Source organism: Gopherus flavomarginatus, chromosome 1 (assembly GCF_025201925.1).
Source record: "Gopherus flavomarginatus isolate rGopFla2 chromosome 1, rGopFla2.mat.asm, whole genome shotgun sequence".
Taxonomy (NCBI): Eukaryota; Metazoa; Chordata; order Testudines; family Testudinidae; genus Gopherus; species Gopherus flavomarginatus.
Window position 1 is genome coordinate 270,828,343 of NC_066617.1, and position 60,948 is coordinate 270,889,290.

The 60,948-nt window shown below is 43.4% G+C and overlaps 2 protein-coding genes across 5 annotated transcripts in view; one reads left to right on the forward strand and one right to left on the reverse strand.

The window, feature by feature from the left end:
* Nucleotides 1–588, reverse strand: part of TM9SF2 (transmembrane 9 superfamily member 2) — a 67,446-nt gene extending 66,858 nt beyond the window's left edge. Inside the window, exon 1 of the mRNA XM_050937585.1 lies at nt 256–588. Coding sequence (XP_050793542.1) covers nt 256–588 — 333 coding nt within the window. The remainder of the gene's footprint in view (nt 1–255) is intronic.
* Nucleotides 589–23,110: 22,522 nt separating this feature from the next.
* LOC127049582 (G-protein coupled receptor 183-like) lies at nt 23,111–60,732 on the forward strand. 4 transcript variants are annotated; one of them, XM_050950534.1, is made up of 2 exons: nt 23,111–23,148; nt 57,161–60,732. In XM_050950534.1, the coding sequence occupies exon 2, from the start codon at nt 57,175–57,177 to the stop codon at nt 58,240–58,242; it is 1,068 nt and encodes a 355-aa protein (XP_050806491.1). In that variant the 5' UTR covers nt 23,111–23,148; nt 57,161–57,174; the 3' UTR covers nt 58,243–60,732. The 4 variants fall into 4 exon arrangements, with proteins under 4 accessions (XP_050806491.1, XP_050806501.1, XP_050806471.1 ...); XM_050950544.1 differs by having other exon boundaries at nt 57,164–60,732; XM_050950514.1 differs by lacking the exon at nt 23,111–23,148 and adding an exon at nt 53,710–54,034.
* The last annotated feature ends 216 nt before the right edge of the window (nt 60,733–60,948 follow it).

The following is a 60,948-nucleotide window of genomic DNA, read 5'->3' on the forward strand; positions in this document are numbered from 1 at the left end:
GGGTCTCTGCATGCCTAGGCTTGTCTGTCCCTGCATACAGATCCTCTACTTCAGTCTCAAGTTCATAAACTATGAGGAGTAAGTGTTGTTTTCCTTCTCAGTGAACTGGAGATCTGTGGCCAGTTATCTTTTCTGGAACTTCAGTTCACTTTCTGCTGACTCTAGTGATTCTCCTCAGCTCATCAACCCATAGGAGGGGGGCCATAAAATAGGCCCACACTACCTCTTTCCCCATACTGGGGTCCTGTTGCCTACCCAAGCTCCCTTCTTGGGCCTCTCTCTGTTGGAGAGGTCTTGTCTTCTAGCTTGTTCAATGGGTAGTCGAGCCTGGGTTCCCACAATACCCTGCTGCACCTGGGGCTCTGTCTGGATCCCTGCTGCAGTCCGCTGAGTTTTCCCTCTCTGGGCCCTGGCCAATTCTTCCTGGGCCAATTCTTCTCGGGCCAACTCTTGTTCCACCTGGACAAGTTGGCTGATGATTTTCTGCAGCGAGGTGCTTACATCGTCCAACTCCTGTTGGCATTTCCTAAGCTGGTCCCTCAAGCCTTGGGGAAAATCATGTTCTCTCTCTTGGTCCCCCTTTTCCATCCTTACTCCGGCATCCTTACATCCTTCCCAGTTGGACCTGGTCCCCACTGGTCCTGGGTGGCTGTCCTAGTCCCTCCTGCATGAGGACTGAGAAACTTTCTCCTCAGAACTATGGGCCAAAGCAGGCGCTTGACCACCCCGTGTAGTCATGCTCTCTGGCCCTGCACAGCTCCACTGTCCATCCTTTGTCTATCCCAGACTTGCCTGATCCTGGGATCTCCCTCTTATTGCCACTCATTTCAATGTTGTTTTAAATGCCCTGTCACCCCACAAGCAAAACATAACAGTGCTGCCCTTGCTTTGACAATGGAGAGAGTATCCCTCAGGGCCCATGCAATATCTCTTGTGCCCTGTGTCACTCTTGCCATCATGGTTTACATAGAGACAAGTCCTTCTAATATGTCCAAATTGCCCACAAGCATAGCTTAGCATCAACTGGGCCTCCTACCTCTTAGGCTCTGGAGGAGTTTCAGTGGTTCTTCCTGTAGTTTGCCCCAGCAACTCTGTCTTTTCCCCCAGTTCACCCAGGAGGCAAGCCCTACTTAATGTCTCATCTGTCCACAATCATAACATCTCCTTGGCCAGGCCTTAGTTCTTCAGCCCAATGAAACCCTCCTATCTATCCAGTATCTGTAACCATTGCTGCTGCTTCTTTCCTGCAGGATCTGTAACAGGCACTGCTGCTGTTCCTTTAGCCTGGCAAGCCACTGTTGCAGTTCTAGGCTTACCCACAAGCTGCCACCCCTTGGCAGGCCCATCCCACCCCTTCCTTTTTGATCTTTATGATGGTCATGCTTAGTTGGGTGCTGTCATGGTTACTGGGCTGCCTGTCAGGCTTGAGGTGGGTGTTTCTGGAGCTGTTGCAGCAAAAGAACTTCCTGCTGTTGTTGGGAACTCAGGTCTGGGCCTCTTGTTGCCTTTTCTGATAGTTCACTCTGGGTTTCTTAACTTCTCCATTGTCCTCCAACACAGAAACTGTTGATCATGTTCCATGGCATTGTGGACAATATTCTATGGAAAAGAATGTTTATTTTTGAAAATTTGAGTTGGCTTGGAATCAAAGATTTTTCCCTAAAAGGACTTCTGAGACTGTCAGGAAAATGGAATAGTGCAAAAAGATCCTTGCTACATTTCCTTAAGAATACTAGACTACGTGAAAGGATATTTAATAATAAAGAATAATAATTATTATTATAATTATTAATTATTATTATTATTATAAATGTAACTCTTCTGCCCATCAGAGTTAGCAGCAACAAAGGCTGGGTTCAGTATCTAGGAGTTCCTTTCCAATAACACAATGCAAAACCGGCTTGATCCCCCACCCAGTGACCTGGGATAATTACATACCACCCCCCTGGGCACCTCTAAGAGGCAATACTTCACCTCTCCCAAGCACAGAGTCTGAGTGTAGCAAAAGCCTTTTAATAAAGGAGGAAAACAATGCAGCATTATGTGGGGAAACACCACAAACAGGATTCATAACACAAACCATGAGCAAAAGACCCACCCCCAAGTAAATTTGGCAGTGTTCTTTTCCCCCTCAGGGTCTTAAGTCTAGCAACCCAACAGTCACCCCTCCCACAGTTTCTGTCCTTGGTCAGTGCAGCCCCAGATTTCAGAAGTTCATCTGCAGTTTACCTCCCAGTCCGAGTAGAAGTCGGAGGGAGGTGTGGGGGCACTTTACATGCTCCACTGCTCAGGTCAATGGCTGATTGCTACATCTCTCCAGAGGGTTTTGCTGCATTCTTCACCACCAGCCACTCCTCTCTGCAAGCCATCCTACTAGCCACACCTCTCCACCAGCCATCCTGCTTGCTGCTCACCAACATGTCTTTAGGGCCCTCCCAAAAAAACACAGCTCTCAGCTCTTAAGTGATTTCAGTTGTTAATAGGGGAGCCTCTAGCCCAAAGTAAGTCAAATACTTAGACCTAGGAATCAGTGATTTCAGCTCTACAGCACATAACAAGACTCCTCTTAATAGAATCAAAATTAGCTATTATTACATCATAGAGAGCGCAAAGTGATGTTTGGGGCCTATACTAACAAGTATACCTACTTACGCCCAGCCTCTCTCAAGTCATTGGGCTTTGGAACCCGTGTCCCATGCCTAGCAAGTGCTACTTAGTTGAGGGCAAGTCCCTCCATCATAAAATGCCAGGTACAGTTCTACTGTCCTTGATTCACATAACCAGGATAATAACACTTTATTACTCCTGCCCCAATAACAAAGAGACTGGAAGTCCCACAGCAGCCAAAGTGACTATTTGGGCAAGCAGTCTATCATGCTAGGCAGGGTGGGTGTCCCCATGCAAACGAGATCAGCCCCTGAAGTCCTTTTCACAGCTCACCACCAGATGTCAGGGTAGAGCTCATTCTGATTTTGCTTACTTAAATAATCATCATAATCTTGGCTAAAATGAATGAAGAAAGTGCTGGTCATAGCCTCATATGATGAGGCTGCTGTGCAAAAAAAAAAAAAAAAAAAAAACAAAGAAAAAAGAGGAGGCTACAGGGAAGCGGTCTGCAATCACTCTCTTGAGAAAAAGGGAGGTGGTTAGGGACAAGGAGGAAATTCAGGGGAAGAGTAAACCCTGGGATCCTGCCCTATATTAAGGAGTCTGGCAAGAGACTGAGAGGGGCTAAAATAGGCATGTAGGGCAGAGGACGCTCCGAGGGCAAATGAAGAGATAGAGAGGCGAAGTAGGAAGGAGTCCAGGGAAACAGCAACAGAGAGTGAGTTCAGCTGGATTGCTAGTCATACGGTCCCTGGGCTGGAACCCAGAATTGTGAGTGGGCCTGGGTTTCCCCACTAGCCACTGGGAAGTGGCACAAGAGCTAGAGGCAGAAAGCAAGATCTTCTGAGGTGGCATCTGGACAGCTTCTCTGGTGGAACTTTGATACTCTGGATGAGGGGACTGTATAGTGACCTGGCTGGACAGCTGAGTCACCAAGAGGGAGCACTTAGACTTGTGAAGAAAGAAAGGGACCACAGCATGAGCAACCAATAAGAAGGGTACCATATGGAATGAAAGTTAATTCCCACACCTCACCACAAGAAGGCACACTTGTGGTGAATGGAGCTCTTTACATCCAGATTCACCTACATGCTTCAGCTGCTTTGCCTTTCAAAGACAGATGTACAGCATTTGCTGAAGGTCACATGGCAAACTAGTTGCAGAGATGGGAGTAGAATCCAGGTTTCTTGTCTTCCTGTCTCTAAGCAGATAAGGCTGCCTCTGCTTAATAATTACTCTCTCTTTGATGTCTCCCCTCTAAGGTTTTTGCTAAGGACAACAGTTAGGGTTGTTTAGAAACTGAGTACCAGTCAAGAGTCATTTGTGATGGTTACAAATTAAATTAAGCCAATGGTAGGCTAGGTAGTGAAATACCCAGTCTAGCAGTGGATGTCTATTTAATACTTAATATTCAGAGCAACCAGAGCAACTCATTTCTAGTTACTGTTTATTACTCTATGGTAAAAGAATGTTTTCTATATTATACATTATCTGGTCAAAGACCTGGAATCCCAAGGATATTAGTGCAAGGAATAAAGTTTACAATTTCACAAAATAATTGCAGTGTTTTGATAAAGTTTACTTTACAACAGAATGCTGTAAAGGAGGAGAAAGGATTTTATTGACTTCCTGTTCTATAAATGTGTCTTTCTGAATAGGTGTGGTTCCCACACACTACATCCAGAAAGATTTTATTGAAAACTCTTCTATTTTCTGGGCTTTCCTTATAGCTTTAGAAATAAAAAAAGTAACAACTCTAAGGGAGAACCATATGTACAAACAGGGAACCCAGGTCATTGCCCAATTTTTTTTTTCTGGCTGGTTTACTCTCAGAACCTCTTCTGTTCCCTTCCTCAAGCTCTGTCTTCTACTTCATAAAGCCAATCAGCCTTTAATCTCAGTGAAATGGCTGCAGTGTGATGTAAATAGCAAGATAACTTTGTGCCACCACAGAAGGTCCTAAAGCCTGAGATGCTATGACACAGTCTCATACACAAGCCTTATGAGCACCTGCTAGGGCCGGTGCAACCATTTAGGCGACATAGGTGGTCGTGTAGGGCGCTAGGATTTGGGGAGCGCCATTTTCTTTGGCAGCGACCACAGCGGCCGGATCTTCGGCCGCCCCAGTCACCACTGGCATTTAGGCGGAGGGAGCTGGGGCAGGGGAGCATGGGGAGGGCCGCCTGCAGCAAGTAAGGGGTTTGGGGGGTGGCATGCAGGGGAACTCCCTGCCCCAGCTCACTCCTGCCCTTCCTGCTCCCCGAGCACGCCGTGGTCGCTTCACTTCTCCCACTTCCCAGGCTTGCGGCGCCTAAGCTGATTGGCACCGCAAGCCTGGGAGGCGGGAGAAGTGAAGCAGCCACGGCGTGCTCGGGGAGAAGGCGGAGCAGGTGTGAGTTGGGGTGGGGGGATTGCCTCAGGGCAGAGGGTGGGGGGTGGCAGCTGCCACAGGGGGCGGCGCCTCAGGGCGGAGGGGGGCAGCTGCTGTGGGGGGGCACCTCAGGGTGGAGGGGGGGGAGCTGCCATGGAGGGGGCGCCTCAAGGCGCAGGTGCTGGGGGGGGGCGAGGGTGCCTAGGGCGCGAAACATCCTTGCACTGGCTCTGGCACCTACAGAAAAATATTCCAAGAAAAATTTACAGAAAAGATCATACTTGTATGATATTTTCACAGAAACTTTCTTTATGTGAATATAGTGCTTTTGAAAGGAACTGGCTTGACAGCCATGGTGTTTAAAGGCTTCTTTTTCCATCAGATAATTGTACCAACAACAGCCATGCAAGCCTCCACACATTATCCCACTAATGAATCCCACTATTTCTCTGTATGAAAGGATATTTCAAACTCTGTGCCCATTTAGTCCTTGGCCTCTCCACTGACACTGCCAACAGGTGTGTTTATTAATGGCTACTGTGGTGTGTTTTGTGATTTAATCAGGGCCAAATCCTACCACTTCCTTTACAACTGACCCGAGAAGAACCTGTAAATTTCTGCTGTGAAAGAAGGGTCAGGATTTGGAGACCCAGTGAAAAAGTGTCATGTTTTCCATGAACATTATGCTGAACATCATAACCCGCCTCCTCTGGTTCTGTGAAGTTGAGGTAGAATTCATGGGTTATATTATATTTTTCAATACAGCCACTCTCCCCTGGGCAGCCACACCATGGGAATCCCTAGTAGTGCAACTCCAATAGATGACCATGACCCTCGGAATCCTCAGGTTGCCTAGGTGGCTCTGTCCACAGCTTATTCTGTTAAGGTCAAAGCGGTCTTCCCACATGGAACAATTAGTGCGGATCTGCATAGGGAATTCTCTTGATGATTTTTCCTTCAGAGTCCCCAGTTGTAGGTTTCACAACAGAGGTTATGATGTAGTCCAAAGTCTGTAGAAGTTTTTACAAAACAAACAGAACAAGCTTCACAGGCTTTACCAGGAAAGACTTTAAGGTTATACAAAACAGCATGAAATAAAAACACAGAAAATTTTACTGTTTCAAAATGGAAGAAATCAGCAGACGCTAATGTAAAAGAACAACCTGAGATTTATTCTTGAGACGTCCTTGTAATAAAATACATAAAAAAATACAACGGCCAAAAAAACTGAAAAAAGAATTAAGCTAATTGAAAATGTTGTAATATTTATCCTTTTATTATTATAAACTCTTCTGATCAACTTTTACTATTACTATTCCTTTTTTGCTAAGCCATTTCAATTGCCTCCTGATTTATTGGTTTACATGTACCTTGGGAGTCACTGACCCCGGTCTCTCCATGGGGAAACAAATTTTAATTTAGTTAATATGGCAATAAAAGACATATAAAGAACTAAAAAACCTCAACAATATTAGAAGTTGTACCCCATTAGTAATGGGCAAGTCATAAGATTTTTTTTATGACCTACTGGTTTTATTTGCTGCTTACAAAAAATGTCAGCTGTCTAGCTACAGTACAAACACTACAGGTTCAGTTTCTAAGAAAGAAGTTTATGGAGAACAATAAAGAAAACAATGCAAAATAAAGCTCAAAGTTAAAGTACTTTTACAAACCATAACATTTCCTCATTTCTTCCGTTTAGTTCTTAGGCGGTGCTACCATTTTGCTGCATAATAGCTTGAAATCTTTGACTGGCCTGATAATTTTAGAAGAGAATTCCTGCCAAAGTTATGTATTATATCAAGCAAATTCAACATTCCCTAAAAAAGAAGCACTGCCAAACCTTCTGTTCCATTAGTAGCTCATTGAACAACTGACAACATACTGCAGAGCATCTGGCTACATCATCTTGCAAGCTTGAGAGGTTTTTGAGATCTTCTAGAGAGAGCATTGGGTTCATCTACATATTCAGTTCTTGGTTTTCCTTTAAATAGTTCAGAATGCCCATCTACCACAGATGGGGATTACCCAAATTCTATGCATTGGGTCATCTTCTGAAAGCCTCTTCATCTCAGCGGTTTCAGAAGGGCCCATAACAGGGTTATCCCCTTTGGTTATTATTTCAGGAGTCAAACATCTGTGTAAAAATCTACAGTTGTCTGGTTTTATTCTTAGTTGTCAGGTTAGATGGATTTGTGGTTAAATGAGAAATGAACTCATGACAAAAATCAGATTGAGACCCCTGAACATTGATCAGTTCAGATAATGAAGGTTGAATGGCTGAGGTCAGAAAATGAGGTTATGGGCCTACATTCCTCTTGGTATGTCCAATAGCTGCTCAGAAGAGTCCGTGAGGATAGTTGCCAATAGGCTATGGAATCAAACCCTCACAGCTTATTGCATGGTGGCATTTGGTAACTACAGAATGAAGTGGCTTGTGGTGAAAAGTGTCAGTTATCAGTCTTCTGGAAATACAATACTGTTGGCAAACAGCATAAGTAAACTGGATGTATTCTAATTACAAATCTGTACAAATCATCCCATACACTGGACCCACTGGCCTTTCTGTAAAGGTACTGAGGCAGGGCACATTAATGATGCTCAAAATCAGGCACTTAGAGACATCTTTTCTCAGTTTCACTGAAGTTCTCTTGGCAGCGGAACTGATGTAGTTCTGCTGCATATAGAACCTGTGGGGAGCTCAGCTGTGTGGTGGCTTTCTGCACATCAGATAGCAGCAGTGCCAGAGAATCTACTGCTACACAGATCCTATTGTCCTTGTCCCACACACACAACAAGCAAAGGGACAAGTGTTAGGCTATTGCAGCCGCCATATTACAACTCCACATCCTCTCTGCTGGTTTTGATGGAGGGTAAGTATTCCTTCTCCTTATATATTGCTCTAACTGATGTCAGGCATCAGCCTCTGATACAGTATTATACCTTAATGGAGGACTGGAATTTAACAGTCAGAGTGCCGGAATAGGTTGCATTTATTTTGTAGGAAAATTTTAACACTGAAAATTAAAGCAACAATTCATACATTCCACAAACATGAAACTCCAGTTTCCCATGTAGTCTACAAGAACTTCATTTGGAGTTGAGGTTGCGTAGCACCTCACAGGATAAGGTTCCAAAGGCTCAAAAGAGAAGCAATGGAAAGCAATGATTACAAAATAAAGAAGTGGTAGCTAGAAGGCTACATGTCTTTTTTTGCTTTTAAGTGTAATGTTGTCATTGCTATAGTATTCAAACTTGCTTAGGGGAAGCATGTCCTTTTGAATAGAAGCACTTTGCATTCACCCAATAGATACATATTAGTTGTGCCCAGTTGGATGAATCAGGCAGCATACAGATACCAAACTGGTAATTTCACTCTTCTTAGCTTAGTTTTATGGCATTCATTATTGGTGTATGAACCCTTGTTCAGTTGGATGATTCAGAATCTCTGTAAGTCTATGACTGACTTCAATTTAATATTTAACCTGGTTACTTATGTTTAGTTTTGGATGTGAGTAGACTAAAGCAGAGGGCTATTTCCTATTGTATATTACTTCATGCAGCTCTAGAATTCTGTAATACATCTGAGCATCTGACATGCCAAATGTAGAAGAGAAGAAAACAGAAATGACTATCTAAATAAAACAGACAGAGCAAACTATGTGCTGCTGTGTTGGGTGAAGCCTGCTGCTAAATTACATCCAAGAGGATGAAAAAGGTGATAAAGAGATTAAGCTGCCATTGCTGTATATTTAGGGATAAATTCACTCCAGAGCCCATGCTGGCTTCCTGTTGTGGAGATGATGGTTCAGAGCCCCCAAAGCACAAAGTCATATGTCAAAGGGGAAGTTGAAATGATGTGAAAAAGCTACAGTGACTGCTCCTACAGGGCGAAGGAGGCAAGCTACACAATTTAGTCCAGACCACAAAATAGTGACTCTGGCTGGAGTGCAGTCATCTCCACAAGATGTGCTGAATTAATGCATCATCTAAGCAACTTCTACTTGAAGGATTTCTGTGGAGTCTCTGGGGAATTTTAAACCTGCCATCACCACTGTAGAACAAGAAGGAGGGAAGATGGCTATAATGTTGCTTGTCCTTCTTGACTCTCCTCATACCCTGGAGATAGTTTAGCTCAGGGCATGTCAATTATATTATATTCTAATTATATTTTTATTAGCATTAATAGCAGCAGTATGAGACTGAAATAAAGAAACCTTTTTTACAGGGGAAAGTGGAGACTGTTTTTTGGCTGAGACAAAGGGAAAAGGTTTCTTTTCTCCAGGCCCTAAAACAATCCAAAATTATCTGCCATTTGTTAACTCTTTAGTAGTCTTGTGAAATGAATGGAATAGTCTCAGTTCATTTCCCAGTGTACAAGTGTCCAAAAACCTACTATCATAATTAGCATTTGTGAGCACTTTTGTTATCTAAGAGGCTAATGGTTATGTTTCATGGCATACAAACAGCGAAGTTAGGTTTAAAAAAAATATAAAATACTCTTGCTAGAAGGTTGCAATGTAATACTACATTGTTTCTTAGAATTCAGAATGATAATTCATAAGACTCCCAAAAGAGAGAGATAAAGCAGGCTACACCCTAAAACACACAACGCACCCCACCTTACTCTAAACTGGCTGTCTGCAGACTCACTCTGCTAGGCCCAGATTAAATGTTTCACTACAGAGTGTCCTAGCCTGCAAGCAAGACCAGGAAAACTCCCTGAGCATTTAAAGTAATAGTTTATCATTTTAATCCAGATTTCAATGCACCATACTAAAGTGACCTGGAAACTGACCTATTTTATAAACTCTAAGGGTTGGCCCCAAAATTACTGTTAAGGCACATTGTTAGGACAGTAAACAGGAAGGTTGCTCGGCCAGTGCCCATACAATACCTGTTATATGTCTATCCAAAACATATATCCCCCTTCTTTTGGTGGAATTATACACCTAAAATTAAGTTTCAGTGGACTACCAAAATAAATTTTATGTTAAAATTAAGATATGAATACATGGTCATAATTAGAAGAGGGAGTACAGTTTCTTCCACTTTCAGCCAAGTAGGGATAACAATGTCTTTGCCTCTGATGGACTTGCCAGATAAGAAATTCCTTTTTACTAGTTTCCTACAGTCAACATTTTCAGAAGCATTCACTAATTTTTGAAGTCCTCAGTTTCTTGGTGCCAAACTTGCAAAAAATGTGTGTGTTTTTTTCCAAGACGTCAAGAATCCACAGTTCCCATTGACTTCAGTGATAGCCACCCAAAGTTTGGCATCCAGAAACTAAACCACCCAAAATTAGATACATCTGCATATTTGACTCCATGTTACTTAAGTAACTGTCTAGTGGATGCCAGCTGAAGGGTGAGTTACACCTATGTGTCCCTACTGAAGGAACAGAGACAATCAAAATTGGGCTGGTGTGCGTTTTGCAAAATTTGATTGGTTTACTTTTAGTTAGCAAAATCAACAGCAAGGATGGTTCAAAGGTGGGTTCCATTTTATCTAAACCTTCAAATTTTCAAAGGTAGGGGAACAGAGTGTATAAATAACTGGATTTAATAACTGGTTTTAGCCCATCAGTAATGGGTATTTTCATATATTGGTCAGTGTGCAGTGCATTACTAAGCATAATGCAAACTGTAAGAACAAATTTCTCTTCCTTAAATCAGAGTGATATAGGGTGGAATTTTCAAACACACTTAGTGTTGGCCTAACTCTGCTTCCATTGAATTCAATGTATGCCATGTCAATGGTAAATTGAATTAAATGGGAGAGTTAGGTCAAACACTTTTGAGAATTTCAAACTGCCCATAGAATTCGAATGTCATGATTTTATATTAAATAGTAATTAGAAAATTAGAGCAATTATTCATTTTAACTAAAGAAATTCATTGCAAACCAAAGTGATCTTGGAAACCTTTGCAGACTTTTAAAATGTAGGACTAAACTGTATGCTGATTTATGCCAGGTGTAACTCCACAAAGTCAGATAGTACAGGTTATAAATAAACAGAATTTGACCCTTTGGAAAGGACTGGCCCGGGAGAGGGTGATTGGAAGGGGGGAGAATGAGTGTGGGGTATTTAAATATGACAGGGAAGGGAGGCACACACCACAAAATGCTGCAAACCCTATGGAAAACCTTTGGGAAAGTTGTGGTGAGGGGATATTGCAACATGATAATGGCTCTTATAACAGAGATAACTCTGATTCTGAAAAATAAAGTAAATCTGGGGATTCTGCTTACATATGATGCATGATGATGGGTAGAAGAAGCAGAAAATAAAGGCTGTAGTTTAAAAAAATCTCACATGATCCTTTAATTTGTTTGAATACTACTAGCCCGACAAATCTCATGATGTGTAAAAGGATAATCCTATTGTTTAAAAACTCTCATATAAGATTTAGATCTGTAAAAGTTACCCTGAACAGACCAGAAAGAGAAAACCGTGTTTGCCACTTTTACTGTCACATGAACAGAAACGTCATGTGATACAATGAGATAAAGAAAGAACAAACTGAAGGCTATCTGTTCCAGAATTTTTGCAAGTTAGCAACATTTCTCAGGCTAGACAGCTTCTTCCGGGTATAACTTCATAATGTGCAAAACATTTTTGTATTTTTGCTCCATTTTTGTCTGGTATTTAAAAAACTGTGAAGTATAATTATTGCTGATGAAAGGGATGGACTGACAATTCTGAATACTAAAAGTATGGTGTAGCCACAGCAGCATGAAAGGCTAGCCACCCCAAGTACATTCCTGGGGTCTCTGTAGGTACTGAGTAGGTACTCAGAGTGGCTAACTCATCCCACCACTTGTGTTGTCATGGCTAACTTTATTTTTAGCACACTAGCAAGATGAAAGCTAGCTCAATCTGTCCCCTTGAGCTGGCAGATTCCCAGCTGCAAGTGTAGACATGCACATATGTAAGAGGAGATGAAAGAAGAGCTTGGGTTGATTTCCATGGTCACTCAGCTTGGTTTCTCATCTGCATTGTCATTTAAAACTACCACTTTTCACCTTATGGACACAACTCAAAGAAATAGGCCATGTCTACACTACGGGGATTATAGGGGGCATAGTTACAGCATCCTAGCTATGCTGGCATAAGCCCATTGCATTAATGCAGAATACTATGGTAGAAGGGGTTTTTCTGTTGGTGTAGAAACACCACCTCCCTAAGTGGCAGCAGCTAGTTTGATGGAAACTACATCTACACTGAGAGTTAGGTTGGCATAGCTACGGCAGTGGATTTTTCACACGCTGACTGCCGTAGCTATGTTGACCTCAATTTTAAGTGTAGACCAAGCCCTAGACTCCAAACTCATTTCTCAGAGTGCCACACTGCCAGTAAATAATAGTGACTTTCAGGCCCTTCTTTGGTGTGAAAAATCCGAATCCCTGACCGACACAGATGAGTCAACGCTGGGGGTTAGGTCGGCATAGCTATGTTGATGGAATAATGCTCCTGCAGACTTAACTAGTGTTGTTTGGGTAGGTGATATGCCTACACCGATGGGAAAACCCTTTCTGTCAGTGTAGGTGGCATCGACACCATGGGGTTATGCTAACATAGCTACGGCATCATCTCCATAGTGTAGACTTAACCTCAAGTCTGGTCTATGCTTAAAACATAGGTTGACATAGCTATGGTGCTCAGCGGTGTGTGTGACATTCCTGAGTACCATAGCTATGTTGACCTAACCTCTGGTGTGGGATGCTTCTTTCGACCTAGCTATCATCACTTGAGGTAAAAAAAAAACCCTTTCAGCACTGTAGGCTGCGACTATGCTGTCAGTTTACAGCAGCATAACAGCAGCACCATAGCTAAGCCACTATAGCACGTGTAGTGTAGACACGGCCTCAGACACCAACAGTCTGGGCCACATTTAAACCAGTTACTTAATAAATAAAAGTAATACAGGATAGCTGTTTACACACATTAACGAAACTTCACAACACCCCATAGGCCAGCAGGCATTGGTGTCTTTGTTTACACTTGTCTAAGGCCACACAGCAAGCAGTGAGAAAGCCTGGGTTTGGGCATACCTGGCTCTAGATCTGAGCTCAGTTCCTTAGAATGTGCTGCTTCTCAGACCTGAAAGGGGTTTATCAGTGAGGTAGGGCATCTGAACCAGCTAGCGTGCCACTTACATCATTTTTTAATGTAAAAATTATTGTTAATTAAAAAATAATGGGGGAAAAAAAACCTTGACATTTATAGAGTTAATTTAGGGCCTTTTCTTGGAAATCCCTCCTACTGAAGTCAGAGGAGCTATTTGTGTGACTCACATGAATAAGGACTTCAGTAATGCATCCTTATTTTTAAAAGAAGCCAGGAGGATTGGTCCATAGAAACTTGAAAACTCAGCGGTAAAATATCAAAGGCATCATTACAGGTGTTTGTTTTGAGGTCTTGATGCTTTATTTTAGTGCAAACTTATTCCTATTTTAAACGGCTCTGAAAAATAATAGTCAGGTGTCAGATTCATTACCCTCATCTCATACCAGCGTAAATCAGTAGTAACTCTGCAGAAGTCAATGGGCATGCACATCAGCTCCATTAAGGTATTGGCACAAGGCAGTCTTAGCATGCATAGGGGAATCCCCGGGTGGTATAGGACTAGCAGCTCCTGTGTTACCCCTCCCAGCTCTCCCTGGTGTAGGGGGACACAGAGCATCTTTGAGCTCTAGCTATCCTAGCTGTAGGAGTTGTCCTTGGGAACACTAGTAGCTCATAAACTTGTACAGCCCCTAGCCCAGGGATTAGCAACCTTTGGCACGTGGCTTGCCAGGGTAAGCACTCTGGCAGGCCGGGCCAGTTTGTTTACCTGCCTCGTCCACAGGTTCAGCCGATTGCAGCTCCGACTGGCCATTGTTCACCGCTCCAGGCCAATGGGGGTGGCAGGAAGCGGCACGGGCTGAGGGATGTACTGGTCGCCACTTCCCGCTGCCCCTATTGGCCTGGAGTGGCGAACCATGGCCAGTATGAGCGGCAATTGGCCAAACCTGTGAACGCGGCAAGTAAACAAACCAGCCCAGCCCACCAGAGTGCTTACCCTGGCGAGCAGCGTGCCAAAGGTGGCCAATCCCTGCCCTTGTCCATCAAAGTTGCTCATGAGGACTGAATCAGCAGCAGGGGGTTTGGAATCAAAGGGGAAAGAGGGCAGCTTTTTCTCCTCCCACCTCCATTGAGCTCAGATGGATTTAAACAGCTGTCCTGAGTTGACAGCGGTGTGAGATTAGAATCAGGCTCTTAATAGTGCTGCAGAGAAAGAACCTCAGCATTTAAGCCCAGAACAGATGTTTCCAGAAAGGACAAGTTTCTCACAATTAGAAATTCTAGATCAAAATTCTAGATTAAAAACAAATCTTATTTGGTTTGATAACTAAGAAACATCAGAGTAAACAAAAATTTTTAAGTTTTTAAATCGTTCTTTTTCTTTTTTCATCTAGCCAAGAACATGGAATGAACATGAGCAGGTTATGGAGACCTGATTTATGCTCATAGAAAAACCAGGCGAGAACATATCCGAGCACCTGTGCTGGGGTCCCTATTGTGAAGAATAATCTTTAAAAATCTGGTGTGTACTATGTTTTCAATTTATAAATTAAATGTATTTAAAATTTATGAACTTTGACTGCATGAGCAACTACTTTCCTAGACTTTAAGGCCAAATGTTTCCTTGGTTTTTTTCCCTCTGGGTAAAGTAAACCACATTTCTAATAAACCTGGAAAGAACTTTCCAGATAAAGTCACTATTTTTATGTAAAGTACCCTCTAGACTCATTATAAAAACGTTTACAACCTAAATTGTGCAAGTATTTTGTAATTGTTAAACTTATATAACCTGTATTATGAAAAACAAATCAGCCTATTGTAACATGTACACCTCGACATCAATGAGCCACATACAGTAAGAGTTGAACTATAAAGGAAATTAGCACATAAAACTGTGGCACCTTATAGACTAACAGACGTTTTGGAGCATGAGCTTTCGTGGGTGAATACCCACTTCCTCAGATGCATGTAATGGAAATATCCAGGGGCAGGTATATATATGTGTGCTAGCAAGCAAGCTAGAGATAACGAGGTCAGTTCAATCAGGGAGGATGAGGCCCTGTTCTAGCAGTTGAGGTGTGAAAACCAAGAGAGGAGAAACTGGTTCTGTAATTGGCAAGCCATTCACAGTCTTTGTTCAATCCTGAGCTGATGGTGTCAAATTTGCAGATGAACTGAAGCTCAGCAGTTTCTCTTTGAAGTCTGGTCCTGAAGTTTTTTGCTGCAGGATGGCCACCTTAAGGTCTGCTATAGTGTGGCCAGGGAGGTTGAAGTGCTCTCCTACAGGTTTTTGTATATTGCCATTCCTAATGTCTGATTTGTGTCCATTTATCCTTTTCCGTAGAGACTGTCCAGTTTGGCCGATGTACATAGCAGAGGGGCATTGCTGGCATATGATGGCGTATATTACATTGGTGGATGTGCAAAATCTCCACCAAGCATTCTCAAAACTACAATACCCGCAAGAGGAAATAAGGAAACAGATCAACAGAGCCAGACGTGTACCCAGAAGCCTCCTACTGCAAGACAAACCCAAGAGAGAAACCAACAGGACTCCACTGGCCATCACATACAGCCCCCAGCTAAAACCCCTCCAACGCATCATCAAGGATCTACAACCCATCCTGGACAATGATCCCACACTTTCACAGGCCTTGAGTGGCAGGCCAATCCTTGCCCACAGACAACCTGCCAACCTGAAACATATTCTCACCAGTGACTGCACACCACACCATAATAACTCTAGCTCAGGAACCAATCCATGCAACAAACCTCGATGCCAACTCTGCCCACATATCTACACCAGCGACACCATCACAGGACCTAACCAGATCAGCCACACCATCACTGGTTCATTCACCTGCACATCCACCAATGTAATATACGCCATCATATGCCAGCAATGCCCCTCTGCTATGTACATCGGCCAAACTGGACAGTCTCTACGGAAAAGGATAAATGGACACAAATCAGACATTAGGAATGGCAATATACAAAAACCTGTAGGAGAGCACTTCAACCTCCCTGGCCACACTATAGCAGACCTTAAGGTGGCCATCCTGCAGCAAAAAAACTTCAGGACCAGACTTCAAAGAGAAACTGCTGAGCTTCAGTTCATCTGCAAATTTGACACCATCAGCTCAGGATTGAACAAAGACTGTGAATGACTTGCCAATTACAGAACCAGTTTCTCCTCTCTTGGTTTTCACACCTCAACTGCTAGAACAGGGCCTCATCCTCCCTGATTGAACTGACCTCGTTATCTCTAGCTTGCTTGCTAGCACACATATATATACCTGCCCCTGGATATTTCCATTACATGCATCTGAGGAAGTGGGTATTCACCCACGAAAGCTCATGCTCCCAAAACGTCTGTTAGTCTATAAGGTGCCACAAGATTCTTTGCTGCTTTTACAGATCCAGACTAACACGGCTACCCTCTGATACTTGACACATAAAACTATGTGTTTCAGTTAAGCTGAGCCTCTAACATGAATCAAAGAAGCAAGAGAACACAGGGTTTCACTCTGCCATTAACTCTCCCCAATATATATATATATTCAGATTCCTAGAGGAAAGATCTAATCTATTTCAGAGTGTTTCTGTTCACCACTGCAGCTTCTTGGTGACAGTACAGGAGCATTTGGGAAAATCAGTGGTATTAAAAGTTATAGTGAAGTCCAGCAGCAGTAAATGCAGCAGTATGGATGTACACAACATTGAGTACACACATTTAAAGATTGTTTTGAAAAATGTGGCCCTTATGGCAGTAGCATTTCCACTAGGAGCAGGCATGAAATCTAGGGGTTTTATTTCAAATATTTGTATTCACATTGTTTCATGGACTTTTAATGCTTCAAGTGGTCAGTTATGGAACTGAAATAACACAAGATCTCGTCTTACCACAATATTTAAATTCCTGGAGTAAAAATTCCTTAGAAAATCCACATCTAAGGTTATTTTAACTTCATAATTTGCCCATCAAACCATCAATAAGCCTATGAAAAATGCAGACACAAATGCAAGAATATTCAGCTTTATTTGGGTTTACTCAAATACGGGTAATTTGGGGGGTCACTTGTGGTTCTGTGTAACTTAGACGCTCAATCAATTACATGGAATGCTTACAAAGACAATGGAAAGGCAAACACATATGTTATAATTACTGGGATTGATCTTTATGTGAAGCATTTGTTAGTTTAATCTCTAGATGGTGCCAAATATGTATTTATATCTTCTCAGGTGATGAAATTTCTCTTCATGTGGATCCAAGCTTCACCTTTGTCAGAAAAACCTCTTTCCTCAGCTTTTGCCCATGTGGCCTCAGCAAATTCACCCCCAATTTCCCTTGGCCAAAGTTTGCTGGGTGAGTTCTTTTGACCTCTTCAAAATCACTCCATGCTAGGTCATAAGAATTGCTCAGAATAACACAGGAAATCTGATTTAATGCCTTTCTCAAATGACACTAAGCAGCACTAACCACTGAACAAAGCGTGAAAAACTGCAGCAATCCTATATTTACAAGGGATAGGCTGTGAACTAATAGATCTTTCCCATCTCTAACTTCTATGATTCAATGACCATGTGGGCCAGAAGGTTGGTTCTCACTCTCTGAAGCTTTGTCTTTTAGGTATATATTAAATGTTCCTTAAAGAAAAGAAGAAAAAAAAAGCAAGCTAGCTCACTAAATGAAACAAGTAGGTGAAGTCGTGCTGCATATGGTACCAGTAAAAATGTAATAATAAGAGTTGGCTACAGCCAAGCAGCCTTTGTATTACTTCTCTGGAGCTTAGAATACAGTCTAATGTAATTACCTGCTCTACTTTTTAACATTTTATGAGAAAAGTGTGTGTTTTAAAAAGTTATATTTCCATATAAAACATAAAACAAACAGGTCTGGAGTAGACAAAGGGCCTGATTCTGTTCCCATTGAAGTCAATGGCAAAACTTGACATAAATGAGAGAAAACCCATGAAATAAAAGTGAATTCATCAATGTTATTTTTTAATTTGGTGACCAGAGAATCAGGTTTTACTAATAAAGTTTCTCTAATTCACGGTTTCTCTATGTTTTTCCCCTACCCACAACCCCCAGATAACCCATTTTTTTCTTTTGTGATCACAAACCACCCTATATTTTCTTCTGCAACCCAATATGCCAGATTCTTGGATGTCTCTATCTCAGAATCTCTTGCATTGTTTCAGTCAAAAAAAAATTAAAATATAAATAAATTTAAAATTATCAGTTTTTAAAAGTGCATTTTAACATAGATTGCCAAAGGAGAAATTTACATTCATACATTCTTATTGAAAATGTCATGAACTGCACATTGTCTGGCACAATAGATTAAAAAATCCTAATGACTGAAGCACTTTTCATTTGGAAAGGTATCTGTGCAAGCAAAAGGGGTGGAATGCTTTTCTTTCTTTCTTTCTTTCTCTTTCTTTCTTTGTGTAATAAATGGAAGTTTAGATTTTATAGAGACATTGGTATTCCCTAAAAAACAGTCTCTGACCTGCACTGGGGTCATCATCCCAAAGGTTGAGAACAATGACTCACACTGAATTGTTTGTTTCTCTTAGCATGGGTCATGCAAGGAAGGAACTTGTCCTGCCAGCTGCCTCACCTCATTAGTGACATGTTCCCAGCACATTGCTCTTTCTATATGATGATGGTGTTTCTAGCATTTTTATTACATACATTTTCTTTGACCAGTTTGTAATTTCAGGGTTTTTTGAAAATATTTCTCATTACACCTAGACTAAAGGTTTCCAGGTTTCACTTTAAAGTCTTGAAAGGTAGAAAACATACAAACACTCTCCCTCGCCTCTCCTTTCTTTAATCTTGCCACACTGCTTGTCAGTGTCATGGCCAGGAGTGACACAAAGCTGAAAGTGAGAAGCATGCAGAGCCAGTCTCTACATGAACACTTGCTGAAAAATACTCCCCCAAATCATGCCTTATTATACTTCAACCAGTGTGTGAAAGAGAGACCTGATGTATCCATTTTGTGCCGGAAGAAATCTTATGTCAGTAACAATTCATCCTCTCATACTATTTCTATGTGAAATACATTTTCCACACATTCTGTCCTCTTGTTTATTTTCAGGTGTTTACAGGCTCTAATAAACACCTACCTTTACCATACTGGAATATGTCCCTCAGTTGTGCTAAGTTTTTCATTCCTAGTTCTTCTAGCCTGCTTTTCATCTCCTCAGTTACGTCTTTAGAAGGAGATTAAAAACAGATCTTATTAAATTGACATAAAATGCAATAAAGCTGCACTAAATTGTTTATTCCTATCAAACTCAGTGTTTATCATCAAGGTTTGCTTATTGAGTCTCTGTGGGATACTTACTTTTAAGCACGGAAGGCAGGATAAAATGTGATCTGCTGCTCACAACAGGCAGCTGGAGGTCAAGACTTCTGAGTTCTATTCACACTTCTGACACTGAATCTGTGTGACCTTAACCAAGTCACTTACAGCCAGATTGTGCCACCATTGTTCACTTTAGGTAACACCCACTCCATGAGCAGTCCTATTGAAACCAACAGGACTAAAGCCCCAATTCAGCAAAGCATTTAAACATATATTTAAGTACTGGGATGAATAGAGATGGACTTCTGAATTGGGACCTAATTGCTGAATAAAATATTATTCAGCATGTGAGAAAAGAAGATTCTAGGCTTTAATCTCCTCATGCATTAAATTTCCCATCTGTAAAATGGACATAATTAATACTTCATGAGGATTGCAAAATATCTTGAGAGCCTAGAATGAAATTGTATTGTATCTATCGTAATTGTAAACTTTTATTTTTAAGATCACATGAATTCTGAAAATGGATGAGTATTCACGTAACACACTGATGTACTGAAAGCATCTGGCTTGTCAATAGGTCTATATTTCTTTCGACTTACAGTCTATGCTACTGCTTTCATCTTTGCAAGACTGACAACCTCTTATACTACTTAATAAAAAGTGCATCACTTCTGAAAACATCAACAGCTTTTTTGTTTACCCGGAAGTAGCAAATAAAACCTTCCCATGATAACAACCAAGATACTATCTGGGCAAATACTGCAAAAAAGGAAAGTATGAATAAAAACCATGAATTCATTTCAGAGATATCCACAACCCATTTTTTGGTTTACCGGACCGTTTGTACAAGTGATTGTTTGTTTGCTAGAATGTGTTCAGAAAGCAAAAGGCTCATGAATACATGTGCAAATACTTTTGCAAATTAATGCTGGAAGCATTTGCAGAGTCCAGGGGATGCAGTGTTGTTTCATAGTTAAGTGTTTAGATCCAAAGTATATTTTAGGCTGGATAAAAACCAGCTGTGATTTTTTAAGCATCTGTTCTGATAACGTTTATCAGCTTAAGCTTAAATAGAACTGTGCATATGTAAGAAATTGCAGAATAATCTTGTTTGTGGGGAGAACAAAAAGATCAAGTAATCATAAAGCTAAACTTGTTTTGAACGAGCACAAAACGTACCTATTGACAGGTGGAGAAGTGATATGAAAATGAGAAACTAATCTATATGAATGAGAAAAGATAACAAAGTTATAAATAGATCAGCCTAAACTAAGGGAAGCTGAAGCAGTGTGTTGTCCGCTGCTGGAGATGACTGTGTGGTGACCATCCTGATGAGCGTTTTACTTCTGAGTAACTGATCACTACTTGCTGAGCATTGTGCCTTAATAAAGATTTGTTAGACCAATCTGCTGAGCAGTGAATTTCAGTCCCAATAGTTAGTGCCAAGGGAATGAGGACTACCATACCCTGGCCTCTTCTAATCCAGGTTGACCCACTCCCCCGGTGTGGGAACTGTATGACCTTGGCCAGTGAGTTGGCCTTATCCTACTCTGATCAAGTCAACTGAGCTGAGAAACTAGGTGAAAAACAAAGATATCAATGTCAACGGAATGCTGCATCTGAGTTAAGCTTTTCTGAATAAAAAAATTTTTGCTAAATTAAAGAACTTGCGCTCTTTAAATGCTCTGCTATGATGCAAGCAGTGCAACTTCTTAATGGGCCACATAATAGGGAAAATGATTTATGTATCCCAAACCTACAGTCTTGCTTGCCAGCACTGCAGATATTAGCATTTACTTACAGAACCCAGCCAAGTTTCTGTAGCAATTTTGTAGCAGGATTAGGAAAGGACCCTCATGAGAGACTTCTTACAGGTAGACAACTCCTTAACTGCACACTGATTTAGTCAGTTCACTGCCAGCTTCCCACTGTTCATATCATATGGACTAGTTCTTGCTCATTTGCCCCATCCCTTCTTGTTCTTTAACTTTCTGGAGTGCTCCCTGGTTTCTCAGCAGTCCTGCTTAGTCCCTCAGCTCTCTCAGACACTGCTCAAACCAGTCCACTCTTTTCTGTTCCCATTGCTCTTCAAGCATCCCCCCAGCCTCCCAGACATTTCTTGGAGATGATCTTTAATTCTACACTTTCATAGAGAAGTTCTTGTGTGAGAAAGAGACTGCTCGATATTACCAAGCAGTAAACCAGCTCCTGCACTATTACAAGAGAGAAAGAGAATGAATATATAGAAAATGAGTATGTGGTTTAAGCGTGAAGATCAAATTTTGTTCACATTTCCACCACAGTAAATGTGGAGTAAGTCCACTGCAAACATATTCTGATCTCAGTTCTACCACTGAAGTTAATGGAATTACTCCAGCTTTACACTGACAGCAGGATTTAGCCCTCATCCTTTACGTATTATGAATAATTTTGTTCCAGTAATGAGAAGAGCTGTGTGAAAGTCAGAGGTTTAAATTCATGGGGGTTAGTCCACATATTTTTCTCAGTTTCGCTTTGAGTTCATTTGACCTAACCCTGAAATTCAAAGTGGAAACTTGCCTGAAGCTATTAAGGTCACTTTAATTTTTTGTTTTTATTTGTACACTACTCAAAAAATGTGGGGCATTTTACAGAATAAGGAAATATCAGGTCCCTGCCCCAAAGAGATTACAGCCTAAATTTTAGGCACAAAAGTAAGGGGGAAAGTGATAAAGTAAAACAAAACTAACAACATGATCACACACTTACCCCTTTTAAGCAGGTGCATATCTTAATGACTGTATTGCTTTCATTTATTTTAACTCATTCCTTGTATAGTAAGGGACAGGGTGCTTAAGGGAAGTGGCCAGATTTCCGTAAGTGCTCAGTGCCCATTGTTGTCAATTAGAACTGATGAACACTAAGCAATTTTGAAACACTGGTAACTCCATTATGTGCTTAGGCTGTTTAGTGCTCAGCCTTTTTGAAAAGCTGATGATGCTAGGTGCTGTGGCAGAAGAAGAGTTTTATTGGCTTTCCTCCACAAACCACAAAATGGCCTAGCTTCATTCATAAATTGGCCCAGGCTTGAGAAGTTCAGAGAATCTGGTTTGTGTTTTGAATCTGTAACAAAATCTCCAACCAGGAGAGTGGAATTAGATTTTGTTTGTTTGCAGAGCTCTATCAATGACTGTTAATTGTTGAGCACCAATCATACTCTGTAAAGAACAATGAGGAGATAAGGCCCCTGTCTCAAATAATTTACAATATAAAGGCTCAGTTCTTCCTCCCTTAATCATATTGAGCAATAACTTATTCCCCATGTTTAATTAAATAGCCCTGTCACAGAGTAAGTATTTGTAAAGATTGGGGATATGCCCCTACTTGTTAAAAATCCTGCACTTAAACATAGCAGAGATTCTATATTTTACAGATTTCATTTCTTTCCTGCTGTTATAGATGTTTTTGATTTGTATTTCTGTAGCTTTAGTCCTGTAAAAAGGGTGGAACCAATTGCATAATGTCACTCACAATAATTGGTTTAAATGCTGAGCTCTGGTGGCATTAGGGAAGAGCTTTACCTTTATTTTTGCTGCCCAAAAGTTGAGAAACAAAATATTATGCTGAAATGGTCACACAACTTACTAAACAATTTGTTGTATTTATAGACACAAAACAATGTCAGATAATGATAAAATACAGATGAGAAGTGAATGTTTTTGTTATCTGTTACAGTAAAGAAAACGTGTCATAGCAGGCTCAGTGACCAAGATCTGGGTCTCTAGTCTCCTGGCTCAGGATGTAAGTACCTGTACAGTAATAGAAGTTACTGGTATTCTGTGGCAGGTGAATCAGGCCCCTGGATGGTTTACTCATGAATCAAATATGACACTTCCAGTAGCTGGAGGTTAACAACATTCAGACATATGCAATCAAAAGAGTCCAAGGGTCAGATTCCTTTGATTACATGTTTATGGGAAAAAATTTTTTTTTTCAAAAACATATACAATAAACATGTCATCTACTGTTAGGGATTTTACATATTTAAAATGTGAATTTAAAAGTAACATCTGGTGTGTAATTAATACATGTTAGTTGTCTTTATCAGTTGCCACAAATGATGCAGGAACTATTTTTATAGTAGGGGTGCTGAGAGCCATTGAACCAAGCTGTAAACCCAGTATAAACCATGTCAAGCCAGTGGGTGTGGCAGAACCGCTAGTTCCTTGTATCTATGACTGCCACAGATTTTTATAGCAGCACTGGATGTACCACAATAGCTAAGATTGTTAATATTACACTATAAAGCCTTTGTGTGTGTGTGGGGGGGGGGTGGATGGTCTCAAGCCTGTGTAAATGACCCCACTGGAGGGCAGCGCTGCAAGTGCTGTGCTACACCAGTCCCCTCGCTGTCTAGTACCACTCTGGATGCACCACACACTCAGCAGCAAGCAGCGTAGGTGCTTCAAGCACTAGGCCTTGAAGGCTGTAGCCCTTGGTGGGTTTCCATAAATACTCATTGCAGCGGAATAACAAGGATTGCTTTACTAGCCCTGCCAGAAAGAAACATGGCAGATACCCAAGGCAAGATGACTTTAAATGATGAACCAACAGTTCCAAACTCAACCCGGAGGGCTACTTCAGGACAGGAATATGAAGACAGAGCTTCTCAGGCCTAGTGCCAGTGATCCGCACTCCAAGCCATCCGTCTCCCACAGGCAATCATGCACTGCCCTGCAGATCCCCAGCCAGAGTCAAGTCCCATGTCTGGTACCTGTAGTCTCATTCAGCCCCCCTGTTTGCAGGCTACTCCTGACAGTCCATCAGCCATGGCTGCCAGTGGCTCCCTTGCAAGCAACAGGCTGCTTCCCATCTCTCAGCTCTTCAGTCCATGCTCCTAAACTGCTCAGCCTTTTTTCCCTCCAGTCAACTCCCAGGCTGCTATCTCTGGCCTGTTGCTCCTGCTCACCAGCAGCCTACCCTGTATCTCTCCAATTATGTGCTTCAGGAGGCAAGGGCAGCCCTGCCGCCTGCTTCTCTTGCTTTCCTCAAGCAGGTACTGAGGGAGGGTGCTCCCTGCCCACCCCTAACCCTGGCCCTCTAGGGCTCGTCATCGGGCCCCTGCCTCACAAACCTCCTCAGCTACCCTTGACACACCACGTGAGCTGGCTGCATGACATCCAGTGGGTCCGCCTCTGAACCACACCCAGACAACACCTGTACGTGCTTGTTCTGCATACCAGTCATTTCCTCACCCTCGTGTCCTGTCCTGACACCAAGTTCTGGGACCAACTACCACCTCAGGAGGGCAAGGACCCCCAGTAGGCTAGCCTATATTCCTGTCTGGTTCCACAGCCCACAGGAGATGTTAGTTGGCAGCTCCTCCATACAGCCATGAGCACAGGTGTGTACCTGGCATGGTTCATGAATTCCCCCGACAGTTGTCCCTTTTGCAGCAAGGAGACCCTGGCACACGTCTACCTACGTAGGGTATGTCAAGATGCGTCCACTCTTCCAGCTCCTCTAGAACCTCTCACTGAGTGTCTGTGCTTTTCCCCACACCTCCTGATCCTAGCACACCCCAGTCATGGCCCCACAAAGTCCAGGGGCCTCCTCGTAAACCTCTTCTGGCTCTGGTCAAGAGGGGGCCAGCCATCTTACCAGGAGGAGGCAGCTGGATGAGAGGGTGAGGTGTTCTGCAACTATGGGGTCTATTCCCATTCCCTGGTTCAGTCACATCTCCAGGCACCATTCCTCTGGGTATTATCCACTGACTCCTTAGATGGCTTTGAGGAACAGTGGGCACTGTCTGGGGTTCTCTGCTTGGTGCCCCTCTCTGACTCCCTCATTTTTAACCCCTGACCTCACTCCAGCCCCTGTTTTTTCATGTGCTGTCCCAAGAACTTAATTGTAATCTGGGCTTTGTGGTTCCTCCCCCTAGCTTAGGGGGCAGGGTCTTTAGTTATGGGAGGCCTAGACCACTGTCCTAGTACTACAGATAGTACCAGCAGCCTCGAGCTCCCTCTTGAGAGGGGTTCCCCTCACCTCTGGCAGTACTTCCCTTTCTTATGCTGGAGAGAGATTAAAGAACTCTCTGATGGCTGGGTTTTGCACGGGTGTGTGCTCGCAGGGGGAGATGTGTAACACAATACCCAGTAAAAAGCCACCAGAATCATTTACACCTGGTTCAAATCCTTAGCTAACATGGAATAATTCTTTTCCACAAAATTGGTTTGACTTGTTTAATTTTGGTCCATTGGCTTCCCCTCCCCCTACATTTATAAAGTGCCTATCTTGTGCTACTTCACTACAGAATTACACAGTTGTCCTGCAGAGGATCATAGACAGATCAAAGAAACCACTTCCTCTCCCCACTGTCAACATGAATCTGCAAAAAGGAATGTTGACAGCAGCTTGTCATAACACCCAAACAAAAACAAGTCGAGCAAAAGTAACCGTCATAAGAAACATGGATTTGTTTCAGCAAACTACTTAAGCACGTGCTTAACTTTGAGTATGTCAGTAGTCCCATTGACTTTAATGCGACCACTCACATGCTCAGAGTTAAGCAAGTGTGTAAGCTTTTCGCTGGATCAGGGCTTGAAGCTGTTAGTTATCATACAATCTGCACAAAGTTGTAATAGCCATTGATGAAGGAGCCAACTTTTCATTGTCTGGTAGGTACTCAGGTGCAATATGCACAAGAAGGCCGGGTGCCACAAGGATGACACAGTGTTGCCACTTCTCTCAAAGCATGTGATTTTTGCCCCCTACTTTAGGAGCTCTCTTGTTGTCAGGAAGAGTACCTGCACTCACATGATTTGGGAGGAGGTAACGGCATGCTCCTCTCACCCACTTCCAGCAACCACTTGGTTCCCTTCTGCCTGTTTCAGAAGCTACCTGCTCTCCTCCTCCACCCTGCTCCCAGGGGGCAGCTGCTTCCTGCCTCTTTCCCTGCCCCCAGCTCACCCTACTCATGGCTCCCTTGAGTTCCTTCTCCCCCTAGTCCTCTCGCTGCACTGCAGCCCCAGCTGGTACTGGCTATGTGGTCTCTTCCCTCCAGCTCCCAAGCACTCCTGCTTCTCTCCTCTCTCTTCCATCTCACTGACCCAGCCCAGGAAGGTGCCTGCAACCTGGCCCCTAAATTCCATCCTCTCTCTCCCATAGCTTCAAGACCTCCCTGTTTGCAACTTCCAGCCCTGACAGATACCTGCTACCTTCCCCTCCCTCCACCCCGAGCCACACCAACTCCCGATTTTCAGTTTCTGCTCTCCAGCGCTCTCTGCCCTCATCACTCCCCACCAGCTCTGACCGGTCCCTACTACCCAGCTCCTTCCCTCCTCACTCTGGATTCCAGGAAGGTACTTGCTGCCCTGAGCCCTCCCCACCTCCTGCTGCCACTTGCTCCTCTAACCCCTCAAAGCATCTCCCCCATTCCCACCTGGTCCCCACTGCCCCACCTCCCAAACTGCTCCTGCCATCCACTGGAGCCTTCTTGGAAGGGCCTGTTGGTACTGACATGCTCCCCCCCCCCCATATGCTTCTGGGAGTGACTAGCTGGCCTCTAGCTGTGAGTGACTATTGGGCACCTGCCGGGCTGTAACAAGGTGGGGCAAGCAGCACAGTGGGGGTTGGTCGAACCAGCCTCGCGCAGCAGGATAGTGGTGCTTGGTGGGGTCAGGCAGCCCCAAATGGCAGGGCTTGGGCTTGGAGCACTGCTTCCACCCCCTGGCTCACCTCAGTGGGCCACCTAGCCTGTCTGGCTTAGGGGAGGTACAACCAAAAAATCTGGGGGGCACGTGTGCCCCTGCCCCACGCATCGCCTCTAGCAGGGGGTGCAAATATGCTTGCTCACCCCAAGCAACCAAAATGCCTAGTTATGGCTCTGCATCAAGGGGAACCACTGACCCCCCCACCCGATATACAGTAGTATGTCAGAGTTACAAACACCAGCATTACAAACTGACTGGTCAACCACACACCTCATTTGGAACTGGAAGTATGCAGTCAGGCAGCACAGACCAAAAAAAAAACCCAAACCAAAAAGTGTACAGCACAGTACTGTGTTAAACAAACTATTAAAAAATGAAGGGAACGTTTAAAAAAAAAGATTTGATAAGGTAAGGAAACTTTTTCTGTGCTTGTTTCATTTAAATCAAGCTGGTTAAAAGCAGCATTTTTCTTCTGCATTGTAAAGTGTCAAAGCTGTATTAAGTCACTGTTCAGTTGTAAACTTGAAAGACTAACCACAACGTTTTGTTCAGAGTGACGACCAACCTCCATTCCTGAGGTGTTCGTAACTCTGAGGTTCTACTGTAGTACTTCTGGTATCAGGGGAGGGGCTCTTCCCCACTTGCTGGGACTGCACAACCAGCCCCCACTCTGACTCAGCTGAGCTCTAGACCACAAGAAAGGCAGAGCCAGGAAAGCCCAATCCTAGCAGGGTGGGGATTCCCACCAGGAGAAACCCATATATGCTCTGGGGGAATCCCCTGACACTGAATTTCCTAGCTGACTGACCAAGGGCTTCTTGCAAGAGACCAGCAGGCTCAGAGACAGAAGCAGAGCCCACAGAAGATAGGGGGACACTAATTGTTTTTTTGGAGGGAAAGGGGTACCAGTAGCCATTGACTTTTGGGAGGAGTGAAGTTTTGTGCAGCTCCATGTGTGATGTGTTCCTCATCTCTAAGGGCTTGTGTATACAGGAAGTTCCGGTGGATGGTAAAACAAAATAGCTAGCCTGTGAATTTAAAGTACAATGGCTAGTCTGTGCTAGCTCCCTATTTGGTCGCTCTTATTCCTCACTAAGAGTGCCTATGTGCGGTTCAGTATAATCCACTGCCAAAATGAATGAACCTAATCTATACAAGGGCATGGGCAGTGGCTATCATAAGCTGGGGAAAGCTGTGCCTTCCCAAGCAGCCAGGCGTAGCCCCCATCCACACTCCACCCCCAGACCCTCTCCTGCTTCCCACTGTGGCCCACTCTTCCCACACATACCGCCCACCCACCTTCCTGGAGCTCTCGGGCTGGGGCCATGCCATCCATCCTCCTGGCACTTCAGGGCTTAGGCTGCTCCAGGGCTGGGGGCACTAGCCTGGGGCAGTGGCCGGCGGCTGCAGTGGGGGGCTCTGGACTGCGGTGGGGAGGTGGAAGGGACTGGGCTAGTTACTGCAGAATAAGTGTCCTCATAGAGAGCTAGTATGGACTAGCTATTCTGCATTAGCTATTCCAGGCTTTATCCCCATGTTGCCAAGCCCTAACTGTCACACTTACGCGCTGGGATGGGCAGGGGGAGTACAGAAGTAAAAAAAAAAAAAAGACCAAAAACCACAGTATAATATTTTTGCAAACAAAAGTCTCATGATTTTGAGGGGATCTCATTAATGATTATTGATCTTTTGAGGCTGGCAATATTGGTGGCAGGAGGGAGGAAATATGGCTTTCCCCTTTTAAGCTAATATGCCTCTTACTATATGGTGATATGGTGTAAATCAGGAATAACGCCATTGAAATCCCTGGAGGTGATACTGTGTGATATTCAGTGATCACTTGGTGCATTGCTTAAGGAGCTTGCAAGATAGCTGGTTTATTCGGTGTAAGGTTTCAACCAGCTGTGCATAACAACACCACGAGCTTCATAGCACCCTGCCCAGACTCTGGTTGGAAAACTTAGCCCTGAAAGGCACAATCCCCACTACCACACACTCCTATAAAACTCATGTGACAGGAGAATGAGATCTCTACATTTGAAATGCCTGATGGCAGTGACTGTTTCAATATCTGTCATGGTTACAGGCTACTTGCATTTCTGTCTCATTTCTGATCTCCCTGAGAGCATGTGCTCAGGGGTTATGTATTCTATGTCTTGGGGTAGGTTTTTTCTGTTCTCTCACTCTCATACCATGATCTGGGTACAAACCCCCTCTCTACTAACCACTTGGTACTGCGCAGAACCAACCTGACACCCACATTTCTTCCCTTCAGGAGCCAGTGACCAGAGCTATATAGTGATGAACAGCCTTCTAATAAGTATGTTTATTAGCAAAGGGAAGAGAGCATTAGAGAAAATGATTTAAAACACAGCCTACATGCATATTTAGACTAATCTAATCTTACATTTTACCATGTGCCAAGTTAGCGTTGGAGATGAGAAAGTGCTGCTAGACTCCTGGGTTCATCTCTCTTCATATGCAGGATATACAGCACCACAGAGAGGCCGATATCCAACGGAGAGTACTGGAAAAGATAGTAGAAAGGGATTGAGTGGACTGGGAGTCTTGTTGCCTGGTTTCTGTTCCTGGCTCTGCAATTAACCTGCTGTTTGACTTTTGACAAGTCACTTAACTTCTTTGTGCCTCTCTCTCTGTGTACAGAGCCTAGGCAATGGGACTCTAGGTATGGTCTGGCTGTCCCAGGACAAGCTTACAGGTTATATCAGCAGGGTGTGCAGAGAAGAGGAGAAAATAAAATAAGAGTTTCAGGTATTTTGACTGCAAATATTCAACTGCAAAGTCAAAGGAGGGGCTATAATAAGCATCTTTATCTAGCCCCTCCATATAGCAGCAAAAACTAGCTATCAAGCCATTGAAATCTCCAGTTGCCTCCATTCTAGTAAATGCTAATCTTACTGGCTTGCAGGAGTTGGTATTTAAGTCAGATCTGTTGAGGAGAATGAATCTATAGTTACAGTTAACTCAATTGAATGTTTTCTTTTAAATCTAATAAGATCATGACAATTGGGTCATCTCTAGTGAAACTGATTAAATAAATGATTTTTTAAGGTCAGTTCAAGTAGTCAGATGACTAGTGCACTGAAGAGATGGGAAATTTCTGGGGCTTTTGCATTTACCTCAACCTGTGAAAGTATTGCCCTTCTTGTCCTTTTGTATTCCCGTTTTCTGAGATAATATATGACTCATTCCAACACTGACTAATAAGGACATCTTGATACTCCAGAGTGAGTACATCTTTTTATAAATGGTGATAAGAAGTTTGGACAGTAATAATACACATTTTTAATAAAGGTTTCTAAATATAATATGAGAATTACTAGCCAAATATTAATTATTTAAATGTATTTGAGGTTGATCAACAATGTACGTTACTATACCAAATACAGAAGTGTTACATCATCTTAAATATGACTGTAGTAAGGAATTGTTTTTGTAGAGAAAAAAACAAGATAGAAACAGAACTAGATGTGAAGGGGTGGGTCTGTACGTCAAGAATATATACAATGTCAGCAAGCTAAATTCTGATATTGGAGAATCTGGTGGTGAAATTCTTTGAATAAAATATGAATGAAAAATAAAGTGGAAAGAGCCATCTGATTGAATATTTCTTAGGTATGCATCACTATAGTAGCAAAGCAACCATGGACATCTGCTACAGAATATGAATGTTGGCAGACAGCAAGAACACAAAATTCCTGAACCAATTTCCATGGTGCTCTAAACCACAGGACATGGGGCTAATGGGAGAGTTTAATGGACCGTGATATCTGTTGAATAACAAATATATAGAAAAACATCTCTTCAAAAAAGTTTCTAAATCATTCAATAGGACCAGTTCTTTGTTCTGTCTATTACTTAAACCTAAATCCTTCTTTTTATACTTAATAAAATCACTTTTGTTTATTAGTAAACCCAGAGTAAGTGATTAATACTGTGCATATCTCTGTATCAGTGTTACAGAGGGCGAACAATTTATAAGTTTACCCCATATAAGCTTTATACAGAGTAAAATGAATTTATTTGGGGTTTTGATCCCATTGATGGCTGGATTCAAGTAACCTGCTGAGCAGTTTTTAGTTAAAAGTCTGCAGCTTTGGGGATGTAGACCAGATCTGAGTCTGTGTTGCAGCAGGCTAGCATGTCTGGCTCAACAAGGCAGAGTTCTGGAGTCCCAAGCTGGCAGGGAAAATGGGCTCAGAGGTAGTCTTAGCACGTCAGGTGACAGTGCCAAGGGGGTCTCTGTGACCAAACCCATCACAGATATGATGCTGATGAATGCCATATAAGTACTTAGGCAAGTTGATGTAAATATTCTTTACCCATGTGAGTAGTGTCATTGAAGTCATTTGCAATTATCACGTAATAAGCAGTACTCATGTAAGTAGGCTTGCCAGAACAAGGTCAGTGTCAGTATTCTGAGCTGAGTTTTTTAGGGCAACAAGGTTGGTGGGGCTGGGGGTGGTATATTTTATTTGGCCAAATTCTGTTTCTATGCTTGAAAGCCTTCCTCTTTCACCAACATAATTTGCTCCAATAATAGATATTGCCTCCCTCAGCTTCTCTCTCTAATGTCCTGGCACTAAGGTGACCATATTTCCCAAAGGGAAAACGGGACACCCCCAGCTGCTTGCCTGAGTGCCCCCTCTCCCACGTGAGGCTGTTGCCTGTCCCTGGAACCCTGCCAGCCCCCAGCATGCTGGAACCCTGCCTCCCCACCAAGTCCTGTCTCCCCTCCACCCACTTTTGAAAAAAAAAAAGTTGGGACGGCCGGGACAGTGTTTAAAAAAAAGGGACTATTCCAGCCAAAATGGGACATGTGGTCACCCTACCTGGGAGGGACACAACACAATGTGTCTTAAACATTGAGCCTGATCCTGCAACTGCTCCATGCTCATAGCTCCCACTGAAGTCGAAAGATGTTCAGCTTGCATAGCCACTGCAGCATCAAGCTTGCAGCTTTTCATTGTTGCTGAATGGGATGTGGGTTCCTTGTTTTATTGTATTGTGTGGTTTTGATTTCTGAGTGCAGATCCACTTCTCTGAACATAGGCTCATGCAACCAAGAAAAGCTTAATTTTGCATTCTTCTTTAGAACCATCTCTCTCAACTGTCACATGTTCAGAAAATGCCGATGCATGGGCTGTTACAATTTTCTTTGATAGTTTTGATGGGGCATTGAGAAATGTCTTTGCTTGGCATTACAGTAACATGAGAGTTCCCTTTTGGTGCAGTCCCGTTTATTGACAAAGAATGTACAAAGTCCAGCGTCCTTGAACACAGGAGGAACCAGAACAAAGAGAGAGAGTTTCTTTGCTTACAGCCCCAAGCCTCTTTAGCCAGCATCAGATTCAGAAGCTCCTTCACCAGGCTTCTCTCATGTTACACACCATGCTTGTCCGCATTGCATCTGTATCTATCTCAGTCTGTCTTGCTTCTGTCTACACTTTCAGTCACTTCTTTACAGTCAACCTCAGTAAATGGTCTGGTTTAGCCCACTCCATAATAACAAGGTTTAACCCAACCCACAATAATAATATGGGGCTAAGATTTGGCCACTTTATATGACTACACTAGAAGTGACTACAGGCTCAGTGACTACTTTCCTCCGGGGAACCTAGGCAGAAACAGCCATAATTTGGTTGCTAAAGCTCTGGGGGCTGGTCTACACTAGGGGAGGGGATCGATTAAGATACGCAACTTCAGCTACATGAATAGCGTAGCTGAAGTCGAAGTATCTTAGATCGAGTTACCTACCATCCTCACGGTATGGGATCGATGTCCGCGGCTCCCCCTGTTGGTTCCGCTACCGCCGTTTGCATTGGTGGAGTTCCGGAGTCGACAGGAGCGCATTCGGGGATCGATATATCGCGTCTAGATGAGACGTGATATATCGATCCCCGAGAAATCGATTGCTACCCGCTGATACGGCCGGTAGTGAAGACGTACCCTGGGAATATTAGGAGGGAAACCAACAAACACTCCAGGCCCCAGAACACAAGAGTGGGGAAGTAAAGACATGTCTTAACATAATATTTAGCCAAATTACCATAACATCCCTGGATATTTAAGATAGTTAAAATCCCACTGAAGCCATTTCTATGTATGAGCCCTAAAAGGCATCATTTGTTATAATGTTTGCTAAAACAGTACAATACAGTAATTTAAAGCATCACTTTTTAATGGGTTGTATTCAGTAAATCATATTCCAGTCCTTGGCCTTGTGTATACAAGAAAGTTGCAGCAGTTCAACTAAACTGATTTTAGGTACAAGCTTCCTATGTAGGTGCTCTGAAATCACTTAACCCTTACTTAGGCTTTACCTTGTGTTGGTAAAATATGGAATTATCGATTATAAGCCAGGGTCAAACCAGTTGCACTGGTTTAACTAGATTAAGTTGAAATGGATTTACTTTAATTGATGCAATGTGTTTCATGTAGACAAGACCCTGGTGTTAGCTACCAAAAGATAGAGAAGATGGCTATAGTAAATGAACATTGACAGAGGAGAGTAATAATGATGACCTTAAGGAACCAGTTGATGTTTAAAAGCCTGAAATTTACAGCTATGGGTAATTCATTCAAAGCTCAGAGTAAGTGCAGTTAGGGCAGTGCAGGAAGGGGGTTGATAAGTCAGGAGTGTATATGTATTTGTGCATCCATGTGCCTGAAACAGCAGCTGTTGGGGAGCGGGAGGGTTGGTGATTGCAATGGAACAAGGAGCTAAACTCCAGTAACAACTTGGAGGAGGGGAGATATTATGTGGAACAAAAGTGGAAGAAGAGTGAGATGAGGTGTCAGCTGGGAACCAGAGAGGAAGGGGTGGATGGGATGGGAAGTGAAATTCAAGTGGGAAGCTGGGGAGAGCTGGATGGGGAACAGGCAACCTGGAGAAGGGGGTCAAGTGTGATTGCTGTTTGGCAGTGGGGGAAAGAGGAGGATTCGGATGAAGCTGTAAAGCATGGGAGGTTGTGGGGAGAGTTCGGTGGCACATGATGTTAGGGTGAAATGAGCATCAGGGACAGGAAGGAGCTGGAGGAAGGTACAGATCATTGGGACCTAAAGCAAGAGGTAGGAGGAAACACCAGAACAAAGGTTCTGCCAGAAAAAAAAAGGACAAGATTGGCTTAGAGAGGAGTGGGGGATGTGGAAGAACAAGGGACCATCAAGGAGACAACAACTAATCAGGGCATCTGTTAAAAAGGCTTTGGCACCATCAGGAATGCTAAACACTTTGATCTCAGTCGCTCACTGCAGTAGTGAATAGGAATAAGGAGTGGTAAAATGTAACCTTTCCTAGACAAAAAGGAATATCAACCTACTTAGGGTTTATTGGAAAAAATATTAAATTAAACGAAATAAAACCAATATTCCCAGAAAAGTCAGACTGCAGAACTGCCAAGTAGTTTCTTTGCAGTCTTGAGGTAATTTTTTTGTATGAACTGCAAAGCAAAAATGAAAAGTGAGAGATTTCTGAGCTGTAGTTTCTTGGCCATTTAGCACAGAAAAATATTTTAATTCCAGATTTTCCTTGCAAAATCCTTTTGGTACCTAGAGAACTTTGTGTCTAACTCGATCTTCAGTTTGCTTCAGTTCACTTTTAAAATGGTGGATTCTGTTTTATTTCCAACATACACTTAGTGCTTGTCTAGAGTGGAGAAATTTGTCCCCATGTAGATATAGCAGTGAAAATCCCTATTGTAGATCCACTGCTCCTGGACAAAATGGTGCTTGCTCCAGGTAAGTCATGTTTGTGCATGCCACATTTTACTCTGGTGAGCATTATAGTTGGCACTAATAGCACCATCTATTGTTAAGGTTGCACAACACTTTCCATTAGAAGAACCTGTTTTCAGTTATGTCTAACTTTGCCAGACTTTGACTGCATGTGCTGAAATTTTCCGTGCTGGTGTATGCCTGAGGGTGAATGTTTTTGAAAAGTTTCACTAAAATGATTTATCATTTCTCAGACCAAGATTAGGGGAAAATACAATGTTTTATCCATGTTACAAAAATCTTTACAACCATTTTTTTAGAAAATATTGCACCTCTATGCTTTGACGCAGGGACTTGTCTCCCCTAGTGTGAGGGATCTGTTTTTGCTGCCCAAACATGGCCAAGTAATAAGACTCACAAAAATTGCTTGATACAGTTTGTTAAAGTTTGGCACCTTAACTCCCCAAATATTCCACCTCTAAAGTCAAGCTCCATCCCAGAGCTTCAGAGTTTGAGCAGGACTTTCAGCATGATTGCCAGGGCAGGAGGGGGCAGCTGTCGTTTGATGCCAGGCACAGGAATTGAAAGCAAGGACACTGTCTCGTGCTTATCCTGCTGCTGCTCAGGCAGCATGGAGACAATGGAAAAAACAGCCTTGTTGAAATGCAGACACATGAGAAATCAGGGTGGGACAGAAATGATGTGGGGAATGGAGAGCAGGTGTCAGAGGGGTGAAAGAGCCAGTGGAGGGAGGGGGTTGGACAAGAGTCGGGGGAAGGGGCAGGGGCAGGAGCCAGGGGATGGGAATTTGGATAGGAGAAGAGAAGAGGAGAGGGCGTCTGGTGCTGAGAAATGGATGGTTGGAGAGGAACTGAGCAGGGAGATTGTAGGAGGTGGACTGGGGACACACAGAAGCAAAGCAGGGACAGGAGGATAGGGACAGGGGTCAGGAGCTGGGATGGGTCAGATAGATAAGAGGAGAAGGGGACAGATAGGGCCCACAGGAGCAGAACGGTCTATAACCACTGGAACAGATTCCCCAAATTTGAGTGAGTGGTGTAGCAACCTGGTGCATAGCATCGCAGCATCACTACTCAGGTTTGGCCCAGCTGCCCCTCTGTCATGGAGAGCAGCGCCCTGAACAGCCGAAAGAGGAGCAGCCAGTCCTGTTGGATTCACCCCAAGGCCAGTCCAGCCGCAGAGAGTGAACTGTATGACTGTTTATTGTTATTCATGAGAAGGTAGGGGCCCAGACATGTATGTTTGCCTGTGACAGGTTAATCCAACCCTTCTGAGCTCACTCACAATTGCAACTGAAATCGATTGGCGTTATGCATATAAAGTGGTATAAAAATGCTAACTACTCTGGAATATCGTACTCTAGAGCTCTCAAACTGGACAATCAAAATTAGTGGACACATTTGCAGTGTTGATCTTCATCTCTCTGTGCTTCAGTTCCTCAAATATAAAATGGGAATAATTCTACCTGTAAATTCCCATCTCACAGGGAAGACCTTAATACTGGTATTTTGAATTCTTGCCTTTGCATCCTGGGATTGCTTTTAAAGTAGTTTTTTGGATGTAATATATATGTATGGGGCACACAGCACTGGGGAAAAAAAAATCCCCTAGTATAGACAGAGCCTCAGTCCTCCACTGTTGATAAGCGTTTAACTGTCTTTGTCAGAAGAGTTCAACTATTTTTTATACCACAGGAATCAGATAATGAGAAACTTTCATCTTATTTCTATAGAATCAAAACTGAGTGTGTAAGTATTATTGCAGTGCAGGAATGACTAACTTTGGTGCTCACAGGAAGCAGTTATTTCATAACATGAATTTCTTTGGTATTTCTACAACTGGGGTGCCCAAACTTCGCTTAACTAAGGGCTGCCACTAATTTGCATAACATGGAGCCAACTGCAGCCACCTTTATCTAATACAGAGGCAAGGAGATCATAAGTCCTAGTATGCAATATGGCCTATCTGCTAATGCTCAGATAGAGCACAGACCTGTATTCTCTGCAGCCCACACAGCTGTATTAAAGGTGAGAGGGGTCAAGGGCCACATTGTAAAACTGTTTTGAGTTGCACTGCAGCAGCCTTTAATTTTCAAGAGACAAGGTGGGTGAAGTAACATCTTTTATTGGACCAACTTCTGTTGGTGAAAGAGACTTGCCGTCAAGCTTACTGTAGAAGGGTGGGACCGGGGCTCAACCCTCCCTGAGGGCAGAGGGGAGCCACACCGGCTCACCACACTCTGTCGGCCCGGGTCCTGCCCTTTGCTTCCGGGCTGAGCGACAATACACGGTCACTTGGGGCTCCGGCCTACGGCAAGGCGGAGCAACAACACACAGTTAATTAGGAGCCCAGGCCTTCTGCTGCAAGCCTGAGCAACGGTATACAGTCAGTTAGGAGCTCAGGCCCTTTGCCTCAGGGCCGAGCAGCAATATACAGTCACTTAGGAGCTCAGGCCTTCTACTGGAAGGCTGAGCAGCAATATACGGTCTGTTGGGAGCTCCGGCCCTCGGTCTCAGGGCTGAGCAACAATATACAGTTATGTCATAAACAGATAAGTAAGAGTTAATAGAACAGAAGTACTTCATCTCTCTTTTGCCTGTAAAGGGTTAACAAGATCAGTGAGCCAGGCTGTCACCTGACCAGAGGACTAATCAGGGGACAGGATACTTTCAAATCTTGAGGGAGGGAAGTCTTTGCGTGTGCTGTTAGAATTTGGTTGTTGTTCACTCTGGGGGCTCAGAGGGACCAGACGTGCAACCAGGTTTCTCTCCAATCTCCCCGATACAGGCTCTAATAAGTTCAGAATAATGAGTACTAGGTAGATAAAGTGAGTTAGGCTTATGGTTGTTTTCTTTATTTGCAAATGTGTATTTGGCTGGAAGGAGTTCAAATGTGTATTTGGCTGGAAGGATTTTAATTTGTACTTGAATACTTAGGGTAGGAGGGTATTCCCAGTGTCTATAGCTGAAAGACCCTGTAACATATTCCATCTTAAATTTACAAAGATAATTTTTACTGTTTTTTTCTTTCTTTAATTAAAAGCTTTTCTTGTTTAAGAACCTGATTGTTTTTTTATTCTGGTGAGACCCCAGGGGACTGAGTCTGGATCCACCAGGGAAATGGTGGGGAGAAAGGAGGGAAGGGGGGAGAGAGAGGTTATTTTCTCTCTGTGTTAGGATTACTGTCTCTCTCAGGGAGAGTCTGGGAGGGGGAGAGAGGAGGATGGGGGGAGGGTGCATTTTCTTCTCTGTTTTAAGATTCAAGGAGTTTGAATCACAGTAATCTTCCAGGGTAACTCAGGGAGGGGAAGCCTGGGAGAGGCAACGGTAACGGAAAGGGTTTACTTTCCTTGTGTTAAGATCCAGAGGGTCTGGGTCTTGGGGGTCCCTGGGCAAGGTTTTGTGGGGACCAGAGTGTACCAGGCACTGGAATTCCTGGTTGGTGGCAGTGCTACAGGTTCTAAGCTGGTAATTGAGCTTAAGGGAATTCATGCTGGTACCCCATCTTTTGGATGCTAAGGTTCACAGTGGGGAATTATACCATGACAAGTTAGGTGGGGGCTCAGACCCTCTGCTGCAGGGCTGAGCAACAATACACAGTTAATTAGGGGCCCAGCCCTAGGTTTGGGCGGGGCACCAAATGCAGTGGCATAGCTCAGCCCCTCTGCTGCAGGGCTGAGCAAACAAACAGTCTAGAAGCCCAGGCCCTGGGGCAGGGCGGGGCAATACGCAGCTCAGGTGTATAAAGCCCAGGCTCTGGCTCAGGGCAGGGCAGCAAGCGATTCAGGGCTCAGGCCCTTCAGGAGGGGCTGAGCAAACAACCAGTCTGCGTGGCCTCCTCAGGCCAGGGGGGAGGGGGAGTCTGCCACCCTTGGAAGGGTGGCAGGGGGACTGCAGGCCCTCCTACCCCACTGCGTTCCAGCCTGGGGCCCTAGCAGCGGCAAGGATTCGCTGCAGTCAGTGGGAAATCCTGGCCGCAACACACTGACATAGGCTCAGGTATGTCTACAGCCTGACTGGGGTCGGCTACCCCTGGGCCACTTCCAAGCTCCCCCTCGCTGGGTACCTGCCATCCGCCGGCACCGTCCGGTGGGTCCCAGAGCATAGGTTCCTCAGGATACCAGGCATCGGGAACTCCCGGCCATTCCTCTGTGTACTAGGTGTGGGGTGGCTCAGGTGGCTCCTCTAGATGCCGGGCGTCAGGAAGTGCAGGCAGCTCCTTCGGGTACTGAGCACGGGGCAGGTCAGGCCAGCGCTCCTCCGGGTACCGAGCATAGGGGAGGTCAGGCCAGTGCTCCTCCGGGTACCAAGCACGGGGCAGGCTGGGCCCGGCAGGAGCTCAGGCATCAGCATCTGTCCTCTCTGGCAGCCTCCTTCCAACTGAGCGCGGGACCCGGGCTTTTATACTTCCTGTCCCGCCCCTTGACTTCCGGGGGGCGGGGACAGGTGGGGGTGGCTCCGCCCACTGCTGTGCCTGTTCTGGCTTGTCCCTCTCCGGCACGGTGGGGAGTGAGGCCTCCTCACTACACTTACACAGAGCTCTTCCTCAGGTCTGGGAAATACTCAATTTTCAAGATCTTGTGCAGGAACATTTTGGATTTTATATAAAATCAGCTCCATCACTACCTTGCAGCATTGCCAGCTTTTGCAATGTCTTTGTGAATCTTCTGATTTTGATCACAATTTTCAGAGTCTTGCTGCAAACACAAAGAAAGGATGGTTAGAAACAACTTTTAAAATTTTATTTTAGATGGTCTAAGGCTGCAATGTTTGGATTTGGATCCAGATTAGGTTTCAATGGTGCCAAAATCTCAGGTGCTGTTCGAGTGAGTTTTTTCTCAGCAAATGGCAATGAGAGCTGCTGTTCCTGGTCGATTTTCACGATCTTGAGCAAAAATCTCCCAGATACTGTCCTCCCAAGATTTCTGCAACCAGATCTGAAAAAAGGCTGCCTTCGAGTTTTGGTTTTGTCACAGATCCAGAGTTTCAAATCTGATAAATCTTTGTCCTTTCCCTTTGAAATTTGAAGTATTTGGATTTGAGATTCCGATTCTGGCTATTCTCCAGGTTTACTGCAAAAGTTTTTTGTTAGAAGTAAAAAAGTGAAAGAGGAAGAGAAAGAAGAGACAAGACTAAGATGGAAAATATCTTGTACAAACTTCCAGCTGTCTCTTGACACAGTATTACTACAGTATTTGACAAGTTAGCTAGAGATGAGTATGAGCCAGCTCCCCCGGATCCAAAATACCCTTGAGTTTTGGGGAATCCTGTTTGATCTGAACTAATTTACTGTGGTCTGAATCAAAATCCTGGGTCAAAGCACACCCAAATGTAGGGTGAGTCTTTATCCGTTTCTCAGCATGGGACCTTGGACCAACTCTGATATTAACAGTCACAGCCTGGAACCACTTGTACAATAAAGCTAATCTTATGTTTACATATAGTCTTCAGTACATATGGATCTCAAAGCACTTCATATATTTTTCTAGCTGATTATACAAATCCTCTTCATCCACAAATAAAGTACAGCCACCGGCGATGAACAATAACAACTGTTAATATTGCATTATGTTATGTTCACAGCATACACACAGAGAAAACAGAACAAAGAATTCTTCTGGAAGGTGCAACATAGCATGACTTTATTTCTTAGAATTCTGGACCCTAGACCACAGCAACCACAACAGAGAGACAGACATAGCTGGCTGCTGCCTAAAGCAGAAAGGCACAACTTAACTCACCTTGCTCCAGGCTGGCTCTTCCCAGCCTGCCCAAACCCCAGACAGATACAGATCACGCGGCTTTCCCAGAATTCCATAATCTGCAAACAGGACTCTTACAAAGTAAAATCATAGCTTATATTTTTAACACAGTGTTCAATCCGCCACACACTAAACTGAAACAACAAAAAATGTAGGTAGCAGAACGTAACTGTCTTAAACAAGCTCAGAGAAGGGCTAAAAAATCAGATCAGAGTAATTGGAACATGGATGAAACTAGTTGAAGGCAAAAGGTTCAGATCACTAACAGTCAGATCATTGCATAATACCCTTGTACATGGCCATCATCTTGAGCCATATCCCATCATCTCCATTAAAGTTCTTTTAATGATAAATTGGTATTAATTGGTTGGAAACAGACTTATAGTGTCCTCCATAGGACTTCTCACAGTGTAATAAATGGTATCACTTTTCGGTGAGATTGGTACCACCACAAGCAGGAGGGTCAGACATGCAAATAGCTGTTCCAAAAGTCAGACGGTGTTATTTGCACCAGGTCCGAATCTGGCCCTCTTGTAATACATCTCAAAGTTTATTCATAATGAGACATGCTCCGTACTTTATGAACTTTGGTGAGGCTGCCGCAAATAGGTGGAGCTTACTTTCACTATTATAACAAAGTACCTGTTGATCGGCACATGGGACCATGTTTTGTTCAAAAGAAGAAGCCACTTCCTTTGACTTGCTTTATTTTTTTTAATAAAGCAGAAACGATTTTTGTTTTTCGTTTTGTTTTTGCAATTCCTCTTTTACTCCAGTGCCGGGCAACATTGTACGTGTACGCGCTTGTGAACAGCTCCTTCTGCTCATCATTTAGTTCTTTATTCTACTTTCTAGGTTGAGTTTGCCCAAACAGATGAGCCTCAGGGCCTTCCTTGCCCTTGACAAAGGCACTCCCATACCATCTGACTCAGGGATAACTTGTTTTGCTCCTGCACCTGTTGAAAGGAAAGCATTTCACAAACACAGGCTAAAACCACAATTTCATCTCTGCTCTCTCATCTTCATCTGATTTCTGATCTGAGGCACACTGCTCCATAACAGAGGTACTACAGAGCATAATGTTCACAGTGGCGTTCAGCAAGCACAAAGGGGCATTTTCAGTAATCATTGATTGTGGGACTAAACAATACCATTAGCATCATATATCAAAGATTCATAGATTCCAAGGCTAGAAGGGACCATTGTGATTATTGAGTCTGACCTCCAGCCACAGAACACAAGCCATCAAACTTCCCCAAAATAATTCCTAGAGCATAGCTATTAGAAAAATATGCAATATGGATTTAAAAATTGTCAGTGATGGAGAATCCACTACAACTCTTGGTAAATTGTTCCAATGGCCATTACATTCACTGTCAAAAATTTACCCTGATTTACAATCTGAATTTATCTAGCTTCAACTTCTAACCATTGGATCATGTTACATTTTTGCTAGATTGAAGAGCCCATTATTAAATATTTGGTCCCACGCAGATATTTATAGACTGCAATCAAGTCACCCCTTATCCTTTTTTTTGTTAAGCTAAATACATTGAGCTCTTTGAATCTATTACTATAAGGCATGTTTTCTAATCCCTTAATCATTCTCATGGCTCTTCTCTGAAGCCGCTACAGTTTATCAACCTCCTTCTTCAATTGTGGATACCAGAACTGGACACAGGTTTCAGAGTGGTAGCCATGTTAGTCTGTATCAGAAAAAAAAACAGGAGTACTTGTGGCACCTTAGAGACTAACAAATTTATTTGATCATAAGCTTTCGTGGGCTAAAACCCACTTCATCGGATGCATGCAGTGGAAAATACAGTAGGAAGATATATATACACAGAGGACATGAAAAAATGGGTGTTGCCATACAAACTATAATTAGAGTAATCAGTTAAGGTGGGATATTATCAGCAGGAGAAAAAAATTATAGTGATAATCAGGATGGCCCATTTCCAACGGTTGACAAGAAGGTATGAGTAACAGTGTGTGTGGGGGCGGAAATTAGCACGGGGAAATAGGTTTTACTTTGTGTAATGACCCATCCACTCCCAGTCTTTATTCAAGCCTAATTTAGTGGTGTCAAGTTTGCAAATTAATTCCAATTCTGCAGTTTCTCATTGGAGTCTGTTTTTTAAGTTTTTTTGTTGGAGTATTGCGACTTTGAGGTCTGTAATCGAGTGATTAGGGAGGTTGAAGTGTTCTCTGACTGGTTTTTGAATGTTATAATTCTTGACATCTAATTTGTGTCCATTTATTCTTTTGCGTAGAGACAGTCCATTTTCGCCAATGTACATGGCAGAGGAGCATTGCTGGCACATTGGTAGAAGTGCAGGTGAACAAGCCTCTGATAGTGTGGCTGATGTGATTAGGTCTTAGGATGGTGTCCCCTGAATAGATCCTGGACACAGTATTCCAGCAGTGGTTGCATCAGTGCCAAATACAGAGGTAAAATAACCTCTCTATTCCCATTCAAGGTTCCCCTGTTTATGCATCCCAGGGTCTCATTAGCTCTTTTCACCACAGCACATTATTGGGAGCTCATGTTCAGCTGATTATACACCACGACCCACAATTTTTTTCAGAGTCACTGCTTTCCAGGATAGAGTCCTCCATCCTGTAAGAATGGACTACATTCTTTGTTCCTAGATGTATATATTTACATTTAGCCCTATTAAAAATCATATTGTTTGCTTGCACTGTTTACCAAATGATCCAGATCGCTCTGAGTCAGTGACTTGTTGTCATCATTATTTACAAACTTTTGTATCAACTTCAAATTTGCCAGTGATGATTTTATGTTTTTTTTCAGCTTATTGATAAGTAATGTAGGGCCAAGAACCAATCCCTACAGGACTCCATTGGAAACACACCCACTCAATGATGGTTCCCCATTTACAGTTACATTTAGCCAGTTTTTAATCCATTTAATGTGTGCCTTTACCCTTTTTAAAAATTGGCACATTAGTTTTTTTCCAGTCTTCTGGAACTTCCCCAGTGTTCCAAGACCTATTGAAAATCAACACTAATGGTCCGTAATCTCCTCAATCAGCTCTTTTAAAACTCTTGGATGCACGTTATCTGGACCTGCTAATTTAAATATGTCTCACTTTACAAGCTTACGTTTAACATCCTATTTAACATCAACATTGTTACAATTTCAACAGGGCTTCCAGGTCACAGGTCTGTTGCAATCTTTTATTAAAAACATATTTTGTTATATTAGTTGTGCATAGAATAACTGAATTATAACAAGAGTCCGGTGGCACCTCATGCCCAAATAAATCTGTCTTTAAGGTGCCACCGGACTCCTCATTGTTTTTGTGGATTCAGACTAACACGGCTACCCTGATACTTGAATTATAACAGGAAGGTTTCATATGCCAAGAAAGTTCCTACTATGAATTGTCACTGCACAGTATCACACAATGAAAGTTATATATTCTACAGAGAGCAAGAGAAATCATGCTGTCATCACTCAAAGTTTAATCTTGCCAGGTACTGAGCAACTTTTGTAAACTGCTGAGACACTCTGTCTCCCACTGACTTATGGAACCAAACCTTCTCTTTACTCCATCAATGTTAACTATCTGAGTAAGGAAAGCACAATTTATGCTGTGAAATGTGGGTGAAATCCTGGCTGTATCAAAGTCAATGGCAAAACCCACATTGACTTCAGTGGCTCCAGAATTTCAACTTTTGAAAACACATTATGTGAACAAAATATTAAGGCTTCACAATTAATTAATCAATCAATCAATTGATACTCATTAAGTGCCAAAGTTATGGTTTCAAGTGCACCTTAACTCTGTTTCCTGATGGGTGTGTACAGTATAAAATAGACTTTCGTTATATAGTCACAGATTTCTTCTGAAATATAATTTAATAGATTATTTATTGTACAACATTCTTGTAATTTTTATGCTTCTATTCTTGCAGTATTTTCATTGTCTCACATATTACAGCACAGTACAAATAAAAACAACAATATATTTACTGACAGAATTTGTATATGGTAAGTTTCCTTCTCACTAAGATATGGGTTTTTCAGAATTTAGTCAGCAGTTAATCAACCACCAGCAGACTCTTTCTTAGATTCAATACCATGATGAGGCATTTAACTACAAAAACATCTTAGTTAGGAAGATGAAATAAATGGCATATACACTGCAAATTTTCGATATTACTCTGAGCCGTAATATGTAACCTCCATTGTATTAATTTGTGTTGAATACCATTAACTGTTCAGTTTTTATATAAATGACTCATGGATCCTGTCATAGACAGAGTACTACTTGGTAGTAAAAGATGTTACATATAGGCACCTAAGTTTGTACATAAAATGATATATTGTATTTCAGAAGTGCTATGTGGAGCATGTAATTAACAACTGTATCATGCTGTATGTGCACAAAGGGGCAGAAATAAGGTTGCATTTGTAATCTTCACTTTGACATTTCATGACTCGAGTAATTATCATGCAACCATAATGTTCTCTCCATGCAATTTTTTGTCTAGAACTTCCTGCTTTGCAGGGAGGATTTTAAAAAGACAAACAAAGAGAAGAGTTTTACTCTTTTTAATTTTAAAGTTCTGCTGACTTGCCCAAAATTCTAGAAGCGCAGTATTTCGCTAGCCATCACACAAATGCCTGGCTCGCATGCACCTTGGCATAGCCATGGGGGAGATTTCTTCTTCTGCAAACTTTCAGAGGTATGCAACTGTGGAAAGTGCTCTCCTCAGCTGTAAAGTTCCTAAGGTTCCTCAGCTTCCTAAGATGTCTCCCTTTAGCCCTGCCTTATAAACGGTACAGGAATCCTCTCCCTTGCCCCTTAAAAGATATGCAGTTCCTAGAGACAGCATTCCTGAAATGCCCTCAGAGCTCACACCTCAGCTTCCACCCACCTTATACAGTATGCAGCAGCTCCTCCAACCCCTCATTCTTTTAATTTTCACTACACCGATAAGTTAGCCACAACCCTGGGAGCAGTGAGACAATGATTAATAAAGCAACAAGCCCTGCTCCAAAATATTTTGTATTATGGCAGCACCTAGAGGTCCAGACCCTGTTGTGCTAGGTCCTATACAAAAGAACACAGAGACAGTTCCTGCCTCAAAAAGCTTACAATCTAAATAGGCAAGTCAGACTAAGTGTGGGAAGGAAAATAGCCAGAGGTGCAGTGATTTACCCAAGCTCAAACAGCAGTTCAAGTAGAACAGCCAGGAATACATCCCAAATCTCATGACTTCCAGTCTAATGTATTAGCCACTAGACCAGGGGTAGGCAACCTATGGCACGTGTGCCGAAGGCGGTACACAAGCTGATTTTCAGTGGCACTCACACTGCCTGAGTCCTGGCCACCGGTCCGGGGGGCTCTGCATTTTAATTTGATTTTAAATTAAGCTTAAACATTTTAAAAACCTTATTTTCTTTACATACAACAACAGTTTAGTTATATATTATAGACTTACAGAAAGAGACCTTCTAAAAACATTAAAATGTATTACTGGCATGCAAAACCTTAAATTAGAGTGAATAAATGAAAACTCGGCACACCACTTCTGAAAGGTTGCCAACCCCTGCACTAGACCATTCTGTCACTCATACTTGCAAATGTTCTGCTCCTATGCAGAATAGAACTGTCAAATCAAAGTCAATTTTCCACTGGAACACAAAAGCACATCCTGTCTCTAAAGAATCACCAAGCATCACAGTTATTTATTCTGTGAACAGGCGAGTGGAATGCCCACTTAGGGCTGTAGGAAGTTTCCTCTCCATTTGCACAGCCTCCTGCAGCTGCTTCTTTCTCTTTTCTCCAACATATTTTGCTGTCTGTCATTCTGAACGTGCTGGTTGCTTTGGTCTGTTGATGACACACACTCCTAAAATAATAGAATTAATAATACCCAGCATGTATCTAGCACTTTTCATCAGTCGTTTTCAAAGCGCTTTGCAAAGGGGTCAGCATTATTATACCCAGTTTACAGTTGGGGAAACTGAAGCACTAATTAGCTTCACTATAATTAGGTGTAACCACAACTGGACTAGAATAACTGAAGGAAGCAGGCTCGTGTCAAGGCTTACTTAGCAGATAAATCCTACTGAAACCCTATTTTGAAGACTTAAATGGGACTTAGGTAGTACACAAGTCTTGTGCTGATATTTCCACAGGTGTACATTTCACCGTAAGAATGGGAAGAGATGCTATGATCCCCTAATACTCAAATTGGTCAGTATTTCCATTACAGATCCTCTTTCAGGAGTTTGCAATTTGCTAAAAATATTCTCCAGGCTCAAACGTGGCATGCAAAAATTCTCAGCCATTCATTTATGATTATTAAATTTTTAAAAAAATATGTTGACTGGGTTTTAACACATTTTCATTGTTCAACCTCCAGATATGTACTCAAAAAGGGGCAGATCCGACAGAGAGCTTTGAGAGTTTATACCAGCTGAGAGTTTACTCAAAACTGTCTTCCTTAAATTAAATGTTGTAGTTGAATAGGCTGTAAAAAAAGGTTATTAATCTTCCATAACTGTTGTTCTTTGCAATGTGTTGCTCATTTCCATTCCCATGTAGGTGTGAGCATGCCATGTGCATTGCTGCCGGAAAGTTTTCCCTCAATGTCATCTAACGGGTTGGCTCTGGTGCCCCCTGGAGTCGTGCCCTCATAGCACCGGTATAGAGGGCCCTGCCAACCCACCTCCACCTCAGTTCCTTTTTGCTGGCTAAGTCCAATGGGGGTGGGGTGGGGTTGGAATGGACATGAGCAACATATCTCGAAGAACAACATTAACGGAAGGTTAGTAACTTTTTTCTTCTTCAAGTGCTTACTCATGTCCATGCAAATGTATGTGATTCTCAAGCAGATGTAGGAGGAGAGTTCAGAGTTCATTAATGAACAGATTGTAGCACTGCTCTGTCAAATCCAGCATTGTTTCTGGCCTGCTGAGTGATGGCATAGTGCAATGCAAAAGTGTGGACTGGCGATCACGTAGCCACTCTACAGATGCCCTGGATTGGGACCTGTGCCAGGAATGCAGCTGAAGATGCATGTGGCCTTGTGGAATGTGCCGCTAGGGTTGGGACAGGGACCTTTGCTAGGTCATAGCATGTGCAGATACAAGAAGTGATCCACAATGAAATTCTCTGAGCTGATATTGAAAGACCTTTCCTCCTGTTCACCACCGCCATAAAGAGTTGAGTAGTTTTCCAAAACGATTTAGTCCTTTTTATGTAGAAGTGAAGCACCCATCTGACATCTAGTGAGTGGGGTCTTGGTTTGACCATAGGTACTGACTCCATGGGTGCTCCAGACCTGGACCACCCATGGGGAAAAAATGGTGGGTGCTGAGCAGTGTTCCCGCTAATTTTTCCCACCCATGTAGGGAATGAATTTTGTTATGTGCACCAATATGGAGGTGATGTGTGACAAATCATCTTTATATTGGTGCACATAACAAAATTCATGTGGTGGGGATGGGGCCGAGGGATTCGTAGTGTGGGAGGGGGCTCAGGGCTGGGGCAGAGGGTTGGGGTCCAGAGGTGTGAAGGCTCCAGCTGAGGGTGTGGGATCGGGGGTGGGGCTGGGGATAAGGGGCTCAGGGCTGGGGCAAAGGGTTGGGTGCAGATGAGGGCTCCAGCTGGGAGTGCAGACTCTGGGGTTGGGCAGGGGATAAGGGGCTCAGGGGCAGAAGGTTGGGGTGCAGGGGTGTGAAGGCTACGGCTGGGAGTGTCGGATCAGGGGTGGGGTTGGGGATAAGGGGCTCAGGGCCAGGGGCGGCTCCAGGCCCCAGCATGCCAAGAGCGTGCTTGGGGCGGCATGCCGCGGGGGGCGCTCTGCTGGTCACTGTGAAGGCGGCAGGCGGTGGACCTTCCGCAGGCGTGCCTGTGGAGAGTCTGCTGGTCCCACGGCTCCGGGACTCTGCAGGAGGTCCACTGGAGCCGCCTGCCAGCCTCCTGGCGACTGGCAGAGCGCCCCCCACTGCATGCCACCGTGCTTGGGGTGGCGAAATGTCTAGAGCCGCCCCTGCTCATTGCTGGGGTAGAGGATTGGTTGCGGGGGTGAGGGATCCGTGCAGACTCTGGGGTGGGGCCAGGGATGAGGGGCTCAGAGCTGGGGCAGAGGATTGGATGAAGGGAGTGAGGGCTCTGTGCAGATTCTGGAGTGGAGCTGGGGATGAAGGGTTTGGGGTGAAGGAGGGTGGTCTGGAGCTATGACGGGGAGAGAGGACTCCCCCAAGTACTCTCTCCCCACAGCAGCACTTGGGTTGTGGGGAGGGGAGGAGTGCTGGGGCTGCAGGATAGGTACCCCTCTCCCAGCCCCAGCAGGTCTGAGCTGTGAGAGGGCCGCCTCGGCCATGCCTGGGTCCGGGCCGGGCTGCTCCAGAGTTGAGACAGGCCATGCTGCCCCGACCGCACCTGGGTCCAGGCCAGGCCTGGGTTCAGTCTGGGCCAATCAGGCCACAGCTGGGCCCGACCCTGATGCTCTGGCTCCACCGCCCTGGCCATGGCAGGTCTGGGCCGCAGGCTGAGATAGGGCCAGGGCCAGGGGAGGCACACCCTTCCCGTGGCAGGTTGGGGGTTGGGCCAGATGAAGGCTAGGGGAGAGGTGCCTCTCCCCCAGCTGGTTCCCGGGCAGGTTCCCTTAGAGCCTGCATGGCACTAAATAGGCTGCTGCACGGCTGTCCAGATTATAGGGAATTTAGGTGCTGAGCACGCACTGGCAGCCCCCCTATCAGCATCTTCTCCTCCCCACAGCACCTCCTGCCTGCAGGTGGGCCCTGCTGATCAGTGACTCCTCCTCTCTCCCAGCACATCCCACAATCAGCTGTTTTGTGGCATACAGGAGACTGGGGAGTGAGGGGCAGGAGCGAGAATGCGGCACGCTCAGGGGAGGGGACAGAATGGGGAAGGAAAAGGTGGGATGGGGGTATAGTGGGGGTGTGGCATTGAGGGAAGGGGTGGAGTGGGGGTGGGGCTTGGAGCAGAGCCGGGGGGTCGATTACCCCCCGGCACAATGAAAAGTTGGTGCCTGTGGGTCTGACCATTGATCAGCCAGTCACTGAGATAGAGGTAAACCTGAACCTTTTGCTTCCTAAAGATGGCTGTGACAACTGCAGGCTGAATGGGAACAGGGCAAACTGGTAGTGTACCTGGTTCACAATGAATCGGAGGAATTTCCAGTGACCTTGGAAGACTGAGATATGAAAACTAAGTGTCCTTCAAGTTGAGGGTAGCATACTAGCCCATGGATCCAGGGAAAGGATAATGGAGGTCAAGAAGACCATGTGGAAATTCAGCTTCTTCATGAAATTGTTGAGGTTTCGCATATCCAGGATGGGTCTGAACCACCACGGGCCTTCGAGATTAGGAAATAGTGGGAGTAGAATCCTCTGCCCCCTTAGCTCCAGAGGAACCTTCTCTACCACTCCCATTTGCAGGAGTGTTTGAACCTCCTGGATTAGAAGTTGCTTGTGAGAAGGGTCCCTGAAGAGGGACGAGGAGGGAGGGTGGGAAGGAGAAGAAGAACTGAATTGCAGGGTGTATCCTAGTCCTATCACACGTAGCACCAGTGGTCTGAGATGATATGGGCCCACACCCAATAGAAGCATGATAACCGGTCCACAAAAATTGGGGAAGGTGGATCCAGACACTGTCTTGGTATGCTGTCCTCAAACATACCCTCAAAAGCTTTATTTAGACCCCAACGATTGTCTGGTGAGGCCAGACCCGTGGGCTGATGAGAACTGGAAAGGAAGCCTCCCTATAGCTCCTGCCCTGCCTCTTATTGTAGTCCTGCTTTGACTGAGGCTGATAGAAATGGGGCAATGGTTGGGGCTTAAAATTCTTCCTCATAGGAGCTGGTGTGTGCAAACCTAGAGATTTTAGGGTAGTCCTAGAATCCTCTAAGCTATGGAGCTTTGAATCTGTTTGCTCTGAAAAGAGCAATGTGCCCTCAAAAGGGAGGCCCTGGGCAGTTTGCCGGACCTTGTAAGGGAGGCCCGAGGCCTGTAGCTATGAGCTTCTTCTCATGATCACAGTGGAAGCCACAGTTTGAGCAGCAGAGTCCGCTATGTCCAAGGCTACTTGAAAGAATGCTTTTGTCACCACTCCCCCTTTCTCTACTAGAGCCGAGAATTTGTCCCTGGACTCCTGTGATAACAACTCTTTGAACTTGGACATCACGCTCCAAAAGTTGTAGTAGCAGCAGCTCAAGAGCACCTGTTGGTTGGCAATCTGAAGTTGGAGCCCTCCCAGTAGAGTATACATTCCTGCCCAGAGATCCAATTTTTTGATATCTTTGGCCTTGGGGGAAGGTCCTTGCTGCCCTTGTCTCTTCCGTTTGTTGGCTGCTGTCACCATTAACGATCTCAGCGGAGGACAAAGATATAAAAATTCAAACCCTTTTGTACAGACAAAGTACTTATTTTCCATCCTCTTTGTTGTGGGTTGCAGCAAGGCTGGTGTCTTTCAGAAGGCCTCAATGAGTTCTAGAATGACATCATTTGGGGCAATGCCACTCATGACAGACTGGAAGAGGCCATGATGTCCATCAAGGCATGGGAGGTTTCAGATATATTCTCTACCCAGACCCCCAGGCTTTGAGAAACTATTCTGAGGAGCTCCTGGTGAGCCCCAGAATCATCCCAAGAGGGCTCAATCAAGTGCCTGCTACCGTCTCATCAGGTGAGGAAGATGACAATGCCTGTATGGGTACAAGGCCTTGTTCTCCCTTGGCCCTGGAAGGATCCAGCGGGACTGAATTCTGGGATCCCTTGCTGGGCCTGGTACTGGCTTGAGGTTTCTGCACCAAGGATGGTGGCGAGGGGAGCTCTACAAGCCGAAGCAATAGAGAGAATGATCTCCTCCACTGTGACCCCTCGACTGGTTGAAATGCTTAGGGCTTCAAGAAGGGCCACCAGCATTTGCCAGTGTGCTGGCCAGGCCATTGGCAGGAACCCTTGGCTCATGTCGGCCATCAGGTAATGGTAGTTGGATCAAAGCAGTTTCCTGTGGGAAGTATAAGACTCCAGTACTGACCGGTACCAGAGAGCAGAAGAAGGCAAACGGCTCTCTGCCATCATTGCTGGTTTCCCTTTCAAAGGCTCCTGAGGCCTCTATGCTGCAGGAGCTCTTGCTTCTGGTGCCAGTTCATGCCTGGGGGATGGCAGTACTGGGTGTGATGGTAGCTTCTTTGCTGCCTCGATTGCCTCTGGCATAGATAGTAGTGCCAGAACTGTATCCTGATGGTTTGGTCCCTTCCTGGGGCCGGAATCAAAGGTACTATGCTGGCAGCTGTTGAGTCTGAGTGGCCTGGCATGGATCGCACTCTGCTGACTTCCCTGTGAGCAGCAGACCTTGGAGTTGGTGAGTGGCCCCGTCCATCTTCTGCTGTCTCCTCCTCAGCACCGATGATTGGGAGCAGGCTGAGAGTCCTGTTGAGGTGTGGACCTCCTCTGCACCGGAGATGCCTGATGGTGCTGAGAGTTCCAGGACACAGAAGAAGAGTCCTTTCTCGGTGCTAGATTGGCAGAGCAGTGCTGTCTGTCCCTCAGAGAAACCAGAGAGCTTCTCACCAAGGTGGAGGTGCTCAGTGTCGAGTCAGCATGGTTCAGCTCTGATGGGGGACAGAGAGCTGCCTCCATAAGAAAGAATTAGAGTCTTTGATCCCTGTCCTTGGTATGGGGCTTGAACTCCTTACAGAACCTGCAGTGTTGGTCAATGGGACTCCAAGGCAGCTAGAATGGGCATGGGCTTGTGGCAAGCCACACACAGCTTAAACTCCAGGGACCAAGGCATGCCCAGATATTGAGTAAGGAGGAACCCCAGTAAGCAGGGTTCCAATCTACTAAATGAACTAAATTCCAACCACTATAGAGAACTATATACAGGTAGAGAAAACTAAAGTCCACTGAGAGAAATACTTGTGTGAATGCAAGGACAAGCTGAAGTTCCAGTGACCCTCACAGGCAGCAAAAAGGAACTGAGGAGGAGGCAGGTTGCAGGGCCAGATATGCCAGCGTTACGAGGGCGTGACTCCACAGGGCACCAAAACCAATCCGACAGGTACCAATGAGGGAAAACTTTCTAATGTGTGCACTTACACTGGAATGGACATGAGCAAGCACTGGAAGAAGAACAGCGCTGACATCCTTTGTTTTTTTCAAAATAAAAGTTGGCTAAGATGTACAGATTTTAAAAGCCACTACAGGGCAAGCACAGTTATTTCCCCAAAAGTTGTTCACATCAAGAACACTACACCATTTGCTGCTAAATGCCTGTCACACTGTGTAGTAAGTTAATACAGACTGCACGCTTTTATTAGTACAAAGAATGAACCCTGTAGTGGTCTTGTGCTGTGAACGAATAGTCAGGAAAATTACTAACATACTTGAATCACTTGAAAGAACCTCAAACCCAAATGCATCTGAAGGACATGCACATGTGCGTGCACGCACACACCTTGCTTCTTCCATTTTTTCAAATTAAACCTGAGCTACTGATCCCGATTCTCTCTTCATGCAGGTTTTGCATTGGTGTAACACTAGAGTTTTCGACTGACTCACAGTCCTAATGGCACCTCACAGTAGTGTCAGGGAATCAGGGAATTCTAGGGACAATCACATTTAAGGGTGTGATTTAAGAACACAACTAAATTCAGCATAAAGCATAAAGGCACAAATTACACCTTTAACTCACTTCATTGATCTTCTAAGTACAGCACGTCTCCAATCATTGTCTTACACAGCACACATGCAAGCAAAACCCAAGCACAATGTTACAGATAATATACAGTATTTTAGTCTTTCCTTACTTTGGTGAGTTTAGAGCCTTTAACAATACATGCTTGTGGTTTAGTGTTCTGGTATAAATCACTTCCTTAACTAGTGAGCAAGAATGAAATCTATTTCTTGTAATAAAAGAAAAAGAAGGTGGGGGGAGGAATGATGAAATCTTCAAAATATTCAGCTTGGGGAATTTGCTGGGTTTTTTCATTCCTTTCTCACAAATTGCAAACAAAGAACTGCATAAATGTTATTGTGCTAGAAAGAGAAGCCAGATGAAAGAGCACCACCTTGTCTCACAAGGCTCTGTGCAGCATGAAGCGGAAGGGGAGTATGAAGAACCACTTACCTGCTTTCTCCAGCAAAAAGTATCTCACTCTGACAAGTGATACAAAGGACCGTTTGGCTCTCTTTCAGTCACCACCCAGACAATGATGACTAGATTAGGAAAGGCAGAGCATTCTTCATTTTTGGTCTTCTCTCTCTGTTTCTGCTCGCTGCAAGGCACAGAAGGGTTTTTACTGAAGCACTAGAAGGGGACTTTTTCAGGGACTATTAGAAGAATATTACATTTAATAAATGTACCACTAATATAGCACAGGAGAAAGAGCTGAGACAAGAACTTCTCAACAGCCATCATCACCTCTTGGCCATCAGCCCCTGGTAAGCCAGCTCTCCTTGTCTTATTTTCTTACAGGTATTGTACTTTCAGAGACTGACTTTAGCAGTGCAAGGAAAAAAATGACTAAGTGGTTTTTTAAATAGGACCTTATCAGAAAAGCATCTCTAACTAACTCATTGTATTTTAGATTCTTTGGGAACAGACAGCAGTCCAGTTTTAATAAGATGGTATAGTGTCTATTTTCTGCAGAATGACTGTCTTTAAACAAGTTTTCTACTAGGCTGTACTGTAACCATCGTCATTAAGAGGTAAATGTACCTACAAAATTACTTACGTAACACTGCTTGAAAGTTTCATCTGCTGAATTTGCACAGGCTAGAATACATGGGATTTACCTAGAGCATTTCTCCCAGTTTGATCTTGGCTTGGAGGGGTGTGTGTGTGCGCTATTCCACAATGCAAGTGAATTACTGTACAGCACTGCTCCTCCCAAGTAACCAGGAAAGTGTCAACTCTGATTTGCTGTGTTTTCAAAATGTTTCAGGGAATTTTTAGTAGGCTTTGATAGCCTTCGGCACGATTCACCAGCTCTGCTCTGGAGAGGCTGTTGCTTCGGCAGAACGGTGTGGTTAGTTTGCGCAGTGCCTACCTTTGCTATGCCTAGCCACTGTTACATACACACCTACTCACTATTGATTGAATTGAGGCATCTACATGTGGAGTCAGGCTAGGAGCAAGGGGAGAAGGTGCACTCTCCGAGTGGCAGCGGCAGCAGCAGCAGCAGGCATCCTGGCTGCAGAGGTGCTCCCCAGCAGCCCCCTGCAGCACCATTAGTAAGTGATAAGACCAGAAAGCCAAACCACAAGTGTGACATGAAAAAAGATCTAATTTAATCCCACCAAAGTCAGGAAATGAGCACGTTCTGTGTATTGTCTACAACACTGAGCTCACATTTTGCTGTACAGACCCTCTGTGACGAGAGACAGTTTCTAAAGACACATGCTATTGTAAAGCCATTGTGCTTTGGCACAATGAGGGAAGTGAAGGGTGGAATTCAAGTTTAAAGATGCATTTCTCTGACATCGACTTCTTGTTTGGCTTTGGGCAAGTTTGTGTACCTCAGTTTCCTCATGTGGAAACTGGAAATAATTCTTACCTACCTCAGAGGGATGCTGTGAGCATTATGATGTAACATGCCAGATAAATACTGAGGAGACAACATTTAAATATATAAAAAGGCAGAAGAGAGAATAAAATGAAGGGTAAATACAAACAAAATAGTGGCGCCTAAGAGTTTCCTGTTTAAAAGGAAAAAGATAAGGAAACAGAGCTAAAGCAAGAGAAGAAACCAAAGAAACAGCCCTTCTGCCACCCATGGAGGCACTCAGAAAGATGATTTATTTTTCATATTTATTTGTATTACAGTAGTACTTAGAGATCCAGCTGAGACCCATTGTGGTAGGCATGCAGTGAGAGACAGTCTCTGGCCCAAAGACATTGTGGTCATGAACACAGACAGGCCAAACCAATGCTGGGAGGAGATACAGACGCATAGGGCAGTGGAGTGACTCACTTCCACAAGGTCTGGAAACAGATCAGTGGAAGAACCAAGAAAAGAACTTGGGTAGCCAGACTCCCCATTCTGTGCTCTATTCACTTGATCATGCTGCCTCCTGTAGCAGTAACAACAGTAAAGCCTCACATTTGCTCCCATAAAATTAGAGATGGGTGGAACTTACAAAACTTACAACCTTCAGAGTTCGGGGTGCACGGATCTGGAGTTTTGAGCTAGCATGCTATTAAGATAAAAGAGGTGTGAAAAATCTGGGTTCAGCTTCTGAACACCGCTGATCCAAAATTCAAGGTGGGAGGGGTTAGCTGTAGGTTTTCAGTTCAATCCCGTCTCTGCCTACTGAGGATACAAGAAAAAAGCACATGCGGTAGAAGATATTTTGTTCAATGACTGGTTTGCGATGTAGTCTTTCCAGTGGGCTTGGGACCCAATCAATTGTTAAGAACCAAAAAAATACATATCCCCGCAGTATGGCAATTACAATAATTATATTTTAGCAGCAATACATAAAGAATAGCAGCAGTGTGGAGACATGACTTCCCATTACAGAGACCCTCAAATAAGCAGATAGAAGGCAACTTTCTCAGTGTGCTGGTTAAAAGGCAGGTAAGGACCTATCCAATTTCAGCAGCATCTATTGTGAAAGGAAACCACAGCAAAAAAGAAGTAGTGCAAGGTTCATTTTATAATGTGTGCAAGTAAATAGCCTTACTTCTGTAGTGCAAACAAAGGATACTGGCTTTTCAACATTTGAATTTGTCTCCAAATCTTTATGTGTTGGCAAAATGATACCAACTATTTTTATTTGGCACCTAAAAGTATAGGTAGGAGCTACTGACTCCCAAGCCAACCTGGAACCCTGGTGTATTAGATCAGCAAATGGGAAATCAGGAACTGTACTAAAGACAAAACAACATTATTGTCTTGGGGTGCTTGGGTGAGTAAGGACCACATTCAAACTGAATGGAGAACTCAGGATCTGGACATATACACTCATCTCAGGAATAGTGTTGATATAATCTATAGGTATTACAGTTTGTAATTATAAAAGGTTTCTAAACAACCACAAATAAATGTAGAGATATGGTTCTTCAAATGGATATTTTGATCCTTGCTCCCTTTTCTGGCACAAGCTGTCAAAATGAAAGAAAGTTATATTTTATTGACCTTCCCCTTCTAAATTTCCCCTCCTCTATCATGTAATTTTCTATCTGAATTCTACATCTCCCTCTCTATAAAGATATCATGTCTCATCCACCAAACATGTTTAACAGGCAGCAACAATTTCTGACACACTGTGACACAACACCCCCTGCTATTGGTTTCCAAGCTAAAGAGTTTTGAAGAAAAAAATAATTCACAGTCTTTGTTCAGAAAGTTACACTAGGAACTGAGTTTCCCAAATGACTAAACCTGCTCATCATGGCTCAGAATGTACTCAGCGTGTGGAAATTCGCTGTTCAAATGAGAACTCTCACTTCTTTTCGTATGAGAGTCCACTGAAGTACAAAGCCTAAGTAGTTTTGTTATCTGTCAAAACAGAGAGTGCACATTATTAGTAAGCTGCTAATGTCATGTCTTTTCTTCTGCCAAGGAGAAGTCCACAGAATGGCTGCCAGTGCTGCTACTGCTGCATCTCAGCTAACTGTCTTCACCTACAGCAATGAAAGCAGCTGCGACGTGTATAACCACCACTTTGCAGCGAAAGTAATTTTTTCATTCTTTTACACTGTTCTACTGGTCTTTGGCTCTTGTGGAAACGTCCTTGCCCTTTATGTCACCTTCCACCGAGGGAAGAAAATCAACTCAACTGATCTCTACTTAATCAACCTTGCTGTGTCAGATGCCCTTTTCACACTTGCTCTGCCGGGAAGAATTGCTTACTACATCTTAGAATTCCACTGGCCTTTTGGAGACTGGTTCTGCAGGGTGACGGCATTCATCTTTTACATGAACACCTATGTGGGCATCTACTTTATGACATGTGTGAGTGTCGACCGCTACATCGCCGTGGTCCACACTCGACGGCTTGGCAGATTTAGGAAAGTGAGCCGAGTGAAATATATCTGCATGCTGATATGGTTCATTGTGTTCCTGCAGACAATATCATTGCTCTTCAGGCCCATGACCAAGAAGATAGGAGATAAGCTGACCTGCATGGAATATTTCAACTTTGAAGAAATTCCTAAGCTGCCATTTATCCTTCTGGGTGCTTGCATGATTGGATTCTGCCTACCAGTGGGGATTATATTAGTTTGTTATGTGCAGATCAACCTAAAACTATGCAGAGCAGCCAAAGAAAACCCTCTGACAGATAAGAATGGGCACCACAGAAAGGCTTTCACAATCATATTGGTTGTGCTCCTTGCAGTAGTGATTTGCTTTAGTCCTTACCATTTAAATATCATTCAGTTCATGATCAGAAAGATACTGTACCAGCCATCTTGCTCAGCACAGAAAGCCTTCAAGATGTCTCTTCAAATCACAGTGGCTTTTATGAACATGAACTGTTGCATTGATCCAATAATTTACTTCTTTGCATTTAGAGGGTATAAGAGAAGACTCCTAAGACTATTTAAAACCAGTGGCTCAGCTCCATCCTCCTCCACTGGAAAGTCATATTCAGAAAGCAATAGCAACAACCACAACCAAGGAGTTTGCTCATCCTCAGCTTAGCTATAACATTTTCAATGTGTCCATGTCTACTCAAAGCTCTTATCTTAAAATTACCCATTGTTGCACTGGAGAAATTCCATAGGTGGCAGCAAAGGTGGGAGCATAAGTATAGACAAGTTGCTGGTGTCTTTGCCACTGTATCATCTAACACTCGCCAGAACACAATGGCAAGGTACTAAAACCACCAGCACCTCTTCCACACTTATATTCCCACCATTCAATGGAGCTGACCCAGTGGCAGGAGAAGGGTGGAAGTCTTAAGGAAAGAGCTGGGTATCGACAAGGTCTTAGACCAAGATACATATTTTTACACACATACACACACAATATCAGAAGTCTGAGCAGTCATTTTATGATTTCTGAAACTTGTTATAACAGCGTGATATTAGAAATTCATTACAATTTGAACATGTATTTCTTGTAGAAGTTTATGGCTTGGAATTCAGTAGGTGTACAAACAAATGGACAGAGTGAGATCCTCATCTTCTCAGTAGTCATTAAAATAAACAATTAAAACATATTCACAGCCCTTGGAAATGGCACGCACAAAACTGTGCTTTATATAGAGCATAGCTTCTTGAAAATGGTAAAAAGTTTGTGTGTTTGTTAAATCTGGAATGATGCTCTGAAATAGTAAATATTCGGGTATTAGTCCAGTTAAATTAAAGTGATGAAGCAGTACCATGAAACAACTAATCACACCCAGTGTTCTACAGCTATTTGACATGAAGCCAGTCTTCCATTTTCCTGTCTTGTGATTGAAATTTTATTTATTAGCATACATTGGACCCTGGGAGATGGTTAAAATCAGCAGCAGGAATGTCCCTCTTTCAAAAGTCTGACCTCATCTGTATAATCCCAGAGTATCTACAATATATTTTAAAATTGAAACTGACTCAAAAATTTCTCAGATGATCTATTGACTTGATATGTCTGTACTGTGGAAAAAGACAAAACAGAACTCCAACAGACCACAACAATTCCTGTAACAAGTGAATGTAATCTAATAATTAGCAGTGGTGAGCTGCTAAAAAAAGAAGTTTGGACATGAGGGGAGCTAAATGTTTTCATTCTACTTTCGAACTTAAGATTGTAAATTTATTTTGAAGATTAGGGTCTAAGCATATGTTGGATTGTCAAGTGTGGAATATTTTAACAAAACAAAGGTTTTCAGAAAAAAATAGATCCCTATTTCTGCTCCCATTCAAAATGGTCAAAAGCAGTTTCATTGTCTCAAGTTAATCTAGACAAACCATATGTGATAGGAGGTAACATAGTGCAATACTCTGAAGAATGTAGATTTTATAAATTATTTGGGGTCATGGAGTCATCAAAGATAGGAGCTCACCTTACAGAACACACAAACAAAATTTTCCATTCTGTTTGGCGTAAAACTGGCCAGCTAATTTTGTTGGAAGCTATTGTTAGCTATAAATGTCTTTGCAAATGAGAGTCATGACAGAGAAATAGAGACAAAGAGTTTATGGGTTACATATGGGTCTAGATGTATATAATCATTGACAGTAGAATAATAAAAATATAGGTCTGGAAGTGACTTCGTGAGACCAGCCCACACTGAGGCAGGACTAAGTATACCTGGACCACCCTGACAGAAGTTTGTCTAACCTGTTCTTAAAAAACTCCAGTGATGGAGATTCCACAACCTCCTTAGTAACCTCTTCCAGTGCTTAACTATCCTTATAGTTGAAAGTTTTTCCTAATGTCTAACCTCAATCTCCCTTGCTGCAGATTAAACAGATTACTTCTTGTCCAACATTCAGTGGACATGGAAGACAACTGATCACTGTGCTCTTTATGACAGCCTTTTAACATATCTGAAGACAGTTATCAGGTCTCCGCTCAGTCTTCTTTTCCCAAGACTAAACTAATACAGTTAAAATGCCCATTATGAGGATAAGCTGTCTAGAAACACTTGTGCTCAATCTCAGAATCTGAACAAAGGAGGATAGGTAGTAGTGTATGCTTTGCACATTGCCTGTCTTTAACCTTTTTAAGGAGGAGGGTGATTGAGATCTTTGAAGTTCCTCCATAGAGTTAGTTTATGACCATTCTCACGAGGAGTTGGAAAGGTAACATTACAATTTTTATCAAACATCAATATTTAAAAAATGTATATGTCTATCTGCTTTTCAAGACTTTACATTAGAAATGTCAGATTCTGTATCAGATCCAGTGACTAAATTACTTTGGAAATCCATTCAAATAGTTGGGTACAACAGAGAGCACAAAACAATGTACACATTTTCTTTCATACACACACTATAAGAAACCTGAGGGAATAAAGAGTCTTAAAAATTCTTGGAAAACCTCACACACACTTTGCTTTGTCAAACAAGACTTTTTCCCCCTGATTCTTAGTGATGAGTAGTACAATATCCCTCCCCCCAACAAAAAAAAGAAGCCTTGCCTTTCAGACTGGCTCTGTTCTTCATTGCATTTTCTTCTTCAAGTAAAAACTTTGTTTTGTGAGTTGCAAACTTTATTTTTGCATGTAATAAAGCTTCCAGGTGCTCTTAAAACAATCTCAGTTGTTGGAACAGTAGTTAGATCTGGTGTCCACGTATTGCTGTTGCACAAAAACCCTCCTTAAAATGCACTTCTTCCACTGAACCTACTAAATTTAATTCCCTTAAATTAGAAGCACGATTATACTTCTTTTTAAAAAATTGCAATCAGCAACTAAGA

Excerpts from the sequence above, each read along its gene's own strand:
- LOC127049582 (XM_050950534.1), top strand. The coding sequence starts at position 57,175 with ATGGCTGCCAGTGCTGCTACTGCTGCATCTCAGCTAACTGTCTTCACC.